Below are 67,434 nucleotides of genomic sequence, written 5' to 3'. Positions count from 1 at the left end.
ATTTTCAGTCTCCTTATAATTTTTAAGGATTTTTTTGATGTTGGTTTGATTTGGTTCCGTGGGCCTTTTAAATTTAGTTTGGGTTTGTTTGTTTTTATTCCATATTTTTCGTAAGAGGTGCCTCCCGAGCCCAGCACGTTCCTAACACCCTAACAACAAAAAGCCCATCTCCTCCACCCTTGGCATGGTGCCGGTATCTGGGATCCCCCGGGCCCCCCGGCATGGAGGGGTGCTGTGGGGGACCGCATTGGGGCTGCAGCTGTGTTCTCCCGGCCCCCAGCCGGGCAGAACCGAGAGTTGGGGTGCCGGGGCAGGGGAGGGGGTGTGCCAGGGCGATTTTATGAAATATTCACGCACCAGACAGCGGTTTGGGTGAATTTTCGTTCCTCCCTGATGCCCCCTGCAGCTTCCAGAAAAGGTCTCCTCCGTGTCTTCTTTCACAACGAACTTGTCTTAGGCTGAATTAAAAATAAAATAAAACTTGAAATTATAATAATTAATAACAATAATAAATCGTTGAATTAACCTCCCCAAATGATCCTCGTAGCCGTCGTTTTCCAGAACTGTCAAGAGGCGAAACGGCGGCTGCGGTGGCCGAGGTGATGGCCCCAGCCCCGGCGTCCTCCCCAGCTTGATTTTCATCCTCCCGGTTGATTTTCATCCCCCTGGTTCAGCCCCAGCCCCCCGGCCCTGCCGCGGCCCCGGCTGCGGACAGGACGCTGCTAAACCCGGGGCGAATACGAGCCCTGCTTGGCTTTCTCGACCTATTTGTGCACTGACATGTTATAATTACGCCGCGAAGCCAAGGATGTGCTTCGTTCAGCTGCCTTCCTCCCCTTGCACGGGAGGGGTTGCTATAAAAAAGCCCAATTTTTGGGGGGTCCGTCTGCCGGAGCAGCCGGGAGCAGCGACCAAAGGACCCCTTTAGGGATAAAGACCCCCAGGGATATTAATGTATAAATATAAATAAATATTTATATATTATATGGGGTATTTTTAGGGATTTCATCTGCTTTGCACCCAATTTCCTTTCGGATTCTGGCGGGGGGGGAAAATGTATTTAGGGTTTCGTTCCCCACGTCTGCTCGGTGCCGCATTCCCACCTGCACTCGCAGCCCGAGCGCTCCCTCCCCTCTCCCTGCTCCTTAAAAACGATATTAGGAAATAATTTAACGCTGTTGTTTCCGCCCATCTGTAGTAAAAAAAAAAAAGTATGTTCTTTTTTTACCTTCCAAAGCAGCAAACGAAACACAGATTCCCACCTCCTTCAAGGAATATCTATATTTTTTTAATAAAACAACGATGCAAACGATGTCCCCGCAGCAGAGGCGGACGTGCCCTCACACACAACCCCAAAATACCAACACTCCTCCTGCCACCCGGTGCTTGTCTTTGCCATAGCACAGGACAGGAATTTCTCGTTGCCGTTGTTTATCGTGTTGGCTGCTCACCTCGGAAATATTTTAAATAAAGAAAAAAACCCTAGGGCTTTTTAATTGCAACGAAGTATAATCGTTCGAAAGCAAAACGAAAAAATATATATTTTTTTTTAAGAAAGGAGATTCTCTAAATTAGATTTCGGGGAGCAAGGGGAGAGAGCTGCAGCCGAGCACCCCCGCAGGGTGTCCCGCTGCTGCGTGGCGGTGCCGGAGCGTTTCGGGGGCAGAGCCGCTGCACCCCCCGTCTACCAGTCCCGGCCGGGAACGGGAACCCGTTCCCCTCCTGTTTTGGAGCACACAGATGACAGGAATCGTTGCAGAGCCCGAAACGCGGGTTCCCTGTGCGCGATTTCCGCACAGCGTTGTGCTGCTCAGCGATGGCAGGATACGCTGCCCCCGCTGATGTCCCCAGTCTCCAAAGGGGCCGCACGTTTTGGGGGGGCAGAAAAAGAAAAACGAGGGGGTGCGAGGAGGAAAATTCCGTTAAGAACCAGTCAAGAACCGTCTGTCCGCCCCTTCAATGGAGGCGCTTTTGTTTCTCCATGGGGAAGGGGCTGGCGGCCGGGGGCCCGAGGCGCGGGTGTTGGGCAGGGTGTGGGGCAGGGTGGGCAGCGCAGGGGCTGCGGAGCCGGGGGGGGGGAATGTCCGCGCTGCGGCGATGCTGGCGGGGCCCGGCGGGCGTGGGTGGGGAGAGGGTGGGGGGAGAAGGTTGGGCTTGGCCGGGGAGGCTGGTACCTCCCCCAGAAATGCAGCAATTCTCTCCCCTCTCCCTCTTCTCTCCGCGAGGTGGGTGCACTGCGATGGAGACGCGGCGAGCTCTGCCAGGGGCTTGCGCTGCCCGTCTGGTGACAGCCACCGGCTGCTGACAACCTCCCCCCACCAATCCCCGCCCGACTTGCCCCCGATCCCGCCACACGGGCCGGCGGAGAGGCGCGGAGCAGCGCGGAGCAGCGCGGAGCGGGCGGCGGAGCGGGCGGGCCCGCACCTCCCGCCGCGGTGTCATGCCCCTGGGCACCCCGGCGCGGAGCCGCCCGAACTGCGCCGGGACTCGGAGGTAGCGGCTCGGAGGAGCCCCCAGCAGCGGCCACAGCCCCTCGCCGGGCGCGGAGGTCCCGTCCGCCGCCTCGCCGCTCCCTCGCCCCGTCGGGTCTCTCCGTCCCCAAGGGTCACCGAGCAGCGGAGTTACCCGAGAAGCCACCATGGCCACCCTCCTCCGCAGCAAGCTTTCCAACGTGGCCACCTCGGTGTCCAACAAGTCCCAGGCGAAGATGAGCGGCATGTTTGCCAGGATGGGCTTCCAGGCGGCCACCGACGAGGAGGCGGTGGGCTTCGCCCACTGCGATGACCTGGACATGGAGCATCGGCAGGGGCTGCAGATGGACATCCTCAAGTCCGAGGGTGGCGAGGAGGGCGGCGAAACCCCCCTGGAAGGGGACATCCACTACCAGCGGGACGGCACCGGTCCCCTGCCGCCCTCCGCCTCCAAGGACGCGGGCGTCTGCTCGGAGTTCTCCGGGCAGGGCAAGCCCAAGATCACGGCCTGGGAGGCGGGCTGGAACGTCACCAACGCCATCCAGGTACGACCGCCACCGCCGGGCACCGGGGGACAGCTCCCCGGCCCCGCTCCCAGCCCGTCGGCAACCCCGGGGTGATGGCAAACCCGCTTCGGGGAAAGAAAATGAGGGTGGGGGTGGGAGAGAGAGAAAGAAAATAAAAAGGAAAATAAAAAAAAGAAATAACAATATATGGGAAAGATAGGGGGGAAATAGAAGAAAAAAAAAAAAAAAGAGGTAAAAAGAGAGAAAAACAAACAAACAAAAAGAACGGAAAAGAAAAATCCTCAAACCTGGTTTTCTCTGCTTTTCCCCCCACCACTGGAATACAGAGCCAGGGAGGGGCACTGGGCCCCAAACTTGTCCTGCTGCACCTTCCCGTGTATCCTGGGGGGTGACGGGAGACCCGGGGGAGGGCGTGGGTCAGTGGTGGGGCTGCACCGGGGTGCACTGAGAGGGGCTGAGGACAGAGAGAGTAGAGGCTGGGGCACAGCTCAGGTGCCAAAACTGTACTGGCTTGTTCTGGCTGCTGCAGGGTGAGATGCTGTGGGTGTGCAGGTGTGATTGTGGGGGGTGACACGTCAGAGAGGAAGCTGGGGGGGGTGTAATTGTGTGTGGCTGCGACTGCGTGGCGTGACTGTGTGACTGATTGCGTGGGTGTGATGGTGTGCAACTGAGACAGCGAGTGTGCATGTGACTGCGACTGTGCGACTGCGTGTGCCCGGGTACGGGCGCCTGCGGGTCCCCTCCGTGAGACGCGCAACATGGTTTCCATTTTGTCTCTTTCTAGGGGATGTTTGTTCTGGGCCTGCCCTATGCCATCCTTCATGGTGGATATCTAGGACTCTTTTTAATAATTTTTGCTGCAGTGGTTTGCTGCTACACTGGGAAAATCCTTATTGCCTGTCTTTATGAAGAGAATGAGGATGGGGAGATAGTCAGGGTGAGAGACTCCTACGTGGACATAGCGAACGCGTGCTGTGCGCCGCGCTTCCCCACCCTAGGCGGCAGAATCGTGAATGTGGCTCAGATCATTGAACTGGTCATGACCTGCATTCTCTATGTGGTAGTCAGTGGGAATCTGATGTACAACAGCTTCCCCAACTTGCCCGTCTCCCAGAAGTCGTGGTCCATCATTGCCACGGCAGTGCTCCTGCCTTGTGCGTTCTTGAAGAACCTCAAGGCAGTCTCCAAGTTCAGCTTGCTCTGCACATTAGCCCACTTCGTGATCAACATCTTGGTGATCGCCTACTGCCTCTCCAGGGCACGTGACTGGGCCTGGGACAAAGTCAAGTTTTACATTGATGTGAAGAAGTTTCCCATCTCCATTGGCATCATTGTCTTCAGCTACACCTCTCAGATCTTTCTGCCTTCCTTGGAGGGGAACATGCAGAACCCCAAGGAGTTTCATTGCATGATGAACTGGACTCACATAGCAGCTTGCATCCTTAAGGGACTCTTTGCCTTGGTCGCCTACCTGACCTGGGCTGACGAGACTAAGGAAGTAATTACAGACAACTTGCCATCCACCATTAGGGCAGTAGTCAACATTTTCTTGGTGGCCAAAGCCTTGCTCTCATACCCCTTGCCATTCTTTGCGGCTGTGGAAGTCCTGGAGCGGTCCCTTTTCCAAGATGGAAACAGGGCCTTCTTCCCCAACTGCTACGGGGGTGATGGGCGGCTCAAATCCTGGGGCCTCACCCTCAGATGTGCCCTGGTAGTTTTCACCCTGCTCATGGCTATCTATGTCCCACATTTTGCCCTCCTGATGGGTCTTACTGGGAGCCTCACAGGCGCAGGGCTCTGTTTCCTGCTCCCCAGTCTTTTCCACCTCAAACTCTTGTGGAGGAAGCTTTTGTGGCACCATGTCTTCTTTGATGTCGCCATTTTCGTCATAGGTGGTATCTGCAGTGTCTCTGGGTTCATCCACTCTTTGGAAGGCCTCATAGAGGCCTTCAGAACCAACGCTGAAGACTAAGGAGGGGCCAGAGCCGGTTGCAGTAAGAGAATCGCATCGAACATCCACATAGCCAAATAATTCTGCATCCCTTTAATGGAAAGAGTCATTATTTTCGTTACGTGCATCCAACAAATTCTATGTCATAGAATCCGCAAATTAAAGGAAATAAGAAGATATGAACGTGTTCACCCTGCCATCTTTTTAAATAAGCTAAGAGTTAAATATATTTTTTTGTTATTTAGAATTTTTTGAAGGAAAATGTCTGGTGCCCCATCCCTATCTCCTCACTTGTTGCCTGAAGCTTGGCTCCCCGCAACTGACCTGTTGGGAAAGAGTCGCAGTTTTCAATACTCCTTACAGATATGCAATTCAGTGTTTCAGGAGCTGAAACACAGGTGCCGATCCAACGGGACTGGGTTAACGCGCTCACAGATGGAAGCAAACCAGCCGTGGGTGCTGGGAGCAGGGACCTTCATTTTACACTGTGTGAGATGGATGTAGATGAGACCCAGATTGTACGACCAGCCCAACAAGTCCAAGCAGCGGCTGATGACCAGTGATGCCAATTACCTGCAATGTTTACACCGTAGTCACATAGATGTCAGGACTGCTTAATTCTTCCATCCAAATTCACACCGAGGAATGGCACTTCCCATCAGCTACAATATTTTGTCTCTGGTTGAAATCGCAGACCTGGAGTCCACTTCTCGGTGACTTTTGTTTTGTTTTGTTTCAACGATTGTTATTTCTAAACTATCAAAAGTTTAAAAAAATAATAATATATTGTTGGATTTGATGTCATTCAGGATACAGGAACAGAATTACGACACAATTCATTCTGTGCAATCTACCAGATCCGTGGAGCTGTTTCCAATGTACGTGTGGTGTCATTGTGGTAAATAAGATGAAAAATGTATATCAGAAAAAAAAATCTATCTTTAACATATAATGTGGTACATAAATATATCAAACAATAAAGAGAAAACATAGTCAATGAGGCTGGCCTGGTTCGTGGGGGCTTCAGAGGAGCTGGGCAGAGGCAGAGGGAGGTTTATCCTCAGTGATGGTGGGATTAAGCTATTTGCAAGAGGAAGGACACATATTTTGGGAAGGGGTCGTTCTACAGTTGAGGGGGCTGCTTTCAACCCCCGCTCCCCACAACTTTGCTTTACTCTCGTAGTGCTCATGTTCTAGGGATGGATGGAGTTTACAGGTTCTTGTGAAGGAGAGGAAAAACCCCTCACAAACTAACAAATGCACTGGATGGGGGGAAAACAAACGAAATAAGGGGCTTGAACCGAATTAACTCTGCCCTACCCACAGGTGTGGAGCGCCGGGCTGATCCCCGCGGCGGGGGCGGTCGCCCCCAACCCCGTGACCGAAACCACCTCGATTTACACCGATTTGAAAGCCACAACAACTAATTCGTTGTCTGCTCGATACGGCTGCACAGCGGGGATGGGGGGGTACGAGACACCCACCGACAGCGCTCCCGCAGCCCGGGCACAGCAAAGGTCCCCGTGGGGCTCCTTTTATTGCCCCCTAAATCATGTCGAGCCCCGGTAGGGACTGAGGATCGTCCCCCCACCGCCCGGCCGGAGCTGGCGGAGCTGCCCTTCGACGGCAGCGGCAGCTCCGCAATGCGGTACCAGTGGGTGGGAGGCGGGGGGGTTGGACAAGCCGAGGAAAGGGGCTGCGGGCAGGAGGGGGTGATACTCCTTCCCAGAGAAAACAGCATTTCGGGTGGTTTCCCGGGCAGCCTCCGAAAGGAAAGCGCCGGGAAGCTGTGGGGTTTATTCTGCATGGGGACAGGGATCTGTTGTGCCGTGGGTGGGTGTGGGGGGCATCGTGGTGGGGTGCTTGCCCCATGGATTAGCTGCGTTTCCCTCCTTGCTGGGCCTCTCTTTTTGGAGGGATGCAGCTCTGCCCCATCCCCATTCTCAACCTCACCCCCATCCTCATCCCCGTCTTCATCCCTGTCCTCATAATCCTCAACCCCATCTTCATCCCCATCCCTATCCTCTTTCCCACCCCCGTCCTCATCATCTCCGCTCCCATCCCGGTGAGGTGACCCGTGATCACCCGTCGCTCCGGCAGGCACCGGTAGCCGAAGCTGCCCTCATTCCCTGCCCGCCCCGGCGCTGCCTGCTCGGTACCCCCGCTGGCCGCCCGGGGTCTCGGCGGCGACGCAGCGCCCTCGCCCGACGGCGCGTCCCGGCCCGGAGCCACCGCACCGACCGGCCCGGGAAGCGGGGAGACAGCCCGGCCGGGGGAGCTGAGCGAGCAGCTCCTCCTTCATGGCTGCCGGCTGTTTTGTCTTCTGCCCCGAGCTCTGTGTTCCAGCGCTGTTTTCTCCCCAGGATGCTGAGAAGGGACCAGCATGGGTGGAGATCCAGCCCACCTTCTCCCTGCCTTGTGTAGGGCTGAGATAACCTCTTGGGTCCTGGAGAGCAGAGGAACCCTCAGAGGTTAATGCATCTCTTTGCACATCTGTGGTTTGCATCCGCTTTGCATGTGGTGGTTTGAGGATCCTTTTCTCTCTGTGTTCCCTGTTTGGATTGCAGGAGGCACAGGGATGCAGCCAGGACAGCTGCCATGCCGCAGTGGGAGGGAAGCTTGCTCGCCTCTCCTTGCGGGCAGCTGCCTGTGCCTGGATGTGGGATGCTCACCGACTAACCTCTCCCATGCCTTTGCGTTTCTCAGGGGCTGAAGGTTCTCTGGTTCAAGGCTTGTGATGATGGAAACCATTTTACGAAGCTTTAACTTTGCAGTGGTTTTAAACCTAATTCAGCATTTTTCCCCCCCCTTGTGAACAGAAACAGCTCCTGTTTTGAGTGTATTTGGGGCTCTAAGACGATTTGTGCCTTTCTTGTGATAGCAGGGGGAAAGCGAGGGCAGCCGAGGGCTCCTTGCTCTGCCCCTGCCCCAGTCCTCAGGGTGCAGAGCAGCGGACCAGGAGCAGAACGTGCCCTCAGTCCCAGCAAGCGCACCTCAAATCCCCGCGTCCTGCCCAGGCACAGGCCCCCAAGCCCCTTGTTCCCCAGGCAGCTGAGATACCCCCTGGCTGGGGGGACTCTGTGTGGCATTTCGGCCTCCCCCGTGATGCCTGGCAGCAGGTTGAGCGGGTCCCAGGGATGACAGGGAACCTCAGCGTCTGGCTCGCTGTGGTTTTCAGCTGTGGTAAAGCCAGTGATTATCTAGTGAGCCCCAACGGCTTTTGTCTCGCTGTCAGTTCTGCTCAAGCGCTTTCTCCGTGTTTCTGCCAGGTGCCGATGCGCACTCGTGGCTGACGTGCGATGAGCTGGCGAAACAAGCCCGCTCAGCAAGCTGGAGTGGTAAGCCGAGGCTTTGTCCTTTGAATTTGTCCATGGCTGGAATGAGTGAGGCAGTTGGTGCAACCCTTGTGACTTGGGCTTGAAATACAGGCAGCCCCCTCCAGCATGCTGCAGCAGACATTTTGATGCTGTGCTGATGCTAGTGAAAGTGTACATGAACCATCGCAGGAGATGTGCAGCCTTTAAAGTAGAGGATGCAGAGGAATGAGCAAAATAAACCCTAAAATAGCAGCAGGTTTAATTTGGACAAAGCAGAAATATGAAAAGCCAGCATAATGGTAAAGTCTGATCTCTGTTCCAAATGGCTTTTGTCTGCGGCTTCATAGCTTCTGGTCATGTGCTGCAGCAATCCTCTAAACCTTCTCATCCTGAAAATGAGACAAACAAAGGCCCTCTCTGCACTAGCAGGGAACAGATTTCCTTCTCTCTCTGTGTCTTTACAGTCCCTCAACTACAATAGAGACCTCTATTTGGGTTTGTTCCCTGAGACATGAGGGTAATATCAAATCTCTGTTATCCTCACGCACCCGCATGGCGGTGCCACCCACAGGACTGTCAGTGGGGGGGTCTGGGCCCCCTCCTCTCCAAATGCTGCCAGAGCTCGCAAGGGGTCAGACGTGGCTCTGCCTTCTCCCCACACACAGAGCCAGAGCCATTGGCTGTGGTAGCAGTCAGCTACCTCGGCCGCGTGAACCTTGGATGCCCCAAATCACATATTCCAGACATTTTAGAAAACACCTGTTTTGATGGCAGCACCAATATTCTACACCATCTGATTTTATACATTTTTTTTTGTTTGTTTGTTTGTTTTATCCATCTGTGTATTCAAAACCTACCTCAACTCACCCTTTTGGTTTTATAATGGCCTCCCGGTCCAGTGACCCTTTTTCTTTCTCCTCTCTGCTTTGGGATTCACAGGCCCAGCTGAGATGAGCGTGTGCTGATGGCAAGAGGTCAATAATTTAACGAATACTTGAGGAATTGTGCTGCTATTCATGTTTCCTCAGAGCTGTGGGACCTCTTGACCAACTACATCGTGGTCCACTCCTGCGGGAGGGTCAGGCACAGAAGGGCTTTTTGGGGTGAAAGAAATCATCCTGGATAATCAGAAAACGCCTCCTGAGTATGAAGTTTGTATTTCGGGTGAGGAATTGGAGGCTCCACCAGTGGCCAGCAGTGACTCCTTTAGCACGCTTGACCATTACACCATTATTTGGGCACCCACGCAGGGCTGTGGTGACCATGGGTGCTGGGGACCTGCAAGGGGGAAGGGAGAGGAACAGATAGCAAATGGGGAAGGATATGAAGGGAGGATAAGTAGATTTTGGCTCCAAGAGGGTTTTGCTGGGCTCAGTTCTGATGTGCCCATAGGTCTTGGTCCTTGTCAGCTGCTCAGGTGCTTGTTCCTGCCTATGTGTGGCCCAGGATGGGGAGCCTGGAGCCACAGGAAGGTCACACAGGAGGCAGAAGTGAGGTTGTAGGACTGCTGCACCTGCAAAGTTCAAGCGTGTAGAAGTCCCTGGATCTCCTGCCCTGGATGCAGCACCTCACTCAGCACCTTCCTTGCTGGCAAGTTCTGTGGTTGCTGGTGGATCGACAGCAGGTCTTGCTCACCTCCAGGAGCTCTGGCTGGTTTGTGCGGTGACCCATGCCTCATTACCTCTGCTAGGACCTGGCATGTGACCCGGCACAGCCTCCGGTGAACAGAGCACTTTGTTCTGACCCTTTGCACTTCCCTGCCAGCCAGCTGCCCTCTAATCTCCCCAAGGAGGGATTTTCCTCTCCCACCCCGGCTCCCTGTGCCTCGGTCCCATGAGAGAGCAGTAGCAGGGTAATCATTTACTTCCTGCCACAAGCCACTCCTTCGGACTTTTCCTTCGACCTTCAGACCGAATTGCCAAAATAAAAACAACAGGACGGAGAGCGGTACATGCTGCTTTCCCTAGTGGGAGCATTGGCAGCACCCACTGGCCACACTGCCCGAGCCCGGGAACCCGGCTTCTGCACCTCCTTCTCTGCAGGTAACGCTGATTTACTTTATCTGGGATGATCATGAATCTCCCTTCTCCTGATGAGGTCCAGAAGCTGTTTGGTAGAAGCAGAGGTTTTTGTGCAGGACTTCTCCCTTGCTGCCAGGGACTCGGCTGGCCCGTGGGAGAGCTGCTCCCAGGGTCTGGCTCAGGGTCAGCAGATGGAAGCAGAGAGGGTTTCATTTCCAGATGTGGAAGAATCCAGAGAGGAGAGAAGCAGCGTCCTTGCTCCCCCTGGAAATATTGTATTAGGTGAAAAGGTTTCTTGCATTAACTGTGCTTCTCTCAGGAAACTTCCATCACAAGGAGCTTCCATCATCCTGTGTGTGTCCACAGCCCCACACCAGCTCACCTCCCAGGGTGAGCTCCCGTGGGGAGCAGCCACAAGTGTTTCTGATCCTGTGTGATTTCAGGAGCTGGCAGAGAAGCAGAGGTAGCTGGTGACTGACCATGTGCCCCTCCATGTCCCTGAGCCCCAGGGAAAGGAGTCTGGTGTTGCACTGAGCTTTTGCAGCAAGCACTTGAAGGGTGAGGTTTGCACCTGAAATTTCGGGTGGTTTTGGCTGTGTCTCTGCAGCCAGGCTGGGCCTGGTGAAGCTCAGGGACGCCGTGCCCGATAGTGCTCTAACAGGGCACCCCGGAGCCCTCTCCAGCAGGACGGGGGGGCTGTTTCTGCTCGGTACCAGAGCAGGGGATGAGATGGGCTCAGCAGATTGCAGCACAGAGCTGCTGCTCTTGCACAGACTGACAGGTCCTGATGATTCCTTGAGCAGCACTTGGCCCAGTTTGGACTGGGCTGCTCACTGGATCCAGTATATAGAGCTCTGCTGGAGACAATCTCCAGCTGCACCAGCACCAGTTGCTTCCTGGCTTTTGCATGTGGATAAAGAGAGGTGAAAACTTGCATCCCATGCAGGGGAGCTGCAGTCAGCAGCTCTCAGGGATGGTGATGGGGACAGAGCAGGGCAGAGGGAGGCATTCTGAGGGATGCTTTGCCCACAAGCTTTCCTAAAGAAACCAGCGCTGTGCCAGCAGCAAGGGGCCTGTTTTCAGGCTCTCTGAGCTGTCTCCAAGCTGCTAAACCCTGCTCAATCTGGCCAGGAAACTGCCTGTCTGCCCTTGTCCCTGCCAGGCTGGTCACACTCCGGGCTGGAGCTGTGGGCACAGCCTGCATCAGACCGTGCTGCAGAGAACAGGGGTGCTCATCCCCCAAAAAACATTGTAGATTTGTTTTAAGAAAGGCTCTAAAACATAGTATGCAATATATCCTAAAGTCCTGCTGGGGAGGGGAGGACAGGACAGCAAGCAGGTGAATTGCGCCTTCCCCAAGGACAAGGCTGGGCAGCCAGGAGAGGAAGGGTTGCTTAATAGTCTGCTCCCAACTTCATGTTATTTATTCACTGACATCGTGCCCACACTTGAAAAAATGCTTGGAAGCAAGAAAGTCCCAGCAAACTAATTTAAAGGCAATGATAAGATCAGGCATTTTTTCTTCTGAAGATGTAAAGGCTTTACAAGAAATCAGTAATATTCTGCCACATTCATATTTGTAAAAACAGAGGCACAGAAAGTTGCAAGAGTTGCTCAAAGCCACTTTAGCTGTTCTTCAGAATAAAAACCTGATCCCAAGTGGCCTCCTCTTAGCTCCTTCCACCAAAACATGGGAAACCTCCCAGCACTCGTGTGGGATTCCTTGGCAAAATCAAAGGCAATGCCTGAGGCAGAATCCCGGCTTTTGGAAGCTGAAAGAAAAATGTAGATGGGAAAAAAAGAAATTTGAAGAATCCCAGTGGTCACCAATAGTCTATTTAGTCTTTCATGAATCCTCTTAAGATTAAGAAATAGGCTCTGACCTTTTAAATAATATCCTATCCTATCCTATCCTATCCTATCCTATCCTATCCTATCCTATCCTATCCTATCCTATCCTATCCTATCCTATCCTATCCTATTGCTTACCCAGCAGAGATAACTGAGTAGCCAAACATTTTAGGTCACCTTTCACTGCAGGTCGATGGAAACTTGCTTTGTGCTCTCTAGTGAAATGTTTGTTTTACTCTTATCTGGCCCCTTCCCTGCAATTCCAATTGCTCAGGATTGTGTGGTTCCACTTCAGTGACACTTCTATGATTATGGTTATGGTTATTGCTAGATAGGGAGATTAAGATAATGCACCTTTCCCCACAAAATAGCATATATGCATAGCATATAAAATATTAGAAAGAGGAAAGGGTACTACTCTGTGTGTAGAGAGGGTGGGTCTGGATCTGTTGTCCACTGTGTCCTGCCTTGGAGAAGCTGCAAACGTGGTTTCCCTGAGGTGAGCGGAGGGACCAGGCTCAGCCGTTCAGGACCACCCAGCCCTCGACCCCTTGCAGGGCTTGGGGATGTGGAGGCATGAAAAGGAAAATATTTCCAAGCACAAGCAATGCTCCAAGCTGTGCCAGTGCAGCTGAAAAACCAGCTTTCTGTGGCCATGGCTGGTTCCCACTTTGCCTGATTTTTCCACCATGGTCTGACTGAGCCCTGCCCAGACAGGGGACATGCACAGAAAGGGTTAAATCACGCCAGAGCTGCTCATGCCTCTGGACCCAGGTCCAGCCAGAGGTTTTCCTGGCACAAAAGTGCTCTCTGGAGGGCGGGGAAACACCTCCTGTGTGCAGAAGACCAGTAATGCTGGCAAAACCCAGACCCGACAGCAGCAGCTCCCCAGCTTTACTGGAATTGCTTCATTTTGCTTAGGAGCCTGTGGGTGCTGAGCAGGGGAACAGGCCAAGGTCAGTCCTAGCGTAACAAGTGCAGGGCAATGCCCGCAGCACCTGTAAGGATGTGTGCCTGCATGCCCATATAATGTACATATCTATGTAATGTATGTGCCTATACAATGTACATGTCCTGCAAGTGCTCCCATGTCCAGCAGCCCTGTCAGCATGGCATTGATGTGTCCCATCATAGGCAAGGGATGCTGCTGGTTGTGACTGTGGATGCCTATGGACAGCGCGAGGAGAAAAGTTCCACTTCTCTGGTAGTGTCTGATGTTGAATGCCCAGGTGAGGACCTGCTCTGTGCCAGGGATTTGCTGGTGGCCCATGTGTCCCTGGGCTTCCAGGGAATGTCTTCTCTTGTGCCATGGAGCCATCAGTCCCAGTCCAGTCACCCCAGGCACAGGGAGGACAAATTGACTCTCAGCACCTTAAAAGCATCAGACAACAAAATCCTTTATTGAGAGCAGAAATCTGTGAATTTAATAGTTGTAGGGTAAATCTCTTCTGGTGTACAGAAGCCAAACAGCCAGTCAGTACCACCCAGCTCTCTTTGAGCACCCTTCTTCTGCCAGTTCCAAAGCGCTTTCCAGAGGGGTGCACAGAGAGGGACACTGGAGTGGTGGTAGAGCCCAGAGTGACCTGAGCACCCCAATCCCCACCAGCCCAAACATGGTGGGTGTTTGTCGGGGAGCCAGTCCCATGTCCCAGATCTATGTCCGGCTGGTGGGCAGCCAGCGCTGCACCTGAGGGTTTGTTCCTCGTCTGACTCCCGTGCCCTTTGCCTTTGCAGCCAGAGAGACATCTGTGTGCTCTGCTGCCCGAGGATGCCTGGTGCCGGTCGCTGAGCTCCAGCCGTAAAGAGAAGAGACCATTTCAGTTGGCTTTATGTACATGGCCTGGATGGAGCCCTCCTCCACCACCCTGGGGAAGACAAAGGGTAATGCTCCCGGCTGGTATGGTGTCACTACAGCCCTGGGGACAGCGAGGGCGTGGAGGGCTGGGCTGTGGAGCAGCTGGCACAGTCCCATTGCACATCTTCCAGGTGGGTTCCAGCCTGGCTCCCAGCTCCCGCAGCTCACCCAGGAGTTGGTTGTGTGTGAGGATGTTGGCTGAGCAAAAAAATCAGGCTTTGACCTGAGAGAGAACAATATTTCAAGCAACATGCTGCTTCCTCTCTCTTGTTACACGTAAGAACATGAGATGTTTCAGATGTTTTGATCCTGGTAGCTGTAGTTTGGGGGAAGGGATTTGTCCTGTGTGGACCAGTCCCTCTGCTCCCCCAGGGAAGCTGGTTTTCTTCCTGCTCTAGCTGCATGTGGGAGATTTTATATGAAATGACAACAGGAGCAAAAGGCAACTGCTTTATTTGTAATGAAGAGAGAGGGAAGACACCAGCCCTCCTCTAATGCCTCCTTTTGCACAGAGCTTGGTCTCTCTTCTCCCAGACCACTGCATGTCTCTGACACCAGGTGTTCCCCTCCACATGTATTATGTTTGCATTTAATACTGCTGCAAAGCACCAATCTGGCTGCCCCGGGCTGCAGTCTTCCTGTGTGGGTGAAGGACACTGGAAGCAGCAGCTTCTTCTGGGTTTGAACTGAACCAAACAACAGTTTTGACCTTCCTCCAAACCACAGGACAGTGGACAAATTTCAAGCCTACTATAGTATACTCTGAACACCTGAGATGCTGTCTGGGATGTAATTGGCTCTCACCCATCACCTGCACCCCTCCCTCCTCATCCCAAACTACCACCCCCACTTACGTTCTCACGCCTTGGGTATACCCAGCAGGTGTTTCTTCATTTTTTGCAGCTGATCATCCTTTTCTGCTTTCTTTAAAGGGCCGCAGTGGGGTAGCAGTAGCCTGATCACCCTGAGAAGGTGGGGCTGTCTGTGGGCTCAATGAGTTGCTGTGGGAGATCAAGCTATTCCCTTCTGAGTTTTAGGAAAGAGCTGGTGGCAGGGTGGGCTGGTGCAAGGATGGGAAGTGTGGAGAATGAGGCGTCTCTGTGCTCGCTGGCTGTGGACTGCTTCCCCTGCTTCAGGACACAGCCTCTGCTGGGAGATGTGCTCCCAGGTGTGTTTGATGCTTTGTTTTCTATTTTCATGAGATTATTTTTTTTCAATATGAGATTATTTGTTCAAGCTTTAGCTATCTGCTTTTTTCCCCCCCTCTCTCTCCAGGTTTGCATGCAGTTTTTCTTTAAAATGTGCAGGGTTGTTTGTGAGTTCCAGCTTGCTTGGAGCCAGGGCTGCTTGGCTGGGGTTCCTGCTCTGGTTTGCTGTGTCTCTGGGGTATAAGCAAAAGGATCCACAAGAGAAAATGGGACAAGCTGGGAGCTCTGCAGAGGGTGGCTAAGAAAGCTTCCCCAAGTGAAGAAGTCCTTTAAAGTCTTTCCTAACCTTTTCCTGGACTTGCTGTGTGCTGTAGTGCTTCAGTGGGAATGAAAGCAGAGCTCAGTGCTGGCCTGGAGGTATCTCTTGGATCTGAAGCAGGGGAAAGCTTGAGCTTTATTTTTTCTTGCTAGTAAAAGCATGTGTTTGCAGGAGTCCTCCTCCTTCTGAATTCCCCCTGTGCCCCTTTTCTGAGCTAAAACTGGGGCATCTCTCCCTTATGCTGCACGCAGCCCCTGTGATGGGTGAAAGCTGTGGGCTGCCTGAAGTGCCCCTATCTCAACCTGCCCCTCTGAAACCTGTGCTGCTCCCCAAACATCACCTGCTGCCCTGGTGACAGCCTGCCAGGCCTCCTTGCCTCTCTGTGCTGGCAACCAGCCCTTTCCAGAGCAGGAGAGGATGAAGCACTTGCTCGGAGGGGTTTGCAATCTAGGTTAGGTAGGAGATGCTGAGAGCTGTGACATCAGGGGAGAGGGTGGGAGGCAGCTTTGCAGATGACGAGTCTATGAGGTTGCTTCTCCGTGCAAGGTACGCGTTGCATTAGTAATGTGTTTGTAGCAAATAACGCTGGGCTAGCATGGGAATGTGGGTCAGCGCTGGCAGAACTGTTGAAGGGAGAGGGAGCTGCTCGTGCTGGGAAGGAAACGTATGTTACTGAGGGGTGTTTGGTGGGGGGAAATTTAGCTGCAGCAACTGCTCCAACTTGTAAGTAGCAGCTTTATGTTGTGTTAGTGGGTTTCTTCTGCCTGGGGGTGCCTCTGGCCCTGGGTGTTGGGGTGAAATGATCTTTGGGGAGGGGGGTGCAGGGTGCACATGTTTGTTCCTGGTGTGTTATAGTCACTTCATATCAGGAAACTCCTAGATTTGCTTGCTGATGCTCTCTGTGGCCCTGGCCATGCCTGGAGCATCCCTGCTGCCCCAGCAGGCACAAGGAGGGATGCAGCCGGGCATGTACGACCAAGGATTCCAGCGTATTTTCGTGACCTATTTCTGATTCTGTTGTTCAGCGTGTGTGCGCTCAAGGAATCTTTGTGCTTTAGGGGGAGTGAGGTTTGTTAGTGATAAGGAAATGCCTTTTTGGCTGCTTGGGAGATTTAAACCAGAAACTAACCTTGCTTCAAAGGTGAGCTTGGGCTGAAGAAGGTGGCTCTGAGCCTGAATAGGAAGTGATATTGGATGTGGGTATAATTATCCTAAAAATGTGCATGGTACTTCAGTGCAAAAAGAAAGACTCTTGCTCAGCGCAAGTGCACTTAATGAAATAGCTCTGCTAGAAAATGCTGCCCTTGGTCAGCAGGGACTTGTTGAATAGCTTCACTTCCAGCAAAGCAGCAGTGGAGCAGAATGGGGCTGGTGAAGGGAAGCTTGAATGGGCTGCCAGGCTGTGACCCTGGAGAGCTGTGCAGCCTTTGCTCGCTGCTGGTGCTCCTGCCTGGCTGCAGCTGTGGAGGTCTTGCTAAAGTAGCCTTGTTCAAGCCCCTTGGAGCAAGTCAGGAGCTTGTCCTGCATCCTGTGCTACCAGCAAGCACCTCAAACCAGGTGGATGCGTTTTGGTTTGCCCATGTGACCCTCGAGATGCCCAAGCTGTGACATCTTCACCTGTGTCTGAAGGGAATCCTGAGTCTGGGATCAGAAGAGTGTTTATGGCAGCATGTGGATCCTGGGGCTGAAAACCAGCTTGTGAGGGTTCAGATTTGGAGAGCAGGACTGATGTCCTTCTGCTGTGACCATGACATCTGTCTGGTTTGCTGAGCAGCCCATAGGCAGGCGTTGTATGACCTTCAGCAGACCTCAGTGAGCCAGGGAGAGCCAGACTGTTGGGGAAATAAAGACTATGTCGAGTGGGAGGAGATGGGGATTGATTTGTCTGGGTGCTGCCTGCTGGGACAAGCTCTTGGACCTGCTCCAGGGCCACATATTGGCCAAGGTCAGGGTCTCAGACCAGCCTGATGTGGTAAGCTCATTCACTGAATGGTCTGTTTCTTTAAATGCCTGCTTTCCTCTTCTCTGTCCATTCAGAAACTCTAAAACCACATCCTGGTTATCAGCTCCTCGCCAGATCCACAGGTCCCAGAGCTGCTGGTGCGTGGTTGGTGGATCTCCGGAGTGTGCAGCTCCTGCAATCTGCCACATCCCCAGAACTATGTGGGCAGGGCTCTGCAAATGGGCTTGTGTTTGCTTCAAATCTTGTCGTTGTCTTACAAACTCCTTGCCCAGGGACATGGGCTCTGGCAATCACTGCTGCCAAATCCTTGGTCCATAGAAGAGCTGTTCCAGGATGATAATTTGCTTGTATCTACAAAGGCTTTTTTTTTTTTTTTTTTTTTTTGAGGAGAGGGGGGAGTACGTGTTTCTGTGGATGCTTTGGCTCTTTCCCTTCAGTAGCGAAATTAAGGCTGAGCCAGGGAGTTAAACTGACCCTAGGAATATTTTTATCTGCTTCTAAGCAAATCAAGGAACTCCTCTGCACAGGTTGCACTTCTTGGGCTTTTCTCTTGCTCAGCCTGTGCAGCAAGGAGCAGGGTTCAGGGCTTTGCATCTCTGTGAAGGGCAAGGTGACGATGGGTGGTGGCAACCCCCTGAGCAGGGATGATCCATGGTGGGAATCCCGGCTTCTGGCACCGGCTGCGTGTCCTTGGGCAAGTCACTTACTCACTGCGATGTGTTTGTGCTGGCTTACCTCCTGTGGGGCCCTGAAAGGTTTCATTCATGTCCCTAATTACTCGTGGAGTCCTGAATGAAAGGAGCAGTGGATATGCCAAGTGTGTGACGTATCCCAGTACAACATCGTCCTTGTGAACGCTCTCCTTGTCCCTCCTGGGGACCCAGGGGTGGCTCAGGAGGCTTGAGGGTGGTGTTTTAGCCAGTCTCCTCTGCCATGGGAGAGAGCAACTGTTTTGTTGCATTTCTCCCCGTCCTTTTGAGCTATTGAGGGCTCCTGGCAGGGCTGGGAGGGGAGCTGTCCTGGTTCCTATAATTTCCTGGTTATTTTGGTATGTGGGTGGAAGGGGGAGGAGGGCGGCTGTGGAGAGAAGAGCAAGGTCAGTGAAGAACAAACATGCCTCTGTGCACTTGTGATCGTGCCACCAGCTAATAGCCTTTGGTGCTCCAACTTTTCCTCGCAGAACTCATCAAGCAGGGCCGTGAGAGGATAGGACAGACCATCAAAGCCTCTGGCTCCAGGCTCTGCTCGTAGTGAGTATGAAAACCTTGTAGTGAGTATGGAAAACCTCCCGGCGGGATGAGAGCCCTTTAAAAAGCTCAGCCTGATAACCCGGCGCTGGCAGGGCGGTGAATGGAGCTGGCTGGCACCGGACAGATGTGGGCAGGCCCTGGGGACAGCCGCCAGCACCCGCTGCCACCCGCCATCCCTGCCCTGCTCAGCCCGGCCACCGAGCAGAGGGGATCCGGGATGGCCACGGGTCTGTGCACGGAGATGTGCAGGGGTGGAGAGGGGGAGCACCCACAGGTGAGATCTGGGGGGGGCTGGTGGGATCTTTGGGCACATTTTTTTGGAAGGGACAGGGGCTGTCAGAGCCCACAGGTGTATGAGAGTCTGGTGGGGCTGAGGGGGAAAGGACAAAGCACTCTGGGGCAGAGGAGAAGGGTATGGAGCTCTTATTTTGCCTTCTGTCATTTCTTTAATCCTGGCTTTTGCAAGGAGCATGGGGGAACCCCTAAAACCAGGGGGAGCAATGTCTGGTGTGGCAGGACCCATCCCTCCTCAGCGATGCTTGAGCAGGCTGGCTCTGAAACAAGTGTTCAAGTCCAACTTCTCCAGCCCCAGCAGCACTGGGTAGATGACAGTCCTGTGCTTTAATGTCCCTGCTCACCGAGCCCACCCTGGCTGCCATGGCCAGCCCCTCTTCATGCAATGTCACCAGTCCCAGACTGTCCTGCTCTGCCCTGGGGGAATGCTCTCCAGGTGCTACCAGCCCAGATGATGGAGGGACCAGTTGGGACTGTCCTGGCTGCCCTGTGGGGATGCTGGGTGGCAGACCTGGGTGCTGCAGCATCCCTGTGTGGTGCAGAGGGGGCTGTGTCTGCATTGAGAGGGGCCTGACCATGGCCAGAGGGCTTCAATTTTGTCTGGCCCTGATGCTCTGCTGCTGCTGGGGCTGCGCTGGTCTTCACATGTCAGTGCCCTGACTCATTGCTGCAACTGTAAATCAAGGGCTATCTGTGGCATTTGATATGCTTGTGCTTGTTCTCATCAGCTGGTGCACCTGGGAACTTTCTTGCCCCCATTTCCTGTCACTGTGCACCACCAGTGCTGCCCAGGGTAGCCAAGGAATTCAGCTGAGGTCTCCTGTGATGGAGGGGAACATGCACTGGGATTTGTGCTGGTTCCTGGCAGCACATTCTCAATGTGAAGCTGTTTCTCTCATGGATTTTGTTTCCAATACTGGCTTGCTCTTCTTTTTCCAAGTGCTGAACGAGTTGTTTTTTTAATGGATCATTCCCGGAGCCCGGACAAAAGCACTCAGGTGAGACCATTGTACTGTGCCAGCAAGTCCTCACCATTGGGATGAAGAGAGGGGCTGGTGCCTGTAGTAGAAAAGCAAGGAGAGCCTGCATTAGCTTCCTGGGAGTCTTGCTGCTGCCTTGCCCCTGTGGGTGATGCTGGGTGGAGAAAAAGGAGAGCAGAGAGGCCCTATACAGCCTTCTGGACCAGGCATAATGCTCCCAGAGTCTGAGGAAGGGAAGATGCCTGGGGAGCAGGAAGAAGAGGAAAGCTGTACGTACCTCCTTGTTGTTGGGAAGAGGGAGGCTGCACCTCTGGGGTGCAGGATGTGTATAAGGCCATTTCCAAGGCTCCAGACTTGGCAGTTTTGGGGCTTAATGGGAGCAGGCAGAGGGCTGCAGTGTTTGGGGGGGTGCTGGTGTCCTGCTGCAGGGGTGCTTCTCTGTCTCAGATGTGCACAGGCAGTAGGGAGTGCCTTTTTCAGTGCTGCGGTGAGCAACTAAACCATGCAGTGCCTTTCCTCTGGTAGCACAGCAGGGCTGGTAAGCCTCAAGTGAGGAGTTAAGCAGTTGCTTAGTACTCTTGGTTTTTGGGCAAGTATAGGATGAGGTCTTCAGTCCAAACTCTAGCTTACTGCAGCCTCCAACTCAGGGATGATACTACTTTAATGCAGAGCTCTGTTCTCCCTTTCCCCACCACTTAAAAGTCTGCCAAAACATCCACTCTCTTTTGCTGATGGGTGTTTATTAGTGACTCTGTGCAAGTGATGCTGGACTGAGGGAAGAAAAGCACAACCTGCAGCATGGTCCCTGTGAATAATGTGATTGTTATCTTCCCTAGCCTCCAACACCAACTGACAACATCAACCTTGGACCTTCTGCTAACCCCAAGTAAGCCCCCTGCAGAAGCCAGGTAGGGTGTGGAGCATGCAGGGAAGAGATCTGGCAGGGGAATGCCTGTGTCTCATGTGGGTGGTGTCTGCAATGTCCTCACTATTATATTACTTGGCCTTTAATGCCATGTGTATCACCAATGCACCAGCTTTCAAGACAAGTAGCTATAGTGGGTCCCAGTTATCATAATCACCCTCTCCTGTCCATGTCTGCAGCCCCTTGTCCCATCCCTCTTGAGGGGTAGGAAGGGAAGCCCTTCCTCATCACTGCTGGCTCCCTGACTCTTTCTCTAGAAATGGGGATGAGCTGTGTCACCTGACAGGTGCTTTCACCTGTGGCTGTGTTCTGCAGATGGGATGCTGAGGGATTGCTCATCCTCTGCTGGGTGCAGGACACACACAGTGTCAATCCGCTGCTTGCTGGCTGGGAGCAAAGGCCACTTTAATCCCTTTCACAAGCACTTGTGTTTCCACAAAGGAACTCTGCTTTCATGGCAGTGTTGCTGTTGCATGTTTCTCTCCCAGAAACATTAACTTGCTTCATTCTTCCCCAACAGTGCCAAGCCAACAGACTTTGACTTCCTGAAGGTTATTGGAAAAGGAAGCTTTGGAAAAGTAAGTGGATTTGTACAGGTGGGCTGTAGCTCTCTGGAGGCAGCTTGGAAAGAGACTTCCCTACTGGAAGAGTTTCTGGCTGTGTCCTTTGCTTGCCCCACTCCTGAGGGGTTTGGTCTGAATGGGACTGGGCCCAGACAAGATCTGAGATAGGGTTTATATAGCCCATTCTTACTTTGAGCTGCCCTGCAGCCTCTCTAAGGACAGAAGGGTGAGGTGTTTTATGCTCAGGATGGTGATGAACAGTAATTGGTTTAAAATAGGCCTCAGACTTTTTCAGCTAATAAAAGATCTCTAGACAAATCTATGCCTTGATAGCAAGGATTCACTATTAATGGATTGTCCACAAATAGTCCAAACACACTTTTTAGGTAAGAGAAGTATTGTGGAGATGTCATTTTCCTTTTTCTGACAATGAGAAAATGCTGTCAAGTCAGTGGGCTGGAGCTTGGTCTTTACAGCTTTGTACTTGACCCCATCAGGTTGTACTCTGTGTATAATCACTCACAGGAGTGTTGAGCTAATGAGAAAAACACTCTTTAAGTGGCACAAGGCGAGACTGAAACTGATGACCAGGACCTTCTGTTGCAGGTTCTCCTGGCCAAGCGCAAGTGTGATGGGACTTTTTATGCTGTGAAAGTCTTGCATAAGAAAACCATCCTAAAGAAAAAAGAGGTATGTCTGCTGTCCTTGGCTACTTCTGCAAATAGAAGTCAGTGTATGAGCAATCCTGGTAATACAATTGGTATGTATTGTGGCTGAGTGAGTGTTCATGTAGACAAGCCACATGTTAAACATGGATTTCTTGGTGCCATGGGAAAATGGAGAAGAACCGGGATGAAACAGGTTAGAAAGGAGAGATTGGTTTCCTTTCTGGAGCTGGAGCTGACCCCGTAGAACTTGCAGCTTCTTCTTGCTTTCAGAACAGCAGTGGGTCCATATGGTGGACTGCACTGGACTTTTGCCTGAAACTCTAACTCCTTTCCTACTTACAGCAAAACCACATCATGGCAGAGCGCAACGTGCTCCTGAAAAACGTCAAGCACCCCTTCCTTGTGGGACTCCATTACTCCTTCCAGACTTCGGAAAAGCTTTATTTTGTGCTTGATTATGTAAACGGGGGAGAGGTGAGTGCAAGTACAGGCTTTATTTTAATCCTCTTTACAGTCCTTTCTAAACAAACTGCTTTGTTGCCTGAAAATTTCTTGTCAGAAGATAATTACGTTGAAGTATGATGTTGCCTTGACCTCTGGCAAGGACCAGCTGGGAGTGGCTGGCATTCACCTGTATGTTGACCGAAGATCTTGCTGGATATGACCCATGCCAGCTGATTCCCAAGGCAAAAACACTGAGAAAAACATGTGCTGGGGTGTTTTAAAATTCTCTGGAGAACACTGGAAATGCTGATGATGTTGGTGAGCTCTGGGCAAAAGTCATTTGTGGGCCAGCTCTGGATTCCAGTCTAGAGCTCTTGTGATTCCACTACAGCAGGTCAAATGTCTTTTGTCCTGTAGAAGCTCCTCTCTCCCCAGCTGTGTTTTTCTGTGCTACCTGAAACTGGCTGGGAGATACAGTTAATATGGGTCTTTTCCAAGTCTAACTCACATTGGGGATCTTAGCGGGTTCAGTGCTGTGCATGTACCTCTCTTCATGGCAGTACTACAGCTATAATTGTCCTGTAGGTTGTAGCAAACTAGAAAACTTAATTAGATCAGCAGATTACCAGCTTTGGGGTGATGTATTAAGTAAGGGGGTGACATGAGTAGGACAAATGAAGCAATTTCTGGAAAGGTGTTTAGATTGCTAAAGTCATTTAGCTTCAGCTTATTTGGTGCTGTTCATGTGTCACTTGCTGCAAATTGGTTTTCACTTGAGTAGCTGGCTTTCAGGCTTGTTCTTGTTATCCTTCAGTTTTTTAGAGAAGAAATGATCCACCTTATGATCTTGTTGTAGCTCTTCTTCCACTTGCAAAGGGAGCGGTGTTTCCGTGAGCCCCGGGCTCGATTCTATGCTGCAGAAGTCGCTAGTGCAATTGGGTACCTGCATTCCCTAAACATCATTTACAGGTAAGGCACATCTGCCAAGGACAGCAGGGACACCAAGTTTGCCCAGCCAGGCTGTGTGCAGTGCTGGGGAGAAAAAGGGCTTCACTGACAAGACAGTGCACAGACAAGACAGTGCACAACTGGCACTTTATCCTGCAAGACGGATGCATCTGCATGGGACTTGATGGGCAATAAATATTCCCAGTCTGATAGTGCGAAAGAGAAAGGTTAAGGGTACAGAGCTAAAATAAACCTGGCTCAATAAGTAAGACATTGTCTCTCAGCAGCAATTCATGCATAGATATGCAGGCTAGCACCTGACCTTGTACGACAGCAGTCCCTCTATGTTTGCATGTATGTTGATACCAAACAGTGATGGGAATCTGCGCTCTGTGAAGGTCTTGGTGAACTGGATTGGGAAGTTTTGTTAGGTCCTGTTCTTAACTGATGGTGTTTCAGATCTGGCTTTCCTAAATTCTGCCCAAATCTGCTCAAACAGCACTTTTTTTGTCTTGCAGGGACTTAAAACCTGAGAACATTCTTCTGGATTGCCAGGTATATTCACAGCTTGTGCTGCCTTCCTTCTGCCTTTGAAATCATCAGGGCTATAAACAGAGGGCTACATTTCTGCAAGCTGGGCTATACTTGCTTCACTGTATGGGTTTTGTATGTATGTATCACTGCATATCTGTGCAGATCCTGCAAGAGGGAGTGAGCCTGCTCTCTGCAGAGCTCCACACTAGGAGCCCTCTTGGCGTGTTCCAAAGAGCTGGGACCTGACTTCTGGGCAGGGATTAGGGATGCTAAGAGCAGGGATCAAGGATGCTAAGAGCAAGTAATGGGTGCTGCCCTGGTGGTGACTGCTGTATTGACTGGCTCTGCCATAAAGCAGTGGCAAAGCAGTGCTGCATCTCTTCATAGCTATGTAGCTGTAGTCAAATCAACTAAAAATCCAGATCCTTCTCTTTAGGCTCCTGTACTTGTACTATAGGAGGGGAAGCAGATGAACAGTGAGGAACATGCATGAGATGCAATGTGAAGGCCAATGCTTGGAAGTCCTGTCTCTTCTCTAGAAAGAGTGGTCCGAGCTGAAATGTCCCTCCCTTCTTTAGGGACACGTAGTATTGACAGACTTTGGACTGTGCAAAGAAGGAATGGAGCAAGAGGAGACAACATCTACTTTTTGTGGCACTCCTGAGGTACAGCGTGTGCTGGGGTTTCTCTGTGACCTGGGGGCTCAAAGCCTTCAGAGATTTGCTGCTCTGGGGCTCAGACTTGTGTGTGTGCTCAACTTCTCAAAACATAGTCTGTGAATTAGAACATTTTGGGCTCTTTCAGGCTGTCAGCCTGAAGCTGGAGTTCAGATAAGGTTTTCCCTACTCAGCAGAGACATTTTTACCTGTGACAGCTGATTAGTATTCCAAACTTGCTGTGCTACCCGGGCAGGGATCCCTGTGCTTGGAACTAGCTGGTGTTGTGAAACTGGGGCTGCTGCAGGTGGCTGTGGAGACAACCTTGACCCTGGGAGCCTGTGACCAGGCTGTTTACCTGCTCTGATACCCTGGAGCTGCAGAACGCGGATCCTGCTGGCACCGACGCACACAGGACCTTGCTGAGCTCCTCTGTGTGTCCTTGGTGTGCGGGAGCTGCAGAACACCCTGTGCAGGGGAGAGGAGCAGGCATTTTCTCTAATGCACCTCAAACAGGTTTTGCTACAACCTGTCTCCAGTTTGGCTTCCGGGAGGATTTTTTTTCCCGCTTCTTGCTGAGCTGGGGATTTTGGTAGCACTTTGGTTTCAGTAACACACTTGTCCTGCTGCCCCTCCTCGGGTGGCTTGAAGAAGGGTCTGTAAACAAGACACCTTTCAGTGTTCAAGCTCTGCAGAACGGACAGGAGTTTCCTGGTAGTAGCCCTTGGATTTCAGTGTGGACCCTCTTGTGCAATAGTACAGCATGAACCAAGCAGGAATGTTTGAAGTCTGTTTTGTGGGATTTTTTTGTGTGTGTGTCTGGTTTATGTTCGTTTTTTTTGGGGGGTGGGGGGGGGGTGAGTTGTCTTTGTTTGTGGTATGTATGTGTGTGTGTTTGTTCTCCCCTGCCCTAGATAAGGAGCCTGATAGTTGACAGTGATAATACTGTGTGAGACCAGGGTCAGTGTGCTGCTTGTTCTGCAGGCAGCTTGAATTCTTGACTGTTGCTCCCTGATGATGGTTATTGGTAGTTTTGCTGCTTTGGACAGACTTAGTGGGATTGAAAGCTGCAGCTTCTTAGAGATGCGATGTGCCACTGCAGGACAGATATCCCAGCTGAGAGGTGGGTGGCAAATCTTTGTGCAAGGTCTCTACAGGAAGAGAAATGCTTTGGGGGAATTTGATAGGTGTCTTTCAAACCCATTGCTCTGAAGCAAGTGGGGAATCCATAAAAGCAGGGTAGGAATTGCATCTGTGTGCTTCCTAATGCATTTGTTCTGCTTGCACCGCAGCTAGTTTTGCATACTTAGGAGGGCAAAGTCCTTCCTTTAGAATTTGACTCCAATATTTGCTTCTGAATCTTCCCAGTACTTGGCTCCTGAGGTGCTAAAGAAGCAGCCGTATGACAGGACAGTGGACTGGTGGTGCCTAGGGGCTGTCCTCTATGAAATGTTGTTTGGACTGGTAAGTTTGGAAGCAGTCTCTTTTACTTTACATGCTGGAGAACTTATTTTCAGAAGTTGTGTGAGATTGGTCTGGTGTTCACATGGTACCTGACACAGACAATTCTGAATTAGATGACCTGGTTCAATCATACTATTGTCCTTTTGGACAGAAAGTATGTGGTAGGTCTCCCTCACCTACTTGCTGCAGGACTCACTTTGACCTGTGATGTGTGGTTCCATATAGTAGCTCATGTTTTACCTGGCTGCTTCTCCTCTCTTTCAAATTAGCCTCCTTTTTACAGCCGGGATGTGTCTCAAATGTATGACAACATTCTGCACAAGCCACTCCACATCCAAGGAAGCAAGACTGTGGCAGCTTGTGACATCCTTCAGGGACTTCTCCACAAGGACCAGAAGAGGAGGCTGGGTGCCAAGACAGACTTTGTAGGTGGTTTCCATTACGATCAGGAGGGAGGATGGATAGAAAACATTTCTATTTTGAGCCTTTCTTTTGTGATAATGGCACTGTCTTGGAAAAAAGCTTTCCATACAGGTTGATGTCTCTTCAGCCTCCTAAAAGGGGCTTAAGGAGTTAACTTGGATTTCCCAAGGGAAAGGTGTGGTGGCAAGTTAGGACACAAGTGTGTGAGGGTGTCATCTCTCTTTAAGGGAATCCTGGACCATGGCCCCCATGTATTAAGGAATCGCCATGTGGCCCTACATGGATATGTGGTAGCTCCAAGAATCACTTCAGCCACTTAATGCTGTGAAACCAGCTGGCAGGTCCTCAAAAAGGAGGATTGGCAGAAGAGTGACTTTTTCTCCCCTCATTTTCTCTGCAGCTTGAGATAAAGAACCACGTATTCTTCAGCCCAATAAACTGGGATGACTTGTACCACAAGAGGATCACTCCTCCATTTAACCCCAATGTGGTAAGTGGGCATTTCTGTTGGTATCTCTTATACAGTGGTACAAAAGGAATCATCTTTACATGTCTTATGATGACACTGAGGGATGCTGAAGTGCAGGTTATGAACTGCAAACTCAGTGGTGATGGCTCTCGAAGGAACAGCTGTGTTAGACTGCCTGAACACAAGCAGTTTGGGCTCTGCTCACTTGAAATGATGTGTATCTCTGCTCCTTGCCTTAGGCTGGTCCAGCTGATCTGCGCCACTTTGACCCAGAGTTCACCCAAGAAGCGATCTCCACCTCCATCACCCACACGCCTGATCTAGCAGCCAGCAGCTCCAGTGCCTCAGATGCATTTTTAGGGTTTTCTTATGCACCAACTGAAGAGGACATCTAGGTTTTATACAGGCTCTGAGAAGCCAGATTTTAACTGAATGGGTTTTATGTTTGAGTTTTTTCAATTTTTTTTTTTTTTTTTCTGAAAAGATCGGTACTTGTCCTTTGCTTGTGGTTTAAGGAAACTGGGACTAATACACTAACTGGCTGGGATGGAACTCTTAACTCTTGCTGTTTGGTGGATTTCTCTCTAAGTGACTGTTCCCCTGGCAAGAGAAGTGAGACACTGATTATTATTTTCCCCTGAGTGTACTGTGTTACTTGGCAGAATTGTATTCACTCTGTGGTTGTATTTATGGTTGAGGTATGTACCACCGTTCACATCAACAGCCATGTCCTCTAACTGGACACTTTCTTGTTTTGTTTTGGAGGAGCTAACTCTGCCCAACTGCTTTGCCCCCCTAGTAGAGAGTGAAACACCACACTACCAGGAGCAGTGGCTTCATTGCTTTAAGTGGACTGTGCCACTCGAACTGGGCTGAGAAATGGTTTATCAGTTATTGTTCCAAATGTGGCTGCAGGTCTGTAAATCCTGACCAGTCCTGTGGCCTTTCACACCAGCCAGTCCCTCCCTAAGGTGAGTGGATCATCTCTCTCTGGTCCAGGGCTGGGCTGCTGGAGGAACAAGGAGGCTGTTCTGGAGGAGATGGTGTGTGTGTGTGGAAAAATACCAGATAAAAGACATGGGAAGAGGTGGGATTGCTTAGCAAAACAAAAATAACCTTGTGGTCTAACCCTCCTTGGGGTGGGGGCTCCTTTCACAGCACACACTTGACTTGCCTGAGGCACAGAAACACTGCACCAAGCATGATCCAGAGCAGCGAGGGCAGCCCCATCACTGATGTACAAGTTATTTATTCTGCTTTAACTCAAACACTGGTGTATTCATTGAATGTCACTTCCTGCTGTTATTTTTAAGTCATTTTGTTGTTCTCTTGTTGTGGGGAGGAGAAACGGGGCTCAGAGCTTGTAACAGCAACATGGGGATAAACAAAGAGGTTTCTAAAAGTTGTGTGATGCTCACCCTGGTGGGAAGCTTCTGCTGGAACTTTTTTTTTCCTTAATTACCGGACTTTATGTTATACCTGCTGAAAGCATCAGCAACATGATATGGTTTATATTAAAATGCATATACTGCTGTGCCTCCATCTCTGTGCTGTGTGTGAGGGAAGGGCGGAGGAGAGGAGGGAGGTGGGTGTTGTTATGCTATGCCTGAGAGTGGCTGTACTTAATTTGTTTGGGGGTGTTTTCGGTATTTTTGCTTTTACTGGCCCAGAAACCTGTTCCTGCTGTAGCAACTGCCTGAGAGGACAGTGGCCAGCCCTGGGCTGATGCCAGGCGACCGCTGGCCCACGTCAAGCCCCAGCGCTCCCCGCCGGGCCCCGGGGCTGCACCGGGCGCGGCTGCAGTGGTACTGTCCCGCTTCCCCCCTCCTTCCCGGCGAATGGGCCAAACCACCGCGGCGCCCACAGCGCGGCGCCCCCCGCGCATGCGCACTCGTGTCCGGTGCGTTGCTACGCTGTAGCGGACGCGTCCCCGCTCGGCCCGGCCGCCGACGCGGGGACATCCCCCCCGGACCCGCTGCGGCGTCCCGCCGGAGAGTGGGAGCGGTGGAGGTTCGCTCCACGCCCGGAGAGCTGGCATCCTTTAGGGTAGCCCCGGTGACGCTATGGAGAAGGGTGTGCGCAATGTCATCGCGTTCAACGCGTCCAAAGGGGAGAGCTTCGCTCTCGGCAGCAGCTACAAGTCCCTGCGGAAAAGGCTTCGCGGCAACTGGAAGATCCAGAGGTGAGGGGAGAAGCCGCGTTTCTGTGCTCCGAGGGGCCGTTGGGTGTCTGGCGAGCAAGAGGCTCCGTCAGCCGGGCCTGGCCCTGCGGGGCGGCCCGGGAACCACCCGTGTCCTGGGCAGCGGGTGGAGGGAGCGGATCCTGCTCCGTTCTGCTCTGGTGAGACCCACTGCGGTGCTGGTCCAGCTCTGGGGTCCTCAGCACACGACAGACATGGACCTGCTGGAGACGCCCCTTAGTTTTAGAAGGACAGGGAACTGCTGGAGAGAGTCTAGCGCAGGGCAACAGAGATGCTGAAGGGAAGCTCGTCAGGTGCAAAGTTTAATAGCAGCTTTGATGGTTTATACCAGTTCTGGATTTTCTAAAGTACCTTGTTAGAAAGGCTTTTCTATTTAATGAGTGGAAATATGCAAAGATTATTTTTGCTGGAGTTGTTAACTTTAAACCCAGGTGAAAGGATGCAAAGTGACTGAAGTGATTTGCTTTGTGTTTATTTGCCAGTTCTTTCATTTTTTTTCTTTAAGTTGTGGTTCAGGAATATGTCCAAGAATAACTTGTGTCTTTATTAATCTGTTTATAGCTTAAAAGATGAAATCACATCTGAGAAACTGTTTGGGGTAAAATTGTGGATTACAGCAGGGCCAAGAGAAAAGTTCAGTGCTGCTGAGGTAAGAAGTCAATAATTGTTTGCAAATTAGTTATATTTCAGTATTTTTTTAATGTGAAATAGAAAAGAGCAACACAGGAGAATTTGCAATACTACTGCTGTCTATGAATTTACACAAATTGAAATTCAAATGCTTTTTCTTTTGAGTTCATTCCAAATAGTCAAAATTATTCACCTCCCCTCACCTCAGTATAACTTTGTGCTGTCATGTGTGTTGTTTCTGTCACATGTATTTCTTCTGGATCTTCGCTGTCTTCTAGTTTATGGTTCTGAAGAAATTCCTGGAGGATGGTGGAGCCATCCTGGTGATGCTGACAGAAGGTGGAGAGTCCAGATGTGGCACCAATATTAACTTTTTCTTAGAAGAATATGGGATCGTTTTCAATAACGGTAATGGCGCTCACTGATACATTTTCTTCTTCCCTTTTCAACAAAATCTAAAGTGTAAGTTCGGCCTTTTTAGGTAGAAGCCAAGCAGGTCCCTCTCACAAAGTACCTTTTAGTCCAAGAGATGCTTTTTATTGAAATATACATGGACATGGCTGTGTGATCCTGGAGCACACCAAGGGCTTTCCATGGACATAGTACCTTGCTAACAACTTGGCCATCTCCATTCCTTTGCTATAGTTGTCCATTTTAATGGTATTTACTAACAAAAATTAATTCTACTGACATTTCTTAGTTAAAGAGCCTTTCATTTCAAACATTTTTCCATATATTTTAATACCCTGAATAAACAGTGGCACTTTTCTACAGCAGACCAATAAAATGCCATTCATTACTACTGATGTGAGAAAACAGAACAAACCAACCAACCAAACCAAACAAACAGCTGCGCCTAAGTTTACATGAACTATTTTTAGGGTCTTGAGTCACATTTCTAGACCATGCCTTTTTTGCTTCACCAGTATTAGATTCATTATGCTTTTAGAAGATGTATAAAAACAGAATTGGAACTTGTAAAACTTGATACATATTCTTTTAACTGGATCATCCTTTTGCATCTTCTGCTTTCCAGAAGACACTGAGTGCTTATTTTTATTTGAACTTGCAAATGTATTCCTGTTCTAAATCTATATGTCTGAAAGGAATCTAAGAGCTAAACTCATTTTTTCATTGCTATATCTAGCATGCTGATCAGCTGAGATGAAAATTTCTTTATATTTTTTCTTTCTTCAAGATGCTGTAGTACGAACCGTGTATTTCAAGTACCACCACCCAAAAGAAGCACTGATCTCTGATGGAGTCTTGAACAGGTAAATATTTGGGGTATATAAATCTTTAGAGTAAACTCTTAGAATCTGTATTGTTTTCAGTAAGTTTTGCTTTTCAACATCTTGTAGGGGAATCAGTGAAGCTGCAAGAAAAACAGTCCTTGAGACATCAGATGAAGATGGAAGTGGAGGTGACTCACAGTAAGTGTTTTCCTTTGAGGCAGCTGGTGTGAAAAGATCTAGAATGATTTGGGATTGGCAGGTTTGCAATCTAGCAGGAGTATGTTGTGCTTGTGTTGAGGTTTTCTAATGTATTTCTTGTGTCAGCTTCCTGCTCCTCAGGGTTATATCTGGAAAGGACAATCTGTTTAACGGTGCTGGATAACCAATGAAGGAGCAGGCGTGGTAGGGTTTGAAGGGAATTAGTACTGTCCTGACCAGATCTATTTTGTCACTTGTCTGTGGATTTGAATTTGGCAGAACAGTGTAAATATGAATAAGCTCTAGACAGTGACCGGTCTGTTGCAGGTGTGAGCAACGCTACGTCTTTTTAAAGAGCCTTAATTCAGGGTAAAATAGACATTTAATGCAGTTTTTAGCTTTCCATCCCTCTGTGCTGCAGAGGAGTGAAAAGGCATTGAGACGAACACAGCTTTTCCATAAATAACTCTAAATGTTTGCATTCTTCCTTGCAGCTAGTTTTTAGACTAATAAATGACTGTGTGGTTGATCATAAAGAAAAATGTAAGTGTAAAAACGTTTTATATAGTTTTGTTCCAGAATATATATTCATGAGTTAACTAGCCTTTTCTCAGGTACAGGACTGTGCAGACAGAAATCCAGAGCGTTCTTTGTTCCTTATTTAAGAGAAATCATCAACCTGGAAAAATCCATAGAAAGAGACTAAAATGTCATTATAATGATCTGAATGTTCTAACCCATGCCTCTCGCCATTCCCCCAGCAGTGCACAATTACAGTTTGCAGTTAAGACAGACTGAGTTTTATATGTCCAGCCTACCCGATACATGCAGGTGCTTACGGAGTGTCTGTATTTCCCGCAGAGCGCTCACTTTCGTGTATCCATTTGGTGCCACGCTGAATGTGATGAAACCAGCGGTGGCTGTTCTGTCAACAGGATCCATCTGCTTCCCGCTCAACAGGCCTGTTCTTGCGTTCTACCAGCACGAGGTATGACTCCATGTGACAAAGCACGAGTTCTCCCCCTGCCCCGCACAAAGAGCGGATTTTCTGGGAGCACTTACAAACCCACTTCTAGTTTTGATGCATTTGTAAACTCCACATGGGCCTGCTGACTCCTCCCTCCTTCTATGGGAAACTATTTTTGCATGGGGTTCAGAGAAGAACTAATTTGATGGTCAGCAAAAAATAGATATTTATTTGGCTGACAGATCTTTTTAGTTACTCCTTAGAGTTTGAAGTTTTTCCCGCTATTTTAGTGATCATTTAGTAAGTTAAATTATTGTTAGCGTCATAAACACGCCAAATTGAGTTAAAGAAGAGAACTGTCACCTTGGAACCAGTGGATTTGTATATGTTATCTTACCTGTCCAGCCCTGTTAATGAAAAAAATACCAACCAACCAAAAAAACCCCAGACATCGAGTAGTAGTTGATGGGTACAAATAAAGGATTAATATTGTTAGTGAATGTGAACATGTTAACACACTATTTACTATGTAGATGAGTGTCTAACACTACTGTGGTTCTTCAATATCTTTGTTAGGAAGGTGATTTTTTTTGTCCTGAGGATGCCCAACTTCATCCCCCCATGTTGCAGCTGAAATAAACCCCATAAATCAAAGACAGAGCAATATGAAGTGAACTTACAAGTACACTCGCTGCTCGCATTTTAATATTTATAGCTGTCAGACTAAGATACAATAAAATTCCTACGCCCACACAATATTTGCACATAGATCTGCTAGTAATGCATTCAGTTCACATTATTTTTTTTACTTGATTGAGAAAAGTGTTTTCTTTTTCTGTAAAAATAACCTAAGTGCAGCTATTGTTGATGATACTCCGTGGGTTTTTTTGATTGCCAGCCAATTGTCTGTCTGCTCGTATGAAATGCAGAGCAGTATTTTTAATACATTTATGAGCCTTAAGAGCAAATACACTTACAATGCTGCTGCGCTCTTGTGAGCTTGCCACTCCTTATTCCAAAATTGCCTAGTTCTTTAAATCACTTTGCAGTTAGACATCATTAACAGTTGCCTCTAAAGCTGTGATTTGAAATGGGTTTTTTGCTGTATTGTGTTTTTTGTTGATAGAGTCAAGGTGGAAAGTTAGCAGCACTGGGATCTTCGCACATGTTCAGTGATCAATATTTAGATAAAGAAGAAAATGGTAAGATCATGGTAAGTTTTTTTTTTTTTGGTTTGTGTTTTGTTTGTTTGGTGTTTTTATTTATTGTTTGTCTGGTTTTAGTTTTCTTTGTGGGTATCCACAGCACTTACAAAGCAGTCCAAGCTCACTAGCTCCATTGTAGAGCAAGATAGCTGTAAAATGGATTGAGTGTGGAGATTCTAACCCAATACTGACATCCTGGGGAATATGTTAGAGCGCAAGTAACAGGAGGAGGTTTTAAAGACAAACTTTATTATTTATGTTATAGTGCACTAAAAAGCTTTTGCTACTTCTGTTTGCCACTTTATTGTCACTAATATTTAAATATTCAATAGAGTGGTTTTGTTGTTTTTTTTTTTACTACTTTCTTATAGCTTCCTTGGTGCTCGATTACGGCTACACGATTAATAACAAATGTTTGCACATATAGCTCCTGATACCTGGAGGTTGTAAAGCACTTTTGTAAAGGGTTAAGATTGCGGGGTGACAATAAAACCCTGGCAGATGTATTGTTAACCCCCTCTTCCCCCTCCCCCCCCCCCGCCTTTCCACTAAGGAGAGGCGATTGGGAGGAAAAGAAGGACAGAGTGAAGAGAGTTGGAAAAAATTAAAGATATTTTACTAATGCTACTAATAAGAATAGAGAAAATAATACAAAATATACAAAACCAATCTTGAAAGTCTCAGCAACTGCAGAGCCGGCACCTGAAGTCCTGGATTAGACTCTGCAGCCAATCGGAGCTGGATTCAGTCTCTCACTAGGCCTCAGTTCACAGGGACGACTAACAAGGTCCTCTCCTAGTATTGGCCATAAGCAGAAGGGAAAAGGGCAAAAAGGGACGAGATCCTCGTGATCTCCCACTTTATATGAAGTATTCACGTGAATGGGATGTTATACACAGTTGGTCAGTTTCTTGGTCTCTTGTTTCTCGTCGCCCCTCTCGCGAGATGTCCATCTGTGTTTATCAATAAGTTTGCATTCCATTGCTAGGTTTACCAGAACATGTGTCTGGTTCTCCAGGAAAATGCAGTTAATATGAAGGCTTTAGCTGACAGGCAAAATTCACTGAAAGAGAAACTTGTTTTTAACAAAACCAGGACAACTTTCTAAAGTGGGATATGTAACATTGTTATGTGTGAGGAGGGGAATTTCCTGCTGAGGTGTCTGCACCTCATACCAAGTACGCTCATTGCTGTGACTCATTGCTTCCATATGGAAATACAAAAAAAGCTTGTGTTTTCTCCACGGATATTCTTTCATTTATTACCTTTTTTCTTACTTTTCACTATATGTTATTTAGTAGCTCAAATATGAATGTTTAAGCATTATCATAGATTATTTGGACTCTCCAGAAGTTAATTAAGTTTTGTCCTTCTCCAGGATGTGCTTTTCCAGTGGCTCACAACATCAGATATCCATTTGAACCAGATGGATATGGAGGACCCTGAGGTAAGAGATCCATCAAAAAGAAGTAAATAATATTAATAGCGTGACCTAGCAGCACCAGTTTTGGCAAACCATGTATTTAGCACAAGACGGCCAACAGGTAGATGGATGCTGTTGTTGCTGCAGACCCTTTATTCAGCATCTGAGATTGAGTAGATGGATGGATTAGGCATAAAAATAATGGTATTGTGTCTCTGTCAGATTGCTACTCATTATCAGATTTCATTTGTGAAAGTCTCTTCCCAATTTGCCCATGTTTATCAGAACATTTGCTGCTCCAGCATAAGTTTGCGCTTCACTCTGAGCCCTCAGACATGAGGAATGTGTGTGAAGGCAGATTTTCTGTGTGTGGGTAGGGATCGACCTGTGTATCCATTTTAGTTGCTTTTTTCACTGATGTTTGCAAATGCTGGTTTTATGTGGGAATACCATGTGATAAAATTGCATACTCTGTGTGCATAAAAAGACAGTTTTTCACAGTTGACAGGTAAGCTGGTTCTTTTAATTTTAAAGAATTAGCAGAAATCCAGATACAATGTCCATGTGGTGAGGAGCTTTACAGCTGAGAGTGGAGTTTGCACAGTCCACCAGTCCAGTAAGCTGCACTGCAAATGGTCATGCCTGGTAGAGACTGAAAGAATTATTTCTAGATGACATATTAAATGAGATATATACTAGAAACAGACTATGGGTCGGTCTTTTTAAATCACAGATGCGTGTATCTGTGTGTGTGTGTTCAGATTTCAGACTATACCATGCTCCCAGATACAGCCGCACTGAGCGAGAAGCTGCGAGTCTGTCTGCAAGAAGGAGACGAGAACCCAAGAGACTTCACAAAGCTGTTTGATACGTCCCTTTATCAGCTGGATACAACTGCCCTCCCTTCAGTTATCAAGTCAGCAGCTGTGATTTATTTTTTTTAGTTCCATTGTGTATTCTGCAGTTTCTGTTTGTGCTCAACTGTGTCTGCTCAAGAGCAGAAAGGACTGAGCTGTAGGCAGCATTCTGAACATGGATATACCAGGAGGTTGATTTATATTAATACAGTCTGGTAGCGATGTTTTCTCTTGCTTCTTGTCTTAGCTGCAGTTTCTGACATTGTTTTTTTCCTTTTTTCTGACTCCTGCTGGTTCAGTGAACTGATATTTTTAGTAGAACTGTCTACAGTGATGTCAGGTACTTTCTGGAGTGATAACTGAGAGCTGGTTATTTTTCCACTTACGAATGGCTTCACGTTTACTGAATCTGCATTTCATTCATCTTTGCATTTCCAGTAATTCTGTCTTGAGATTCATCTGCTGCTTAGTTTTACTGGTTTGGGATTGCTAGCAGCTTTGTCCCTCATAATTCACGTTACCCTTGTATTCATGTGCGAATACTAGCATGCTTGACACGGATGCCATGAGACTCCACTCTGTTACAGATGCTTTTTTCTTACTCTGCATTTCTTGTGTTTTTGCTAGATGTGAATTAATAGTGGAATCTCCCTTCTCATCCCATCACAAATAACTTTAAAAGAGCTTTTGGTTACAGACTTCCTGAAAAAACTTTTTTGAACGGGATCACTTTTTCCTTCTGTGCGTTCACACCTTTAAAAGTTACTTGAAGAATTGAGGTGTGACTTCCTTCTATTTTATCATCTTATATATCCACTTATCATTATCTTCTTCTCTGTCATAAGTTTAATTAATTTGCTTACTGTAGAAGTCAGTTATTACTGATAAGTACTTTTCTGGGATCCTTCTAAAATCAGACTTTCTTTTATTTTATGCTGTGACTGTGCATACTGTTGACCCTGGTGTCTTCATAAAAATCAGTCTATAATCTGCAGTGGAAATGGATGTTGTATCGTTTCTTCTCTCATACTTTGTCTTCTTCTGTGCTGCAGAGCTTATGAACAGCTGAACGTGAAACATGAACCTCTCCAACTCATTCAGCCCCAGTTTGAGACTCCACTCCCTGCCCTCCAGCCAGCTGTGAGTGATCTTGGTGATACAGCCCGTGCAGAACCCTTCTGTTTCTTGTAAAACCTCCTTAGAGCTGCATGGTTGCAACTGAAAGTAGCGTCTTATGCACTACCCTTTAAAAACACAAATCCAACTGCATGAAAAAGAAAACACCCTTCCCAGAATTAACGTGAATATGTTTCCAAGGTGAGCTGTTATGGCGAGCTTAGTGCCTCAGCTATCACCTGCATCTCTTGGAGCAAAACTGAAAACAAACTGCAAGTGCACTATGTCTAGTTGTGATGCTAGGTGATAATTCTGGCATACTTGTGGCTGAACTCTTTTGGAATATTCAGTTATTTTTTTACAAAATACAAATGGAGCTTTTAAAAAAGTGCACCTTTGTACTTCGGGCCTTGGAATTGCTTTTGACTTTATGAAAGGTTTCTTCAAGTCCAATCTAAGTCCACAATTATTGTCTTAGAGATCTGTAAAGTGTAAGAGAAAGATGTGACAATAAACCGTGCTAATTCTTCACTTCAAGGTTTTTCCACCTGCTTTCAGAGAATTGCCGCCTCCTCCTCTGGAGCTCTTTGACTTGGATGAAACTTTCGCATCTGAGAAAGCTCGTCTTGCAGAGATTACAAACAAATGTAAGCGGAGCAGGCTGATTGTTGACACGTTTATATATAAAGTCGAAGTTTTTGGAGGAAAATTGTTGTTATATTTAATTTTCAAACATGAGTCTTGTTTATGAAAATCCACTCCTCTCATCCTGGGCCAAGAAACTGGATGGCCTTGGAAGTGGATAAAATGACTTTATGTATGATGACATTTTGTTTGTTACATGACATTTTAATACGTTTCTGCCTGCTGTTTCCTATATCACACATAAATTGCTTTGCGTGCTCTTGCTGATTTATTTAACATCACAGAATCACAGAATCACAGAATCGACTGGGTTGGAAAAGACCTCAGAGATCATCGAGTCCAACCCTTGGTCCAACTCCAGTCCGTTTACTAGATCATGGCACTAAGTGCCATGTCCAATCTCAGTTTAAAAACCTCTAGGGATGGTGAGTCCAGCACCTCCCTGGGCAGCCATTCCAATGCCTGATCACTCTCTCTGTAAAGAATTTCTTTCTAATATCCAGCCTAAATTTCCCCTGGTAGAGTTTAAGCCCATGCCCCCTTGTCCTATTGCTGACTGCCTGGGAGAAGAGACCAATCCCCACCTGGCTATAACTTCCCTTCAGGTAGTTCTAGAGAGTGCTGAGCTCAGCTCTAAGCCTCCTCTTCTCCAGACTAAACAAGCCCAGCTCCCTCAGCCTCTCCTCATAGGTCTTGTGTTCCAGTCCCTTCACCAGTCGTGTTGCTCTTCTCTGGACCCGCTCCAGCACTTCAATCTCTTTCCTGACCTGAGGGGCCCAGAACTGAACACAATACTCCAGGTGTGGCCTCCCCAATGCAGAGCACAGGGGAAGGATCACTGCCCTTGTCCTGCTGACCACGCTGTTTTTGATACAGGACAGGATACCGTTGGCCTTCTTGGCCACCTGGGCACACTGTTGGCTCATGTTGAGCTTCCTGTCAATTAGTACCCCCACCCCTCTTTATGCTTTGGAGTTAAAAAGTTAATATTATAATTATTAGTTAATAATATTCTAAAGACACCTTAAATCTAAACAAGATGAGAACGTACTAGCTTCAGGAATACATCATGGCTAGTCTACTGAACTTAGTTACAGGACTTAACCTCCCAGAATGCTAACAACAAATGAGAGTAATAGTATATTTTTGCCCAACTGATACGGATCTGTGTGATATTCAACTTCCTTCTTCCTTGGGATGCTTGTTTAGGTACTGATGATGACCTGGAGTTCTACATACGAAAATGCGGCGATATCTTAGGAGTAACAAGTAAACTCCCAAAGGAGAAGCAAGAGGCCAAACATATCCTGGAGTACATCTTCTTCCGAGTGGTTGAGTTTAAGAAACTGAATCAGGTATATTTAATAACAGAATTACAAGTGAATAGTTGATGGTGTCAACATTTCTACCCTATTGATAAAATTTTTTGTTTTTCTCTCCTTTTCCCTTACCTAAGGAACATGATACTGACACAAGTGAAGCTGGATTCCAGAATGCCAACTGAGACCTGGCTTTCCCCAGTTTGAGACCTTCTAGTAAAAACATATTTTTCCATTTTTTTAAGCCTCCATGTTCAGCGTATTAATTGGTTCAGTACATTAATTGGGGCCATCTCCGTAGTTCACTGAATGTTCAGATCGTTTATGTGTTATCGTGTACGTTACGTGTTTTATCATTTATTAATGCCTTTTGAGGCAGAGCTTGCATTTTGCAAGCACTTTCCAAATGATTTCCTATTTTTCTACTTCTTTATGAAAAAAACTTTGTACTAAGAAAATGTGGTTTGGGTCTTCCTTTCTGGCTCCAGGATTTATTTGCCTGCAAGGCTCACTGGGGTTCTCCTGATGTCCGTGTTGTCCTTAATTGCACTGTGGGAAAGATTGTGATTTTTGGTTTGTGAACTGTGCAAAAGAATATACAGCCATAAATACAAGAGCTGCTGAAAATACGCTGGACTGTCATCCCCAGGCAGTTTCCCTTTGTCTCTCAGCCAAAGTGAACTAAGGAGAGGTGGGTTTGTTACTGTAGAAGGCAAACATTTCTTCCAAGGGAGGGGGAGAATGGAAAATAAGCAATAATGACATTGTTGCAGGTCATTGCCTCATAGGAGAATGAAAATAACATCATTTTGAAAAGAAGGGACAGCATTTGGATGAAAAAGGCTTCTAAGGTTAAACAGGTTGTTCTTAAGAAAACGTGATACTGTGTAGAAACTCAGGAATATTTTTACTGACAGTTATTTGATATCCAGTCTATCCCCAGAGAGAGTCAGCTAGGTAATGCACAAGAATGGAAATGCAAGTGAAATTCATTGACCGTGAGATGTTGAAGCTCAATGCACAGCAAAAATAGAGCCAAAGATACTAGTGGTGAGAAGAAAAGATTTGTCAATGCTATTAACACTGTGTGGCTTTGTTGCAAGGACTTTTTTTATATCAACACTGTGAGATTGCACTTTAAATACCACACTTTTTGAATGTCAATCTGACACTCAAACTGTGGAACTTATATTCTTCCCCCACCCAAGTCTCTATGTAGCCTTTGCGACTCTGGTGCTTTATCTCGCTTTGGAATGTCTTCTAATTCAAAAGCTGCTTTTTCCAAAAGATCTTCTCATCTTTTATCTACAACAAGGCATTTTACATTCCTCATGCTTCGGATGCCAGCTTGGCGCAGGGTTTTCTAAAGGAGGTGCCCCAAGGTACCTTGGAAGGTTGCTGACCAGTCAAGATGTGCTAATAGAATGTTAGCAGAAGTTTGTATATGCTTATTCTGCAGACACGCTTTTTTTATAGCAGCATGTTTGAAATTTTCCATTTCTTCTTCTATATATTTTTATTTAATGGCGTAGTTGTGGTTGTCACAGAGCACTGTGTACATTCCAGCTCCATGTTTACACAATAAGCTGAATCTTTGCAGTATCAGTCAACTGGCACAGGCAGCAGTGGAACCAAACAATGTGTGATCCTCTTGCTAATCATAGACCCGGTTTGTACTGTTTTGTGGTGTTTATACTTCAAACTGTAAATACATTCTCTTTCTGGGCCCTTTTCTGAGTTGTTTGTCACCTGCTACTGATGTTGTAACATGGTTTAGGTGTAAGTCATCTGAGCAGCCAGGGAATAGAAGCAGCTCCCTGTGATGTTGTACCACTCTGACAGCTGAAGTAAAAGAACAGATTATTTTTCACTAAATGGATGGGTTATTTGTTGGGTTTTTTTGGTCCAGAAACCCTAGTGTGAAATGTAGGTGGAGGCAAGAGCTTGCATCTGCCTTTTAAATCTGTCCCTTTGGCCCTCTGGAAGTATTTAAACTGTTATGTTGTAAACAGAAGCACTCACTTTGGTCATGGGAATATGGTACATGTTAAGTTTATGGCTGGTTGGCAGAATTTTGAAGGAGAGGGAGGGTTTTTAAGAAGGGAGATGAGACCACTGGAAGCTCAGGCATACAGCCATGGAGTTTAGATATTAATGAAATTACTGCTTTAATTCACAAAAGTTGTTTACAAGCAGCTGTTGCCGCTTTCCCTTTTTTCTGTCTGCCCTCTTGTGCAATGGGACTTCTCATCCCTTAATCTCTGCCTAAAACAAGAAGGGGGGGAAGCATATATTGGTTCTTCAGTAAACTTAATGCTCTGGAAATCTGGTTTTAATGAGTAATTCTCCATGCCTTTGTATCTGTTGTAGTTGGGGGGGGGGGAAGGAAGAAGTGGCTGTGTAAGAGCAAGAAAACAACCGGTGGGGGGAGGTTGCAAAGGAGCCTGTCCTTGGGCGCTCTGTGTCCCGAGTGCTCGCGGTGCTGAATTCCAGCTGGGACGAGGATTAAAACCTTTTATAAAACTAACGGCGGGGGCGGCTCGGGAGCCCCGCGGCCGCTCTCCCTCCCGCTGCCGCCGCCGCTGCCCGGGCCCGGCCCGCCGCTCCCAGCCTGTGTTTCTCCCCGTGTGCCAGAAGAGGGATCCCCAGCCCCGGCGGCGCCTCTCCGTCCGCGCTCCCCGCGGCGGGGCCCGGCAACCGGCCGGCGCCTCCGTCATGGCCCGGCGGCGGGGCCGGGACCGCGCTCCCCTCCGGCACCTCCGGGAGCCCCTGTGCCAGGTAAGGGGGGCGGGCGGGGGGCGGGCAGGGCCGGTAGCTGCCGCGGGGCCCGGCCGTGTTGCGGCAGCCGGGGACGGGCCGTGGAGCTCCGTGGCGGCCCCGCAGCGGCCGGGCCGTGGGGCTCCCGTTGCGAGTGGGGGAGGCTGGAAGTGGCTGCGCTCGGTGGGTTTTACCGGCAGCTGGACCTGCGCCGCGTTCAGCAGAGACCACCCGCACAGTGAAATTTATATCTTTATTGCGTGAATACACAAAACAGTGATTGGGGAGGAGGGGGGGGGGGAGCCAGTAGGGCTGCTGCTGGCTGTAGGGAGCTGCCTTCCACAGCCTCAGCATCCTCCAGCCAGCAGTACCCCAAGCAGTTCGCTGTTTCTGTCACCCCAGGCAGAAATACTGAACCTTTTGCCAGGTAGTGCCTTCAGCACACCAGCCCCTGGCTCAGGGCAGGAAGGCTCCATCATCTTCTGTGCTGCACTGTGGATGGCAGCTCTGCATTGTGCTCCTCTGTAGCACAGAAGATCCCCGGGCAGGAACCCCGGCAGGAGCATCACAAAATCTGCTGCAGACACACAGGGATGGGGTCAAGATCGCTCAGCTGGGTGTCGGGGGTGGCAGACCTGTGCATCAGCAGAGGTTGCCTCTTGAAGGCTCCAGGCCAAGCCAGAGGAATTACTACAGAGCTCTCTAGGGATGGCATGTCTGGTTTGGAGCATCCCAGTAACCTTAACTCCTCATTGCTCACATCAAGGGACAGGCTGCTATCCAGGGGGGGTTTTATGGCTGAGATCTCCCATGTGGGTGCTGGTGTCTTCCCGAGAGTTGAGGGGTCACCAAGGAGCTCGATGCTGTTGGAGAGCAGGCTCTCCTGCAGCTTGGAGTGCATTTCCTTCTTGCATGGCGTTGAGGTGCTCTGCAATGCCACGTCCAGCAGGCAGCCAGCTCTGCCAAGGTGCTCACAGGGCAAACCAGATGCATCAAACATGCCCTGACTATGGTTGGCCTTGCAGAAGCAGACAAGACTGAGGTCGGAGGTACCTTGGGTCAGGCTGTGCAGGTCAGTCTTCACACAGCTGCTCAGAGACTCTGACTGCTTGACAACACACAGAGAACTGCCTTTTGTTGAGTTGTCCAAGTCCGTGAGAAGCTCCCAGGCCTCTGGTTTGGAGGCGCTGCCAGAGTCCGTGTAATAACTGCAGACGGGAGAATAATGGGTATGGCTGGAGGCCCCAGCCACAAACCCCTTGTCCAGGATGTCCTTTATGGTCAGGGTGCTGGCACCGTGTCTCTTGGTGGACAGCATGGTACAGAATCACACCACTATCAAGCTTGTGGGGACCAAGATGTGCCTGTCAGAAGAAACATGTTACTGTTCCCTAATGAGTTGCAGACTTAAAGTAGCAGGACTGTGCTTTCCAGAATCCTCAGTCTTGCTTAGGAAAGCAAGGAGTTGAGTGGGATCCAGGACAGGGAGGTGGGTATCCAGCTTGTCATTGTCTTCTGGAGCAACATAACTGCACCACAGCCAGTTTATTGCTCAGAGTTCATCATGGAGCCTCCCTAGAGTTGTATTTATTGAGCCTCAGCCTGTACACTACTACTCTTAGCTTTATATAGGGTATAGAGCGTATCAGTAAACTTCTGCATCTGTCAGTGGTGCTAAGATGGAGCTGGTTTTCCCCAGAGATAAGACACTTCATTTTTTCTCAAGTCAGAGGGTTATTAGCCCCAGTTAGAGTTGAGTCCCTTTGAGAGTGAGGCACTAAAACCAGGCTCTGGTTAGGACAGTAAAGACTCTTATCTTATTTTCAGTCCCACACGTAGTGGCCCTCACATGGGTCCCTGTGCAGGTCTGTGGGGACAGGCCATCCTGCAGGTCTCACACTACACACCCCTGCCTTCTGCTCCATGGGCAGGACCTCCCTCCATGTCCTCCTACCTAGGAGGGAAATTCTCAGCACCAGCTCAGTCAGAGAGAATGGGGCAGGTCAGGGAAGGCTGCTGTGCTCTGAAACCTTTTTTACACTGAACACTTCAAAAGCAGAGATAAAAAAAGCTCCTGAATTTACTGCAATGGGCAGTTATATGGTCAGTCTAGAAGGAAAGTATTTTTTTAAGACACTTGAAGTGCTTTTTCCTTAAAGATAATTTAAGTAAATTAGTATGTGGGGAATAAAAAGTACATGCTAAGAGGATAGACTAAAAAGCACTACTTACCTTCAGCTTCTATAGAGACCCTCTTCAAAGTTTTAATCCTTTTTTGCTAGTGTTACTTACAGGGGTTTTATAGTTCTAGTAATTAATTAACAGGCTAATTTCCTAATTAAGTCAGTTTGGGAGGGGGAGGAGTTTTTGTTTCTTTGTTTTTAAGCACAGGAGTAGGGGGCTGTGACAAACTGCTGAAGGTAAACTGGGTCCTGCCAGGGCTGGGTTGTGTTTGTAGCTGGGCAGCCCTGGAGCACAGGGAGGAGGAGGATGCACGGAGCCTTCCAACCTGGACAGCACACCCAGCGAGGGTCCCCAGCAAGCTGGCATCTCTCTTAAGTTTTATCATTTGCTCTGAAGCACCAGCCAGGCGCATCCACATGCACAGGCTGGGGTGGTTATTACAGATAACGTATGGGCGCTAGTGTGTGCTGTGTATACACAGGCAGGTGGAAACAGCAGGAATCCAAAATGCAAGCGTGTGTTTAGGGACAGCTGTCACTGGGGTGGCTCCTCCTGCTGCTTTTTCTCTCCCGTGTTCTGTGCACGGTGTGACGGTGCCACCGCCTGGGCCCTGTTCTGTGCACGGTGTGACGGTGCCACCGCCTGGGCTCTGTTCTGTGCACGGTGTGACAGTGCCACCGCCTGGGCCCCATTCTGTACACGGTGTGACAGTGCCACCGCCTGGGCCCTGTTCTGTGCACGGTGTGACGGTGTCACCGCCTGGGCTCTGTTCTGTGCACGGTGTGACAGTGCCACCGCCTGGGCCCTGTTTGCCACCGCCTGGGCCCTGTTCTGTGCACGGTGTGACGGTGTCACCGCCTGGGCCCCGTTCTGTGCACGGTGTGACGGTGCCACCGCCTGGGCCCTGTTCTGTGCACGGTGTGACGGTGCCACCGCCTGGGCCCTGTTCTGTGCACGGTGTGACAGTGCCACCGCCTGGGCCCTGTTCTGTGCACGGTGTGACGGTGTCACCGCCTGGGCTCTGTTCTGTGCACGGTGTGACGGTGCCACCTCCTGGGCCCTGTTCTGTGCACGGTGTGACGGTGTCACCGCCTGGGCCCTGTTCTGTGCACGGTGTGACGGTGCCACCGCCTGGGCCCTGTTCTGTGCACGGTGTGACGGTGTCACCGCCTGGGCTCTGTTCTGTGCACGGTGTGACGGTGCCACCTCCTGGGCCCTGTTCTGTGCACGGTGTGACAGTGCCACCGCCTGGGCCCTGTTCTGTGCACGGTGTGACAGTGCCACCGCCTGGGCTTTGTTCTGTGCACGGTGTGACAGTGCCACCGCCTGGGCCCTGTTCTGTGCACGGTGTGACAGTGTCACCGCCTGGGCCCCATTCTGTACACGGTGTGACGGTGCCACCGCCTGGGCTCTGTTCTGTGCACGGTGTGACAGTGCCACCGCCTGGGCCCTGTTCTGTGCACGGTGTGACGGTGCCACCGCCTGGGCTCTGTTCTGTGCACGGTGTGACAGTGCCACCGCCTGGGCCCTGTTCTGTGCACGGTGTGACAGTGCCACCGCCTGGGCCCTGTTCTGTGCACGGTGTGACAGTGTCACCGCCTGGGCCCCATTCTGTACACGGTGTGACAGTGCCACCGCCTGGGCCCTGTTCTGTGCACGGTGTGACGGTGTCACCGCCTGGGCTCTGTTCTGTGCACGGTGTGACATTGTCACCGCCTGGACCCCGTTCTGTGCACGGTGTGACGGTGTCACCGCCTGGACCCTGTTCTGTGCACAGTGTGACAGTGCCACCGCCTGGGCCCTGTTCTGTGCATGGTGTGATGGTGTCACCGCCTGGGCCCTGTTCTGTGCACGGTGTGACAGTGCCACCGCCTGGGCCCTGTTCTGTGCACGGTGTGACGGTGTCACCGCCTGGGCCCTGTTCTGTGCACGGTGTGACGGTGTCACTGCCTGGGCTCTGTTCTGTGCACGGTGTGACAGTGCCACCGCCTGAGCCCTGTTCTGTGCACGGTGTGACAGTGCCACCGCCTGGGCCCTGTTCTGTGCACGGTGTGACGGTGCCACCGCCTGGGCCCTGTTCTGTGCACGGTGTGACGGTGCCACCTCCTGGGCCCTGTTCTGTGCACGGTGTGACGGTGCCACCGCCTGGGCCCTGTTCTGTGCACGGTGTGACAGTGCCACCGCCTGGGCTCTGTTCTGTGCACGGTGTGATGGTGTCACCGCCTGGGCCCTGTTCTGTGCACGGTGTGACGGTGCCACCTCCTGGGCCCTGTTCTGTGCACGGTGTGACGGTGTCACCTCCTGGGCCCTGTTCTGTGCACGGTGTGACGGTGCCACCGCCTGGCCCTGGCGTGCAGGGAAGAGCTGAGCTTTTCTTTGCTGACCTCCTCTTGTCTCTTCTGGAGAGTCAGACCTGTGCTCCTGCTGGGGTCCCCCTAGTGCACCCCTGGAGCGGCACACACAATGTAAGGAAGGTTCTTGATTTTAATTAGTTTTCTTTTTTTCTCCTGTTTTGATGGGAGGGGACTGCTGGGTGTACCAAGGCTGGTTGTGGCATGAGGTGACCATAGCAGCATGGTGGCAGAACCAAAAGCCTCCATTGCAGAATCCCAGGATGTCAGGGGTTGGAAGGGACCTGGAAAGCTGATCCAGTGCAATCCCCCCATGGAGCAGGAACACCCAGATGAGGTTACACAGGAAGGTGTCCAGGCGGGTTGGAATGTCTGCAGAGAAGGAGACTAGGAGAAGTTTTTTCTCAGTTTTAAGTGGAACCTCCTGTGTTCCAGTTTGTACCTATTGTCCCTTGTCCTGTCACTGGTTGTCACTGAGCCTGGCTCCATCCTCCTGACACCCCCCCTTTACATATTTATAAACATTAATGAGGCTGCCCCTCAGTCTCCTCTTCTCCAAGCTCAAGAGCCCCAGCTCCCTCAGCCTCCTAGAGCTGAGCTGAGCAAAGCCCTGTCCTAGATCTGTTCACAGCGAGACCCCATCCTTGAGCTGAGTGAAAACCCATCCTAGAGCTGAGCAGAGCTGCGGCCCCGGGGGTTTTTGGTACATTCCAGTCCCGGGGCGGGGGGGGGGGGGGTTGCAGCGGGTTGTGTAGGGCTGGAGGTGACCTGGAGAGGAACCCCCCGTCCCTGCCCAGGGCGGTTGATTTTTGGGGATCGGGACTTGGGTTCCCCCGGGGGCGGGGCGGGCGCCCTCCCGCGCGCGCCTCTTTGTGCGGGCGGGAGGCGGCAGCGCGCATGCGCGGCCCGGCCCCGCGCGGGCGGGGGCCGCCGTTGGCGCGAGATAGGAAAGCGCCGCCGCCGCCGCCCGGCCCCGCCATGGCGCGACGCAGCCGCGGGTGAGTGGGAGCCGCCGGAGTGCCGGGGGTGCCGGCTGCCGGGTCGGAGCACGGGGGGAACGGGGGTGCGGGGCAGCCCCGGGGATTCGCTCGAGGCTCCTGTGCACCGGCCGGCCCGTTCCCGCTCTCCGGCGGGCTGCAGGCAGAGCCACGGCCCCGCACCCGCGGGCTGGCGGTTCGGCGGGTCCCGCGCTAAGGGCTGCAGCCGGGCGCGGGGGTTGGCGGGGCAGGCCCGGGGTGATGTGTAGAGCTCCCGGCGCTGCTCCCTGCGCCCCTTCTCTTTGCTCCGGGATGGGATATGGGAAGGAAATGGTGCCAGTCCCTCGGTGCAAAGGCTCCCCGGGGGATAGAATGGTGCAGGAATCAAGAGAAATGTTCCTTCCCTTGCTCTGAGCAGCATAAGGTTCAGATTGGGTATTAGGAAAAAATTCTTTACAGAAATAGCTGTCAGGCATTGGAACAGGGTGCCCAGGGCAGTGGCAGAGTTACTATCCCTGGAGGGGTTTAAAAGGTGCATAGATGAGGTTCTTATGGACATGGTTTAGTTCCACGGTTAGGTTATGGTTGGGCTTAATGATCTTGAGGGTCTCTTCCAACCAGAATGATTCTGTCATTCTATGATAAAAATTGCTAGCACGCACTGGGAGGCCAAAGCAGAGGGACCCCTTTAAACTGGGGGTGTCTGAGTGAGCATCTGTGGGGTGTCAGGGCTCAGTGCAGGTCTGCAGCTCTGCTCTGCTCGGTGAGAGCTGCTTCCTCTGCTGCGTTTTTATGAGAGGTTGAAATTATCATCTTTGTTTCTCCGTCTCTTCAGCGAGGACCAGGATGAGCTGCATTGCCAGGATACCGACTCAGATGTGCCAGAGCAGCGGGACAGCAGATGCAAAGTCAAGTGGACACAAGAAGAGGTGAGTGAGAGCCTGGTGCTTGCTGAGAGCAGGTCCTCTGGGGTGAGCCTCTGGCGTGGCACACAGGGCTTGGTGCCCCCACCCACTGACCATGGCGCCATCTCCTGCTGTCTTGCCCCTAAAGAAGACCGTATATCTGTTTTACTGTTGTGAGCCAAGGTCTTTATGTGAATGGGGAGTTCAAGTGAGTTTGAAACGCAGCCTGCGGAGTAAGAGCTGTGACCACTTTAGCTTGAGCATCTGAGCCTTGAGTGAGGTGCCTGCAGCTCTCTTGTGAGCAAAGAGGGGTTCTGGGCGATGGCTGAGGCCTCCAGCAAGCTCAGTCACACCGTGGAAATGTCCTCCCTTTTGTGCAGCAAAAACGAGGAGAGCTGAGACTGTAGGGATCACAGCTTAGTCATCCTGGCTGAGAGCCTGATATTAGTTGGGATATTTTCTTCCCTTCTTCCATTTCCTTCATTGCCTTTTTTCTATGTGAAGACTACAAGGTGTCCTCTCTTCCCTGGGATGTGAACACTGAGTAAGATGATCTTTGTGCAGAAATTAAAGCCTTGGGCTCATTTTGGGCATGGAATTATTTCATGCCTCTACCCAGCCGGGGCACACAGACAAGAACATCTATAATAGGCTTTTTGTGAGCTGTACATCAGCAAACCTGGGCTACAGCGGGGTTCAGAAAGAAATGCTGTAGAGCCCAGCAGCACTGCAAGCCTGTAGACCACTGGGCAAGTGGCAATACACTGAAACCAGTTAGCTTTCTTGGCCGGGCAAAAGCAGTGGCTGAGCTGGGAGATGGACTGTCTGGTCAGGGGTTTGCTGGGGCTGGATAAGCAGGTAGGATTGGCCACAGGGTTTGAAGCAGATTGTACTGGGACAGGGCTGGGCTCTTGTGTTGTACTCACTGTATGAGCTCGTCTGAGTACAGCACCCAGAACCAAGCATGCTGTTCCACTTGGGTTCCACATACTGGAGCGCTGCTAAAGGACAGTGTGAGCCACCTTCTTCCCCTGAACGCAGAAAGGCAAAGAAACTTTCGTGACAGTTCAAAATGTCTGGTTTTATTCTTGGTGCTGTCAACCCAGGGGTGCCTGTGGCTCGTGTTGCCTCTGTGTATGTGACAGCGATGTCTTTGTTCTTTGCAGGATGAGCAGCTGAAGACGTTAGTAAGACATTATGGGCAGAATGACTGGAAGTTCCTGGCCAGTCACTTTCCTGTAAGTGACCCCTTTCCTAACTGGAAATTGTGGTGTTTTCATGTAGCTTCTTATGCTCAGCACGCTGGTTGTCTGTCTGCGCAGCACCTTGCACAGTGGGGCTGGGTTCTGTGACTGCAGATCTGGGCTGTGGAAAGTTGCTCCTTCAGAGCCGGGAGACAACATTGTATTGAGTCTGTTGGAGCTGGGAGGAGAAACTGAGGTTCCTGTCCCTGTCTTCTGTGCCTCATGCCCTAGTCTCTATTCTAAAGGCCTTTGGAGCCTCTGGTCTAACACATGGCCACTCTCATTGCTTTTCCCAGAACCGCAGCGATCAGCAGTGTCAATACCGGTGGCTGAGGGTGTTGAATCCAGACTTGGTTAAGGGCCCCTGGACCAAAGAGGAGGACCAAAAGGTGAGGTGGAGCAGGAGAGGGTCTGAGCATTGGGCTGTGACTGTCTGCAGAGAGGATGGAGGTGTCACACCCTCAGGTCTTGTAAACTCTGGGTAATTCTGGCCTGTTGTGAGCAGACTAATGCAGCATGGTCATGACAAGCAGGTCAAGGCTTCTTTAGCTAAACACCTTCTCCCTTTCACACAGTGCTGCTACAGCAGGCTGCCAAGGGAGAGAGCAGAAAAGAGAATTAATTCATCTGCCTGCTGGCACATCTCCACCTGACCTGGCCGTGTTGACCTAAGAGAAAAATAGCAGTGGCATTTCCTGTGCCACAGCAGACAGCCTGAAGTGAATGTCTGAGGTTGGCTGGGTGAATCATGACTGCTGTGAGCCTGTTTCTCTGCTGGTTCCAGAGTGAGCTGAGAGGGACCAGCTCAGATAGACTCATCATCCTGAAGTACAAAGGAAAAGTTGGAGTTGCTATCACAAGTCTTGTTACACTTGATTGTCAGTGCTGGATCCCTCCAGCTTTTTCTCCTAAGAGGCTTTTCTCTCTCTGCCCTTACCTGGTCACAAGAGAGGTGAAGAGCAAAACCTGGAGATGACTCTACTGACCTTCCCCTCCTTTATTCCATTTATTTATTTCCTTCCTGCTCTCTTCAAAGGTAATTGAACTGGTTAAAAAATATGGCACCAAACAATGGACCCTGATAGCCAAGCACCTGAAAGGGCGGTTAGGGAAGCAGTGCCGGGAACGCTGGCATAACCACCTGAACCCAGAGGTGAAGAAGTCCTCGTGGACAGAGGAGGAGGATCGCATCATTTTTGAGGCCCACAAGGTCCTGGGGAATCGTTGGGCAGAGATTGCCAAGCTGCTGCCTGGGAGGTAGGACCTCTTTGCTTGCTGGTGCCTTCAGAGCTGGGTGGCCCATGGAGATCTATGTGTTGGGCTCGCGGGACATGGCTGGAGAGCATGTAGGAGCTGGTAGCTGTGCTGTAAAGCTGATGTAAATGGTGACTTCTGTTTCCTTCTGCTTTCTCTGCAGGACTGACAATGCTGTGAAGAATCACTGGAACTCCACCATCAAGCGGAAGGTGGACACGGGAGGCTTCCTCAATGAAACTAAGGAGTCCAAGTCGCTGTACTTGCTCGTGGAGGTGGATGACAAGGAGAGCCAAAGTCAAACCAGAGCAGGGAGCCAGGTACTGCACCAGCACACTTGCAGCAGGCAGCTGGGTCAGTCCTCTGCTCACGCGTATCAGAGCTGTTCATCCACCCTTCTACTGCCTTGCACGCTGCCTTTGCCGCTGCCTGGTGTCTGCACCGACAGTCTGGGCCTTCCCCCAAGACACCAGCTCTTGGGAGAGCTCTCCCTCCAGCAGCGGGAGGTGTGGTGTGAGCCCAGGTGGGTTATCTGGGTGGAGGACAGCAGTCTGCTAGTGCTGTTATCTTGCCAATCCCAGCATCAGATCTGTCTTGGAGACTGCAAATTCTTTTTTTATTTTGGCTCTGTTTTACTGCTCCTGGTGGGAGAAGGCTGCCCCAGACAGTGGGGGGTGTATGGTGAAGAGGTGTTGTCTTCCTCTTCTCTAGAAAAGGAAGCAGGAGAAGTACACCCAATTATTTTTTTAATGAAGAAAGCATGTAGTTTGCAATGGCAGGCTCTTGGAAAGTAGGAAGTGCAGAATTAGTGCTACCTGCTCAGCCTTCATTCAGCTTTCTTCTGGGATACTGTTCAGTGAAATTTTAATTAAACAGTCCTGTGCTTGTTGTGATGTATGGACTCCTGCTCAGATGGTACGTGAGACAGAGCAGTGAGGGAGAACAGGGACTGAAACAAACTGAATGGCTGTTAGGAGAGCAGGTGAAGCCGAATTTGGCCAGGGACCCTTCCTTTTTGTCCCCAGGTCTTGACATTGTTCCCTTGGTTTCTACTAATGGCTGCACTACCTTTATTCCATGCATAAAGACCATCCTGCCAAACCAGCCAGTCAATGTCTCTGAAATAAAGGAAGAGGATGTAAGCGATGAGGAGGTGACGGGCGTGCAGGAGTTACCCTCGGAGCTGCCGGCTGCTGAGCTGGTAGAGCAGAATGCGGAGGGCACGCCAGATGATGCGGTGCTTGAGGATGCCTCTTCACTTGTCACGTCACCGTACAAGTGGGTGGTCGAAGCTGCCAACTACAATGAAGCTCTGGACATGATTGAATCTGTGAGTAGCAGACCCTTCTTCCTCTGGCTAACGTAGGGAGAATGATCTCCGTGTTTTTCCTTGAGTAAATTTACTTGGTTCCCTTGCTCGTCACCATGGGCATCCCAAGGAGGGCTGGGTCTGTCACTGGCCTCTGGTTTCGTGTTGTCTCTTTCCCAGGCCTGGGTCTGGCTTTTCCAGCTCTGCCAGTGTTGCTATGGGATGCGCATTCCCTGAGATGGATGTCTGTGCAGGGGCTCTGCTGGTGTGGGAGGCTGTAGACACTGGCAAGCCTGATGTTAAACCTTCTGTCAACTAATGTTCCCAGCTCTCCCTTTCGTAACAATTTGGTCTCATGAGCTTTCCTTTCCCTCCTGTAATGGGATGGGATAGCACAGGACAGACTGGGAAATAGGCCAGACCCACTTGTACTGTGTAGAACAGAGCCCTTCACACTGGGATGGCACCACCATTTGCTTTCAGTGGAGGTAGCTTCGCTGCAATGAATAATTTTGGGCCAGTCAAGCAATGCTGAGGTCCCCAGGGTGACGGAGGCACCAGGGCTAGGGACTGGCTAGAATCAACAGAGCGCTTTGCTGCCATCAGAGAGAAATGTCACTTTAGCCCCCACGCTCCCCGAGGAGCTGATTGTTTGTGAAGGATCCGCTTTGCATATGTATGGAAGGACAGAGAGTTAAGCCCAAGGCTTAACGGCCCATCTGTGAGTTCTTAGGGGGCTGCTCCATGGTGCTTTGGGTACTGGTGGGGTTGAGCTGTGGAACAGCTGATCTCTGAACTGCTCCGGTTATTTTTAGTCTTCCAGCAGTGCGGGTTACAGCAGAGCCCTGCGTCCAGCTGTACTGCTGTGCCCAAGTCTGTGGCTTGGTGTTGGGTGACAGTCGCTTCATTCAGCCCCTATCCCCAGCTGCTTTTTTGTTTTGTTCCCCCTGTGTGGGGGTGCAGCTGTTTGTGCAGCTGTGCTGTGAACTGAACTGGGGAAACCAACCTTGCGTAAATAGAAAAATCTGCCCTGCGCTCAGGCGGCAGCTTTCAGCTGGGTCCGTGCCCTGCTCTGCTCTCAGCCGTGCTGGAGGGTCTGAGCTCTCCTCTTGCCAGGCTCCTTGCAAAAGCCTGTGCAATCTCACAGACCCAGTTATTTCACCTCTCAGTTCATCTCTGCGTCTGCACCAGTCGGCTGCTCGGCTTTCCTTTTTGGGCGTCTTCTGATGGTTTCCCTTGCGTGCAGGACCTAGACGGGTGGTGTGATCTGACGCAGTTTGACCTGCCTGAGGAACGCTCCGCTGGCAGCAGCGGCAGCAACAGCCCGGTGAGGCAAACCCCCAGCAAACCAACCCCATCCCTGCCCAGCGTGACCGAGTACCGCCTGGACGGCCACACCATCTCCGACCTGAGCAAGAGCAGCAAGGGGGAGCTCATCCCCATCTCTCCGCACGCAGAGGTGAGCTTTGGCACACCGCCCTCTGTGCTGAAGAGGCAGAAGAAGAGGAAGATCTCCCTCTCCCCCGTCACGGAGAATGCCACCAGCACGAGCCTGTCCTTCCTTGACTCCTGCAACAGCATGACACCCAAGAGCACCCCCGTCAAGACACTGCCCTTCTCTCCATCTCAGGTACGGAGCCAAGTCTGTGCTCCTCTGCTTGGGCTTGGTAATGAGCTAATAAGCTTGTTAGTGCTCTGTCTGCTTCCCTTAATGCCATGTATCCCCACCAGCTCTGCCAGCTTTGTATTTCTCCTCCCTTCAATGAGGCAGTACCAGCACACAGAGTGTGTCTGTTTGCTAAAACAAGGCTCAGAGCTGGTCTCTGACACTGCTTGTCTTCAGACTTGCTTTTCCTGCGGGAGCAGCAGCCTGTGTCTGCCTCTGGCAGTGTTGCTGGAGCCCAGTTCCCCTGTGTGATGGGCAGGGTATGTCCTCGCGCTTGGCACGCAGCGCCACATGCCTGCCCACTCCAGGATCACCGGAGAGCATGGGGCTGCTGTCCCCAGGGCATTGCTGCCCCAGCTGTGGTAGCAGAGTGGCAGCAGCAGAAAGCGGCTTTCCCTGTTTGTTTCTGTTGAAATCATGCAGGCAGACTTGGCAGCACATGCCTTGTGCAGTTGCTGTGCTTAGGAAAACACTCCTGGGCTTATCGTTGTTCCTAAAGGGACTCAGGATCTTTGTCATGGCTCCTACAGTGTCCACACACATGTGCACACATGGTCTGCAGCGTACATCGTCGTGGAGCACTGTGGTGGTCATACCCACTAGTGTCTCGTGGATTGATATGGGGGAGTTCTGTCTATAAAACAGAATAAAGGCAGCTGTGTTGCTGTGTTCTCTATCACGGTTCCCACAGCTGTGCTGCTGTTCAGGCCCTGTCTACCTGTGCTTTCCACGCCTTAATTTCTGCTGTTTCTCCAGCCCTGGGTGGCACATGGAAGTCTGACACCCGGGTTCAGGTGGTTGTCAAAGGCAAGGCCAGCAAGAGCTGGGAAATCAGAGCAGGACCTGAAGTGTGCCGTTCTGTGGAGTGTCAAAGGCTGGAAATCCTGGAGTGAATCTGAGAAGGCAAACAGCATGTCCTGCCTCTTGGGCTGAGCTTCAGCCACCAGTGAATGTAACACACACAGCTCCTCTCTCCCGATAGGTTCTTGAATACAAATTTCGTTCCTTGTGGGAGTAAAGTTGTCACTTATTAGCTGCCATGAAGTAAAATCCTAGCGGAGATGAGACAGTTTGTCGTTTTCTCACAGTTCAGACAGAAGGCAGCTCAATGCAAAATCTGTTAACTTGTACGCTGCTGTGTTTCCCTCACATTTGCCAACCTGAGGTCAGAACCGACCTTTGCTGGGCTGGCATTACTTCACCATTTTGCTTCGCCTTATCTGGACCAGTGCAAGGAGAGTCTTCTCTCCCACCCTGTAGCTGCTTGTAATCAAATCAGCTCATCCCTTGTAGGAATTGAATGATCTTTATAGATGTGAGGCACCTTCTGGCAACTTTCACGTGTGTCTGTGTACAGGACTGTATGAGTCTGTAAGAGTTGTGGTTTATATTGTGACAGATCCCTCTTGTGCTGGGCAGATAGTCCCTACTTCAGGTTTTTCCCCATATTTAGGAAAAAGTAATGACTTGTGATACTCTGCTGGGATGCCTGAGTGTCTTCTCTTTCTTCTTTCCTGTGCTGTGTAGTTCTTAAACTTTTGGACCAAACAGGATACTCTAGAACTGGAGAACCCATCTCTGACCTCCACACCTGTATGCAGTCAGAAGGTGATCGTCACCACCCCTCTGCACAGGGATAAGACTCCTCTGCTGCAGAAGAACTCAGCGTAAGTCCTTAGCTCCTTCTCCTCCATCGCCACCCAAACAGCATCCTTTTCCCGATCCAATTCAAACATAGCTCCCCCAGTACTTGTACTGGAACTACTGAGAGGAGGGCAGAGCAGGCTGGGGGTTTGCTTAAATCAGTGTTTTTTCCCCCTGCAAAGACAGCTCCTCTCTGAGCTGCGGGGAGCAAGTGTGGAGGCCGCCTGGGGCTGCAGCCAAGTGCCCAGTGTTGTGCTCAGCTGCTGGGTGTGCTGCTGCTGTCTGTGCATGTCTTTGTCTGGGAGCCAGTGCTGTGCTGTGAGTGCTGTGCTAGCAGGGAAGGGGGTTGATTTCCTTAGCAAGAGCTGGTCAGGTCCATCCCTTTAGTCCTGCACCCTCTGCTTTGCCTGATCGGAGGGGCAGGCCAGGGTGATGGCTACCCAGGTGAGAAGAGGGCTCTGCATGGGGGGTGTTTTGCTGGCAAACTGAAGCAGCAGAGTGTTTGGGGGTGCTGGCTGTGCTAGCAAAACTTCCCTGTTGTTGGCATGGTCTAGAGCAGCTCCCCATGCAGGCAGTGTGAACTGGCTCAGCTGCTCTAGGTGCATTTTTACCCAGAACTTCTGCTGGTCCAGCTGTGACTGTCCTGAGCCCAGGCTGGGCCTGAGCAGACTTGCCAGCAGAAGCGTTCAGAGTAGTGCTGGCCTGCAGAGCTGCGTGTCACTGGTGTCAGAGCTGCTGTGCCACTTTCTGACAGTGTGCTTGGCAGCTGGTGGGGCGGAGCAGCATAGCTGGCACATCTGAAGGATATTTTCCCCGCTAAAGGCTCCTCCGTGCCTGTTTGCCCTGCTCCCACCCCAGGAACAGCCCAGGCAGGTGGCTTTTGCTGCCACATCAGACTCTGCAGGTAGCTCGTGTAATGAGAGGGCTTGGAAGGATGTGGGTTGCTTTGTCTGGGTTTCACCATGTCTGATCCTTTGTGTTTTCCACTTTTTGCTGCCAGGTTTGTCACACCAGATCAGAAATATGTGGTGGACAACACTCCTCACACCCCCACACCTTTCAAAAACGCCCTGGAGAAATACGGACCAATTGGGCCTCTGGTAAGTATTGGGCAGGTCTCCCTCTTGCCGATGGCAGAAATGCAACGAACGCAAACAGGATGTGGGGTGGTTTGCAGTGGAGCTGTTAGCGAGTTACCTGTGCCATAACAATGCGCGGTTTGGTACTGCCAGGCTGAGGTGGGAGGGATGAAGGAGGCCTTGTCATGGTACGTAGCCACAGGACTTTCAGCTCCTCTGTAAATTAGCTAAAAATGCCCCAAACTGCCCTTGAATCAGACTGCAGTGCTTGGCTACTGATGACCTGGAGGAAAACCAAGGGCATGATCTACTTAGGCATCCCTGAGGAGCTGGGTCTGTTAATGTGGTTTTTGTGAAGCTGGCAGTTTCCAGTATCCCAGGCCTTCTGTGCGTGCTGGTCTCTCAATGGCACATTTGGGGTTCAGCTAATAAGTGCCTCTCATGCCTGGACATCTTGTAAATCTGTCAGGGTAGAAGAAATCTTGTCATATCTTTTACAGCTGAGAAGTAAATAAGTCATCTTTGTGCATGTCCCCCCACTGTGGGTTCTTCTGACCCCATTATCCCTTGAGCAAAATGTAATACTCGCGAGGCTGCCCAGTGTAAAGATTTTGACTGTCTTGAGCTTTCTCTCTGCCTTTTCACACCAGCCCCAGACGCCTCACCTGGAAGAGGACTTGAAAGAGGTGCTCCGAAGTGAAGCTGGCATCGAACTTATCATTGAGGATGATGTGAAGCCTGAGAAACAGAAGAGGAAACAAGGGGTGAGCTGATTTTACATCCAGTACCTGCTGCTGAGCTGCCATGTGCTGTCGAGGGTTGTCTTGGCTGGTTTTGTTCATCCTGCTGTTGATGCCGAAGTGTTTTGGCCTCTGGCTGCTGCCTTTTAATCACAAGAGGTTAAGGCTGGCTAAAAAATACAGCCAGCTGTGTCCTGGTTTATGCTGAACTCGGGCATGGCAGGAGATGCCGTGTCCCTCACCCACAGGAGAGATCTGTGGCACACTTTGGGCATCTGTGGCCAGTGGGGCTCCTGGAAGGCTGTGGGCTGGTGTGCAGAGTCTCTTGGCTCACTTGCCCTGGTGGATGCCTTTTCTTGCTGAAAGGAATTTCCTTTTCTGAATGGGAGGCTCTGGGTGCCGGTAGGAGAGCACTGGAAGCTGCCGTGCCTTGTGGTGGGGAGGGCTGCTGCTCACCTTCCTAAAATGCTGGAGCAATGCAGACCTGGAGTGACATGGGCTTGCTGAGCACCCTGGGCCCCGAGGATGGAAATTCACCAGGTTGATTCACACCAACACTTGCTTCTCCGTGTCCCCCAGTTGCGCAGGAGTCCCATCAAGAAGGTTCGGAAGTCTCTGGCCCTGGATATTGTGGATGAAGATATGACGCAAAACGTGCCTGCCCTCCCCAAGACCGTCTGTTTCAAAAGAGCCCAGGTGAGAGATCCTGTGTTCAGGTGTCGCTGTTGAAGGGCTAGAGCTGGCTTCTCCAAAAATTCCTGTGGAAAATGGCAGTGGGAGCTTTGCCATCTGCAGCTGCCTTTGGGCAGTACACGTGAGTGTGGATGAAGGGCTGGATTTGTTAGCTGACCTTTTGGCCTGGCCAAATATCAGCATTGTTGGGGTAAAATAACTCATTTCCTTACGCTTTTCTTTTTTTCCCCTTTGCAGCCTTTGAATTTCCTTTCGAGGTCCCTCAACATTACCACCTCGAGCAGGAAGAACGACAGCGGTTTGCTCAACAGAGCCTTCGTGCAAGTGCAGCCAGAGAAGATGTCCTACAGGAAAATGCCGAGCCATTTCAGACCACCAGCACCGGTGAGCCCTGCAGGCACTGTCCTCCCAGCCAGGGGGCGGCTGGTGCTGCAGCCCTTGTCCCTCTTTGGGAGAAGGAGTGAGGGGATGAAGCTCTGTGTGCTCCTGCATAGGTACCATGTGCTGGCAGGCCTGCCTTTGCACCCAGGTTTGGAGATGCTGAGCCAGCAACATCATGCTACGGTTTCCTCCTGTCTCTTTGCTAACCGGCCCTCCTGGGGCTCAAAGCCCCTTGGCTGCTTGTTTGCCCCTGGACTTACTCATGGGACTCCACATCCTTTCCCAGTCTGTCAGGGAATTTAGAGGATTTCCTTCAGGCAGGCGAAGCCTCTTGCTCTTTCTCACAACAAAGCAGGAATTTCAGACTTAGGGATAAGATGCCTAGAGTTTCTCACAGGCCTATGTTACCTAACACAGGTTCTACTCATCAAGCACACAAGGTCAGTAAAACAAATTAGCGTGAGGTATGTGATTTTTCTACAGACAGCTGCAAGTCACTTGAGTGTATTTACATATAACCAACCTCCTCGCCAAACCTTCCACTGCTTTACCATACAAGTGGGCAGCAACAGGCTCATCTCTTTTGCTTCTCTGCGCATAGCAAGTCTGCAGGGTGCTGTACAAATGCCAGACAAAATGGTTATTTCCCATCTCTGATTTTTAGGGTGTCCCCAGGCAGTGATGAAGGCTTTGTGCCATAGGCTGTTTACCTGAACCCGTGGTGGTGCAGAGCTCCTGCTGCTGGTGTCACAGCACCCTGGGCCTCAGCTCCGTGCTGGAGCACGTCTGGGCTGTGCTGGAGTCCTTGTAGCTTACAAATGCCCTCTGCGGCATAAATGTTTTCTGGTGCTCTCCTGAAAACGTTCACCATTTGGTGTGTCTGCAGGCAGAGTGCACTGGTAGAGGGGTATCCCGGCCTTGTTAGGCAGCGTGGCTTAAAGAAGGGGATTTGGATGGTGATTTTTGCAGATATTTGCTTGTGCCAAGTCACGGGAGCGCTCTGGTAGCTTGAACGAGGATGGAAATAAATGCGCTCCTTGGCGGGGTTGAAACCGCAACTGGGCCCGTGTGTGGAGGTGTTTCAGATCCCCGAAGAGCCCAAGTACAGTGTTGCCTCCACTGAGCAGCCTCGGCTCAGCCTTCACTAACGGGGGTTGCAGCTGTCTCTGGATTGGAGCTGTCTCTTGTGAAAGCTGTTGCTCCTGACAAATACTCCTCAGCCAGGGTAATTCCTTTCCCTTCTCAAAATAAACCCTACCCAAACACTTCCAGTTCTCCTCCTGTCCTAGGCAGGGTTGGTGTTGCTCTGGGAGCGAATAGGTCCATATAAATAAAGCTTTGGGAGTGAATTGAAGGTGACAGTAGGGCAGCTAGTGCAGAGTACAGGTGAGCAGTGAAATCCCATTGCCCAGAAACAGCAGAGCTGCCTGCGGTGTTACTGGGCGCTCAGGATTTATTGTACCGGACTGGTGTTGCTGGCAGCAACAGTTATTTATTAAGGAAGCTCACCTGGCTGGGCGCTGAACTGGAATCAGCCCCAAGCTGTGCTGTGGCTGCGTGGGGTGCTGTTACCATAAGCTACGCTAAAGCTCGACCTCTGGTTCTTTGCAGCACACGTAAACGGGTATTTCCAGTTCAGGGCATTGTATGTCTCTTGGCTGGTTTATCAGAGGATTTGTAGGGGTTTTCCTGGAATGCAAAATCACCTCCCAGGTGCCCTTTCTGCACCTCATTTTCAGCTCTGCCTGTGAGCTGCAGAGCCCTGTTGAAACCACAGGCACCAAATTGCTGTTAAGGATGGTCTTTGACCAATCTAGACCTGGGGCTATGCAGGAATTAAACTGATTTGGAATAAATCCCAAAGCTGTTCTTGAATTCCTTCCATCCCTCTGGATTCTCTTTAGCACAAGGAGCCTTGTTTGTGCTTTGGGATTTTTGCTGCAAGCCAGGTAAGGGCAAGCTCTGAAAGGGCACGTGCATAGTCCTGAAATTGAGTATTCACCTGGGAAACCACTGAACACAACCTCCCTTTGCTAGAAACTACTCAGCTGTGATGAGTAACTGCTGGTGTGCAAGTTCCTCCTGCTTGCAAGAAGAGAGTTTGTAAGTGGGAGGTTTTATTTCCCTTGGGTAGCAAGTAGCTATTTATATATTTTTGTAGTGTTTTAGAACAGGGTGTGGACATTATGTGTGTCCTCTCCATTAACTGTGCTGTACACGTGCTTTCTTTTCTCTCCGTAGATGACCAGGGCTTGGAAAGCGGTGGCCTGTGGTGGAACCCGAGACCAACTCTTCATGCAGGAGAAAGCTCGACAGTTTTTGGGCATGTTGAAACAGAGTCACACATCAAGGACCTTAATCTTATCATGAAGGATTGCTCTGCTCTTTTAATTTTATTTTTTAAATTTTCTTTTATAAACAGAGGGGAGGGGGGAACCACAGGAAAAAGTATCTTTTGCCAGGCCATGGTGTGTGGGTGGATTTTTTTCCTTCTGTTCCCAGGTAGATCTATATTGTAATCAATTGGGATAACTGCTGGCTAATGTGTGGAGTGCAATTTTTGGGTTTGTTATGGAAAGGCAAACAAGGGAGGGCGCAGAGCTGACAGCAAGACCTCTCTCTTGGAAGACCTGGGTTCTGCAGAAGTAGAAGCACATGGAGACCAATCCGCCGCCTGCCTGGATTCCGTGCTGGCTGCTCCGGTACCTCGAGAATGGCTTTTGTGAAGGTTCCTGCACGTCTTGGATCTCTCCTTCCAGCTTTCCCCAGGGATGGAGCCGTCTCCCTTCACTCTAGGAGGAGGGAGGGAGAAATGCTTTGGCGTGACCCATGTTAGGAGCTGGTCCCTCATTCCATGGGGCTGCTTTGTACTGCTGAACTGCGGGTGCCTTTCCCCAGGGCTGTGCCCCCTCCCCAAATAAACCATGGTGCTAATATCACCCTGTCCTCGGAATCTGGCTCTGCGTGGGGTGAGCGGGATGCAGCACAGCGCCGGCTTTCAGGAGGGATTTCTTCTTTCCTGGCAAATTGCTGAATTCATGTGTGGCTGGGGCTGCTTTCCTCCTCACTCGGTAATTTAATCAGCTGTTCAGGAATGGTCTTGGTTGCTGTATGGGAAGGTGCTGGAGCGTGTTTGAGTGTAACGTGGCTGGGATCTCTGCAGAGCTACAGGATCAGGTGGAGGCTGCAGAGTTGTGGGCAGGAGAACAGCACCAGGAGTGTGGGATGTCATGAAGCCTCTCCTGTCCTTCCTTCAGAGGCCAAAGCTGCGTCCCTGTAGCTGTCTCAGTGCAGTCACAATTATAGGGTGTGTTCTTGCAACCTAGCCGAGGATAGGATGCAGTGATGGTAGCAGTGTATTACACTTTGCAATTGGAAATTTGCTGGAAATACTGAAGAGCAGCTTACTAGTCAGCCCAGCACATGAACAACTCTTTGGGTGAGCCCTGTTCGAGGCTGTGCTGTGATGTGCTGCCTCTATAAGTCACCAAAGCTATTGGGGCAGATCTGCCTCTGGTTGGGGGGGTCACAGCCCAGCAAAGATGCAGGGGCCAGGGTGTCTGTTCATCCCAGTGTCACTGTCCCCAGTCCCTTTGCAGGCTGGAAAAACAGAGCTGGGCTGCTTAAATCTCATTTCAGGTTGTGGCTTACATTGGAAATAGAGTCAAAAAATCCTTCCTGACAAACCTGTTAATAAAACCTTGGATCCTGGGAAACGAGGGAGTTTTAGAAACCCAGCTCATTTTTCATTTCTACAAGCTCTGGGCCAAAGTTAATCCATGAAGTCATTTTTATTTCTGTTTCTTGGTGCTGCAATGTTTGCTTTGGAAAGACGGCTGGGACTGCTTGTCTGAAAGCCTGGCTTTTGCAGCTTCAATTCTGGTGTTATTTTCAGAGAAATCATCATAAAAACCATCCCTCTCCGCTCGGGATTAAGCGGCCTGGGTTGTTCCTGCGCTGGGTGACTACAAAACCAAGCCTGGCATTGCATTTCTTTCCTGGGGCCGATGTGAGCTGGGAGGCCGGAGGAGTCGATGTCTGCTGGAGAATAAATCTGTGCGTGAGCCCAGCACACGTGTGTGGGAGTTGCTCCTAAATTAAAGGATGATGAGGTTGAGAAGTATTAACTGCTGCTCTAATGCTGTAAATCCAGATAGCGTTGGGTGTCCTGCAGGAAAATACTGAGAAAAATGAGTAAGGCCTGACATGGGTAATGAGTAAAGGGACAATTAGCTTTTAATTGGAAAATGGAGGTGCTTCTGGTGTGGATGGTACTAGCCTGGCTTGGCTGTCCTGGGGCTTGGGAATAGGCACCATTCTGCAGGTGGGGGAAAAGGCCCAACTTGCTTTATTTTTCTGTTAGTTTGGGTGCTTTTCTTTATTTCCAGTAAAAATCTTGTAAAGGTTGAACTTCTTGCTGGCTGCAGCATCCCTGGACTGGAGCTGGAGGCTCCTCTCTGTCCAGGGCTCTGTGTCTCCTCGGTGTCCCTGGCTCGTGTCTCTTTGAAACCTCTGCAGTAAGCCAGCCCTCAACCACAAAGAGAAACCTGGGAATTTAATTCAGCTTTACAGGAAAGACTGGGATGGCAGAGCCCCGGGAGCTGTGGTGCCTCCACCGTGCAGGAGAGGAATCTCCTCCCATGGCCTGGCTTGCTGGAAAGTTGCCCAAAGCCTGCGCTGCTGCTTTCTTTTAAACTTTGGATTTCCTTTTCACAGAATCCCAGAATGTCAGGGATGGGAAGGGACCTGGAAAGCTCATCCAGTGCAATCCCCCATGGAGCAGGAACACCCAGATGAGGTTACACAGGAAGGTATCCAGGCGGGTTTGAATGTCTGCAGAGAAGGAGACTCCACAATCCGCCTGGGCAGCCTGGTCTGGTGTACTTTTTCCAGCATCTTTTGATATTTTACATTCCTCAACAGAGCAGACGATGCTTTGTTTGAATCCAGAAATAGCGGGGCAGAGCGGTGCTGCGCTCCCGCTGCTCCATGGCCAGCGGTGCAGGAGCCGCTGGGCGCCCTCAAAGGGTTTGTTCCTGCTGCTTGGGGGGATTTTACAGCCTTTTTATCTTGTTTTCACAGCTGATCCTGCTGAAGCGCTGTGCAAACAGCAGGTTGCTCACAGGGGGCTGTTTGGCACGGTGCCCTGGGGAGAGCCGTCCCTGTGCACAGCCGCAGAGGGATGCAAAGTTTGGTGGATAAAGGCATGTTTTCACCATCCTGTGTTTGCAAAGCTGCCGCAGCAGCGGTGCTGGCGCAAGCGGCTGGGGACGGCGCTGCCAAGTGTGTCTGTCCGGGGAGAACGTCAGTCTGAAAACTCCGCTATCGAACTGGGATCTGCAGCCCTGTGAAAATATAAAGCCTGTTATCTGTAATTGTGCAGCAGGTAACAAGTGCCAAGATTGGTGTCCTGCCCAACAGGACTAGATAAGGGGAAAAAAAAAGTAATAATTTTAGGTGCAGTTCTGCTGCTGTACCCATCTATTGCCAAAGTTTGTATAAATTGAGGTTTGAATCAAACCAAAACAGCCCCAGTTAATGTTTGGATCCGCTGTTTCCCAGGCCCTGCAGAAGCAGACAAACACAGTGTCGGTATTTTTCGCTAACTGTTGGTAAATTTTCTTTACAGGTTAATTTCTGCCTAATAATCGCTGTCCTGCCCCATGGCTTTCTCTGGGTTGGTGCTCCTGCCTTACCCCCAGGACCAGGGCTGCTGCTCAAACCTCTCCTGCCAAACCAACCCCACTCTGCCTTCAGGGGAGCACACAGCACCCTTCCTCTGCAAAGAAAAAAACCCTTATTTCCCTTCTCTTGCTGTCAGGCATCATTTTTTAGCAGGCTGTGACAAAGTCCCACGCTGTGGGAATGCAGCGGGGTTAATACCCGGATTTACACTCTGGACCCGTGTTGAGCTGGGGGACAATTTTATCCCTTATTGGAGTTATTTCTGATCTGAAGGCTTATTCTCGGCTCCTGCCACTAAGCGGGGGTGTTGTCACACCGCAGAGCTGCCGTGGGATGGGGACAGACCCAGGCACCCGGTCGCCTCCATCCTCGCAGCCGCTGCTTCCTCGGTGGCAGAGACAGAAGTGAAGGACCCACCACAGCATCACCCACGGGAGGGCAAACTCCCTCTTGTTTGACAGCAAAGCAGCGAGTGACCTGCATTTCTGGGACAATAAGGGCAAGTGTCATCCTTCCCTTTCAACCAGATGGGTTGCATGACATGGAGCAAGAGAGACTGGTTCACCCACAAAGCCCTTTGAGGCCTGAGGACAGGTGCTGGTGAAGAGCATGATGAGGATGCAGGCTGGTGGATCAATACCTAGCAGGCTGGTGAAATGGGCTTTCCTGCTACAGGAACAAGTGGATCAAGGAGAGAAGAAATGCTCCACGGTTGGGGAGTTGGTACCTCCCAGCCTGGAGAAAAGAGGAAAAAATGGTGCTTAGTAACTTGTTAGGGTAGGGCAGCTCAGGATCTCTGCTTTTGGGCACTGTCACATGGTCTGGTGCTCATGTCATAACTTAGGTGCTCAAGTTGACCTCACCGTTATTCCCCTGCCCTGTGAGATACAATAGTTAGTTATATTTAATTCAACTCTTTCCCTCACTAGGGCCCCACTCCCTTTGCCTTTGAAATGCAGATAACCCCACTCATCTATTTTTTCACCTCTCCCTTCACAGGATATTCGGATCCGCAGATGCCAAACACTCTTGTTTACAGCTTACTGGGGTTAGAGTTGTGAGTTTGCTTTAAAAATATATTCTGTTTTCAGTTTGTTATTTCATTTCAAACATCATCCTTTTTCTCTTCTTCTTCCAGGGCCACCCAGGGATTTTATTCACAGAACTGGAATGAGCTGCAAAAGGGATAAAGATCATTCACAGGAACCTTGAAAGAATTGTCTGAGCTCTACGAAATGAAGATTAAAAATAAAACCGGTAGGTGAAGCACAGGCTTCAGCACAAACATCTTATAAATACTTGTCTGTGAAATCGAGATCTCTTCCCACCACGCCATGCGATCTGCGCAGAAAGGAGCTGCCGTATCCATCTCGCAAGCGGGTAAATGGGAGCAGAGCCTGAGGGGAGGAGAATACGACAGATAGAAAATCTGCCGGCTCTTCGTGAAACACTTTCATGGTGCTTTTCCCCTGTGTAAACTGGACAGGCGAGCTCTTGCATGGGTTATTTCAAAGCTGGCAGGTGTGAGTGGTGGTACCAGCAGAAAGCTCCAGCTCCTGAGGAAGATGAGCTGAGGAGGAGGGATAAAGAGCCGTAATCCTGTGCTGCCTTTAAGCACAACCCTCTGGTGCTGTCAGTGTTGGTGTAAAACAAAGGGCTGTGATGATTTCTGCTGCCCTGTGTGACCCGCAGACCTCAGCAGCGGTTGTGTTCCTGCGCTGGGTTCTGTCTCTGGGCTGCTGGTGTTGGTGAGATGACTGGTTGCAGCTGCTTTTCTTTTGAGTCTGAGCATCCCGTGTGAGCTGTGTCACACCTTGCGACCCTGCTTCCTCTACCAAAAGCTCTTTTGTGTTCACAGACCTTGTTTAGAAGTCAGGCAACTATGTACAAGCACAGCAGCCCTGACACCAGCGCCTCAAACCAGCTGAGCTCCCCTGTGAACTGGTTCTGTGCCTGGGGGGCAGATCTCTCCATCCAGCCCAGCTGCCCCTTCCCCGGCTCCCCTGGATGGACCCCCAGACCCACTGAGAAGCTCCAGCTTTGCCTGTCTCTGGTATGTACCTCTCATTGGTACTTTCCTGTGCTCTGCGAGGCCAGGGCCGTGCTCCAGCAGCAATGTGGGAAAGCTTTGCCCAGGTAGATTTATCTGTTACACGTGACTGGTGGGTCTGAAAGGCAATCGGTTGCACTACGTGTTATTTACTGCCTCTCAGATGAAGTAGGTCACCAATCCATCTTGAATTTCTTTTGTGTGATGCACAGGAGAAGGCAGCAAGATCCTATTTCTTCCCTGTCCTCCTCCTCCCCACCCACAAGCGATGGGAGGCAGGACTGTGAAATCCCAAGGAGAAAAGCCTGGCTCTGGGTCTGCCCAGGCAGGGACTGTGACCCTGGGGAGGATGACAATGTGCCAGGGAGATGGCTCCTTGTGCAGGTTCTGGTTTGCCTTGAGATGTTGGGCAGTGGCCGGTGAGATGCTCTCTGCCACTTGTCCCCAAGCAATTTGTCCTGATTTTGCATCAGGCAGGGGGTTCACGTGTGGTGTTTATGTTTGAAAAGCCATGCTTAAGCATAAAATGTTTGTGTTATTCCTTCTGTTGCTTTTTTCTGGGTAAGTGACATCAAGAGGTGTCTTTTAAGATAAAGCGAAGGGAGATGAACCCATTTTCCGCTTGATAGAAAGCCATACAGTGTCTGTTGTGTGTGTTTTGGAGTACTCTGTGGCTGGCTGGAGACCTGCTAAGTCTCCTCTGTTGTCAGGAACAACCCACAGTGAAATACAAAACTTTCCCCATCTTTCTCCCTTATCTTGTTTAAGATTTTCGTTGGGGGTTTTACCAGTGCCCATCTGGCTCTGGGCTGGCTGCTTTCCCCTCCTGCCCTTGGGCCATGTCCCTGGGACAAGGGTGATGCCAGGACATCAGAATGACTTGGGGAGCTGGAGGTGACCAGGAACCAGGTTGGGGTGGGAAGCTGGTGAGGACACAGCAAAGTAACTCAGTGAGGACAAAGAGCTCCAGTTCTGCATCAACCAGCAAGGGGGAGAAAGGCAAAGCTGCTGTTTCTGAGGATAAGTCCTCCTTAAAAAAAAAAAAAAAAGAAAGAAAAAAAAGAATGGAAAAAAGTGCCGTTTTGAGTGTTTCTGATAAGGAATCAACTAAATTCCTCCTGTCTGTGTCCCCATCTCTGTAAGAGATCATTCAGCTGAGACCTAAATACACAGGGCTTTTGAAAGCATCTTGGTGCAAGTGCTTGGAAAATGCTATCACTTAAATCCATAATAGCTCTGTTAGGAAACATGCCCCAGGCATTGCACATCAGCTATTGGTGTCATGGAGTGTATGTGTGGAAACGCTTTGTATCACCCATGCCATAAATAATGTGAATCAAAACCAACATCAGCTTCAGACCATGGCCCAAAATTGGGCCAGGGTGCCCAGGTGGCTCCTGGCCAAGGCTGGGGCTGTGTGACAGACCCCGGTGTCCTCGCAGGCAGGAGAAACCTCCCAGACGAGCTTTGCTGTGACATCTGCCCATGGGGCTGCATGTCCTGCTCAACACTGGGGCTTCTCTCTTGGGTGTTGGGAGAGGCAAAGCAAAGGGGAAAGCCATCAGTGCATCATTTTCTTGGAAAGAAGTAAAAGCTGAGTGCCACCAACAGTGTGACACTGGGACAGCCATCTATAGCCAGAGGTGCAAGTAAACCCTGCCTGGTGCCACCTTTTGGTG

The 67,434-nt window shown here is 50.3% G+C and overlaps 5 protein-coding genes and 1 long non-coding RNA gene across 16 annotated transcripts in view; 4 read left to right on the top strand and 2 right to left on the bottom strand.

Annotated features, from left to right (window-relative positions):
* LOC135575557 (uncharacterized) overlaps positions 1-2,303 on the bottom strand; it is a 3,081-nt gene extending 778 nt beyond the window's left edge. The window contains exons 1-2 of the long non-coding RNA XR_010466529.1: positions 1,229-2,303; positions 358-458 (exon numbers count right to left, since the gene is read on the bottom strand). This is a non-coding gene — a long non-coding RNA (uncharacterized LOC135575557). The remainder of the gene's footprint in view (positions 1-357; positions 459-1,228) is intronic.
* The window catches only part of SLC32A1 (solute carrier family 32 member 1), an 8,120-nt gene extending 2,174 nt beyond the window's left edge, over positions 1-5,946 (top strand). For all 3 annotated transcript variants that reach the window (XM_065031870.1, XM_065031871.1, XM_065031872.1), the window contains exons 2-3: positions 2,226-3,016; positions 3,783-5,946. In XM_065031870.1, the coding sequence (XP_064887942.1) occupies positions 2,639-3,016; positions 3,783-4,970 (1,566 nt within the window). In that variant the 5' untranslated portion in view covers positions 2,226-2,638 and the 3' untranslated portion in view covers positions 4,971-5,946. The remainder of the gene's footprint in view (positions 1-2,225; positions 3,017-3,782) is intronic.
* A 3,996-nt stretch (positions 5,947-9,942) lies between these two features.
* On the top strand, positions 9,943-28,579 carry SGK2 (serum/glucocorticoid regulated kinase 2). 9 transcript variants are annotated; one of them, XM_021287877.2, is made up of 15 exons: positions 10,155-10,308; positions 13,873-14,124; positions 18,604-18,673; positions 19,908-19,965; positions 20,784-20,833; positions 21,393-21,450; positions 22,042-22,125; positions 22,446-22,577; positions 23,404-23,516; positions 24,014-24,050; positions 24,608-24,694; positions 26,054-26,149; positions 26,419-26,574; positions 26,973-27,062; positions 27,281-28,579. In XM_021287877.2, the coding sequence occupies exons 2-15, from the start codon at positions 13,968-13,970 to the stop codon at positions 27,434-27,436; spliced, it is 1,344 nt and encodes a 447-aa protein (XP_021143552.2). In that variant the 5' UTR covers positions 10,155-10,308; positions 13,873-13,967; the 3' UTR covers positions 27,437-28,579. The 9 variants fall into 9 exon arrangements, with proteins under 9 accessions (XP_064887946.1, XP_021143552.2, XP_005502750.2 ...); XM_005502693.4 differs by having other exon boundaries at positions 10,156-10,308; positions 13,873-14,019; XM_065031874.1 differs by lacking the exon at positions 13,873-14,124 and having other exon boundaries at positions 9,943-10,308.
* Positions 28,580-28,920: 341 nt separating this feature from the next.
* Positions 28,921-40,564, top strand: IFT52 (intraflagellar transport 52). Its single transcript, XM_005502691.4, has 13 exons — positions 28,921-29,223; positions 29,803-29,890; positions 30,150-30,279; positions 31,070-31,145; positions 31,233-31,304; positions 32,166-32,292; positions 33,398-33,484; positions 34,855-34,923; positions 35,661-35,815; positions 36,809-36,896; positions 37,411-37,519; positions 38,727-38,872; positions 38,974-40,564. The coding sequence occupies exons 1-13, from the start codon at positions 29,105-29,107 to the stop codon at positions 39,019-39,021; spliced, it is 1,314 nt and encodes a 437-aa protein (XP_005502748.1). The 5' UTR covers positions 28,921-29,104; the 3' UTR covers positions 39,022-40,564.
* Positions 40,565-41,793: 1,229 nt separating this feature from the next.
* LOC110358948 (uncharacterized) lies at positions 41,794-43,859 on the bottom strand. Its single transcript, XM_065031878.1, has 2 exons — positions 43,826-43,859; positions 41,794-42,957 (listed from the first exon to the last, which is right to left on the bottom strand). The coding sequence occupies exon 2, from the start codon at positions 42,909-42,911 to the stop codon at positions 42,159-42,161; it is 753 nt and encodes a 250-aa protein (XP_064887950.1). The 5' UTR covers positions 42,912-42,957; positions 43,826-43,859; the 3' UTR covers positions 41,794-42,158.
* Positions 43,860-46,902: 3,043 nt separating this feature from the next.
* On the top strand, positions 46,903-60,959 carry MYBL2 (MYB proto-oncogene like 2). The gene is made up of 14 exons (XM_065031869.1): positions 46,903-47,126; positions 47,941-48,034; positions 49,177-49,248; positions 49,551-49,643; positions 50,291-50,511; positions 50,672-50,828; positions 51,596-51,838; positions 53,064-53,447; positions 55,011-55,150; positions 56,128-56,227; positions 56,857-56,970; positions 57,526-57,642; positions 57,877-58,023; positions 60,262-60,959. The coding sequence occupies exons 1-14, from the start codon at positions 47,026-47,028 to the stop codon at positions 60,388-60,390; spliced, it is 2,112 nt and encodes a 703-aa protein (XP_064887941.1). The 5' UTR covers positions 46,903-47,025; the 3' UTR covers positions 60,391-60,959.
* Positions 60,960-67,434: the final 6,475 nt, after the last annotated feature.

Source organism: Columba livia, chromosome 16, assembly GCF_036013475.1.
Source record: "Columba livia isolate bColLiv1 breed racing homer chromosome 16, bColLiv1.pat.W.v2, whole genome shotgun sequence".
Classification (NCBI taxonomy): Eukaryota; Metazoa; Chordata; class Aves; order Columbiformes; family Columbidae; genus Columba; species Columba livia.
This window is presented reverse-complemented; position numbering and strand designations above follow the sequence as displayed.

Excerpts from the sequence above, each read along its gene's own strand:
- IFT52 (XM_005502691.4), top strand. The coding sequence starts at position 29,105 with ATGGAGAAGGGTGTGCGCAATGTCATCGCGTTCAACGCGTCCAAAGGG. Across the intron at positions 29,891-30,149 it reads AAAAGTTCAGTGCTGCTGAG|TTTATGGTTCTGAAGAAATT; the intron begins GTAAGAAGTCAA and ends GCTGTCTTCTAG. Across the intron at positions 31,146-31,232 it reads TCTGATGGAGTCTTGAACAG|GGGAATCAGTGAAGCTGCAA; the intron begins GTAAATATTTGG and ends AACATCTTGTAG.
- SGK2 (XM_021287876.2), top strand. The coding sequence starts at position 14,987 with ATGAGTTGCTGTGGGAGATCAAGCTATTCCCTTCTGAGTTTTAGGAAA. Across the intron at positions 19,966-20,783 it reads GCCCGGACAAAAGCACTCAG|CCTCCAACACCAACTGACAA; the intron begins GTGAGACCATTG and ends TATCTTCCCTAG. Across the intron at positions 22,578-23,403 it reads ATTATGTAAACGGGGGAGAG|CTCTTCTTCCACTTGCAAAG; the intron begins GTGAGTGCAAGT and ends ATCTTGTTGTAG.
- MYBL2 (XM_065031869.1), top strand. The coding sequence starts at position 47,026 with ATGCGCGGCCCGGCCCCGCGCGGGCGGGGGCCGCCGTTGGCGCGAGAT. Across the intron at positions 49,249-49,550 it reads TCCTGGCCAGTCACTTTCCT|AACCGCAGCGATCAGCAGTG; the intron begins GTAAGTGACCCC and ends TGCTTTTCCCAG. Across the intron at positions 50,829-51,595 it reads AAACCAGAGCAGGGAGCCAG|ACCATCCTGCCAAACCAGCC; the intron begins GTACTGCACCAG and ends CCATGCATAAAG.
- LOC110358948 (XM_065031878.1), bottom strand. The coding sequence starts at position 42,911 with ATGCTGTCCACCAAGAGACACGGTGCCAGCACCCTGACCATAAAGGAC.